The 71191-nt window shown below is 44.8% G+C and overlaps 3 protein-coding genes across 3 annotated transcripts; all 3 read left to right on the forward strand.

The window, feature by feature from the left end:
* The first annotated feature begins 11773 nt into the window (after positions 1–11773).
* On the forward strand, positions 11774–16473 carry LOC110305675 (C-C motif chemokine 6). The gene is made up of 4 exons (XM_021177740.3): positions 11774–11976; positions 15084–15131; positions 15456–15567; positions 15938–16473. Exons 1-4 carry the CDS (start codon positions 11901–11903, stop codon positions 16050–16052), a joined length of 351 nt encoding a protein of 116 aa, XP_021033399.1. The 5' UTR covers positions 11774–11900; the 3' UTR covers positions 16053–16473.
* A 9500-nt stretch (positions 16474–25973) lies between these two features.
* On the forward strand, positions 25974–31818 carry LOC110305735 (C-C motif chemokine 9). The gene is made up of 4 exons (XM_021177811.3): positions 25974–26212; positions 28328–28399; positions 28823–28931; positions 29274–31818. The coding sequence occupies exons 1-4, from the start codon at positions 26137–26139 to the stop codon at positions 29389–29391; spliced, it is 375 nt and encodes a 124-aa protein (XP_021033470.1). The 5' UTR covers positions 25974–26136; the 3' UTR covers positions 29392–31818.
* A 34700-nt stretch (positions 31819–66518) lies between these two features.
* Positions 66519–70860, forward strand: Ccl5 (C-C motif chemokine ligand 5). The gene is made up of 3 exons (XM_021177952.2): positions 66519–66639; positions 67619–67730; positions 70570–70860. The coding sequence occupies exons 1-3, from the start codon at positions 66564–66566 to the stop codon at positions 70655–70657; spliced, it is 276 nt and encodes a 91-aa protein (XP_021033611.1). The 5' UTR covers positions 66519–66563; the 3' UTR covers positions 70658–70860.
* Positions 70861–71191: the final 331 nt, after the last annotated feature.

Genomic DNA, 71191 nt, shown 5'->3' on the forward strand with positions numbered 1-71191 from the left:
TCTCATAGATAGGTCTCCCTTCCTCCGGTCTACAGAACTGCATACAGACGGCTAGAGAAGTAACCAGATACTCAGGCCCAGTGACCCTCCAGTCCACAGGCTCTTTCATGATAAAGTCTTGCAAGGAGGCACAGCTGATCTCACAAAGATGGCAGTAGTTAGGCTGGGAGGGTAATAGCTTGCCACAGAGTGTTGCTAACTTAGCTAATAATACAAATCTCAGAGTGGGAGCTTGAGATTTGTTCGGGACTCAGAACATGCTCTTTTAGGTTGGCATACTGTGTTATATCTCCAATCTCTAGCACACACAGGGAGCAGGAGTGATGTCGGATTAACCCTTCTCCTCCCAGTGGTCTATTTGCAGTTTTCAGGCATTAGATTATACTGGATTAGAGTTCTTGATTACTGACCTGGGGAGGAGGCAGTGGACAGACATGCACACAATATGGGTTCCCCTGAACCTGGCAGAACTAATGCATCCAACCTGATGGAGGTTTTGGAAAGGGTTGGATGTAATACAGATGATAACATCCCAAAGGGAAGCAGGATGGGTTGCAATCATGACTCACCTCCCATTGAGATCACAGCCAGAGCCTAGGTCATCAGTCTTAGACTCAGATGACCCTCCTAGAAATGTCTTGCCTAAGTCTGTACTTCCTAACTCTTCCTTCCTGTCCCAGGGCTTCTCTGATACTGAGATACAGAACCTCCAGAAACATACCCAACAGCCGAGTGTGAATAAACCAGAAGTACAGAGAAATTAAGGTGAGAGATCTATTATCCTTCTCCACATAACCCAAAGCACAGTGGTGTTGAACAATGGCTTCATTGTGCTCATCCCTTTAATGGGAAAGAAGTTCCCACAAGGCACAGCAGGACGGACCTTGTGCCTGCTTCATGGTTATCGGGTCTCTATTTAAGAAGTAAATAGTAAGAAATGACACAAATGACTGGCAGCTGGAGTCATCTAGACCAGTGCTGCCCAGTAAAAAATTAAGGCAAATTACACATGGAATTTTTAAATTTTATAGTAGTCTTATTGTTGCTGGTTTGGTTTGGTTTGGTTTGGTTTGGTTTGGTTTGGTTTGGTTTGGTTTGGTTTGGTTAAGACAAGGCCTCATGAATCCTAGGCTGTCCTGGAACTTGCTGTAGAGCAGAGGCTAGCCTTGAACGTTTGATCCTAACTCTACCTCCTGAGTGCTGGCATCATAGCATGGACCACCATGTCAGTTTGATGTGGTGCTGAATATCAAACCCAGAGCTTCCTATATAATAGGCAAGCATCCTACCAATTGAGCTACATCAGCCCTCTCATAGCTATAGAGTTTTAAGAGTAAAAAGAAACAGATGAAATTTATTTTAATAATATTGTACTTAATATAATATATCCAAAATATTACCACTTCAGTATATGATCAAAGTAAAAAATTATTGAGTCTTTTTTTTTCATTTTATGTGAGGCACTAAATCTTTGTTGTGAATGTAGTTGATACTTTCAGTAAAATTTGATCTGGTCCACACCAAGTGTTCAGTAGCCATGTTAAGCTTATCATCAGAATGTTGGACTCGCAGACCTGGAGTCTTCCTCACTCTTAATTTTAGAACATAGGTTGAGATGACTTGAAGGCCACGTTCACTTAGAACTACCATCTACCAATCATGTGACTTATTCAAGCTAGGCAGCTTCCTTGCCTAGTAAGAATGCATCAAGATTGAGTGACAGTGACAGAAGCCGATGTTCCAGGGCTTTCTATGAATGAGCCTCAGAGGTCATGTGACATACTCTGACACTTTAACAGGTCATAAGTCTTCTTAATTTCAAGGGGAAAGATGCAAACTCTATTGCCCAATAAGAGGCATGTCAAAGAATCTGTAGCCATGTGTAAACCTTAAAAAATATTTTTTATTTATTTTTAACTCTCTCTCTTCTCTCTCTCTCTCTCTCTCTCTCTCTCTCTCTGTCTCTCTCTCTGTCTCTCTCTCTGTCTGTCTCTGTGTGTGTGTGTGTGTGTCTGTCTGTGTGTGTGTCTGTGTGTGTGTGTGTGTGTGTGTGTGTGTGTGTGTGTGTGTGTGTAGGTGCCCATGGAGACCAGAGGCATCAGATTCCCTGGACCTGGAGTCACAGGCAGTTAGGAACCACCCAACACAGATGCTGGGAATCTAAGGAGACTTCCCACAAGGCAGTATGCCTCTCCTACCCATCAGCAATTTCTCCCGTCTCTGGAGCTATTCTTTTAAAGTACCACATGAATAAAACCCAGATGATAAATGCTTTCCCTTCACTCTCCTACATGAAACTTCACAATCTTCTTTTTAAAAACCCAGCTAGGCATGGTGGTCCATGAGTATAATCCCAACACTTGGGTGGCTAATATCTAGGGAGATAACAAGTTCAAGGCCAGTCTGACACAAATCCCCCTAACTGGTCCAGTCCTCCATCCCTGCTCTCTGAAATACTTCCCACAGAAATTAAGTGTACCTAATAGTTACTGTGTTCTGCTTTCAATGAAACCTTGAGAGTTAAGGTAACCACAGTGAGCCATGTGGAAGAAGCAGGGATTAAAAGCTTCAGAAGTAAAATATGTAGAATTTTAGGTAATATTGAATATACAGGGAAAATACGCAGGTGGGTAGGGGAGCTGATATTTAGATGGCTTGGCTAAGTAATGACTTACTAAAACAATGTTGAGACAAACAGGTAAGCAAGCAATGCCTAAGGATATATGAGAGAAAACCAAGCAGGATATCCAGGGAAAAGAGACCAGAGCCAGCCCACATGACCAGAAGGCTGGAGAGAGTAACAGACTGTGAAAACAGACAAAACAGGGACCGCTAGGGACATTAGCTTATCATAAGGACTGTGCTTTACAGTGATAGGGCTTTTAATTAATTTTTTATTTTTATTTTTATGTACATTGGTGTTTTGACTGCATGTATGTCTGTATGAGGTGTCAGATCCCCTGGAACAGGAGTTACATAGACAGTTGTGAGCTGCCGTGTGGGTGCTGGGAATTCGACCTCTGAAAGAGCAGCCAGTGCCCTTCACTGCTGAGCACTTTCTCCAGCCCTCCACAATGATGGGGGTTTCATTTTGTTCTGTGTTTTAAATCCATTGCAGAATTTTGAATAGAATTCATTTGACCTATGACTTTAACAGGATCATGATGACTATAATGCCAATAATAAAGGAAAGCAAAAAGCTGGAGACAAGCTGGGGGACTTTTGCAATAATCCTGGTGACAGACAAGGGTGGCTTATGACAGGGAGAGGAAAAGGTAGTGCTGAGGAGTGTGACATTGTGATGTAACAAGAAATATATATCTCAGGGTTTTTTTAGGGTGTTAATCCACTATCTTCTCAGATTGTCAGCTCTCTGAATAATTAGCACAGTTTTAAAGCATTTTTAAAAAAATTTATGTGTATGTATATGTGGGGAGGGGGTGGAGGGTTCTGTGCCCACATATGCAATATCCATTGGGACCAGAAGAAGGAGTCAGAGACCCTGGAACCATAGTTATAGGTAGTTGTGAGCCACCCAATGTGGGTGCTGAGAACTAATTCCAGTCCTCAGCAAACCCAGAAGGTGCTCTTAGCAGCTGAGTCTCCTCTTGAACCCCATAAAACACAATTTTAAAGATTAAATTCCCGTCTCGTTGGAATCTGTAAGTGACAGGAAGCAAACCACTCTGGCATTCCAATTATAGGAGAAACGGGTTTTTCTTTCAAGAAGAAATATGTTTTAGATATGTTTTTCAAGGTTGAGTCAAAATTTGTTTGTGAATCAGATATGGAATATAGACAAATGAAGAAGCCAATATAATTGCTACAGACAGCATGAGAAAAATCACACAGGCAGGTCAACAAATTATCGAGTTTCCCCGTGATGGGCTTCTATGCATACTGGCTACTGGGAACCTGGAGTGGTCCAGTCATAAAGAAGTGAAAAGAATCACTGTTTAGAGGCCAAGAGAATGTCTGGAAAGGAGTTCTTCCTTAAAATATTTACTCTGCCCCTACCTGGTCGGATAGCAGAGGAACTCCAAACAGGCTATCAAGCCATCTTCTCAGAAGCTCTGGGAGTGGGAGCCAGAGTCACAGCCTGAGTTCTCAGTCAGGAGGGGCTGCCCTTCTCAGCTCTCATAAGGAAGAATTCTGGGAAGAGGAAAAACAAAGCAGAGGTGGAGTTTATAAAGAAGAGGTTTTTACAAAGTTAATGGTATTTTATGAACTTTTTGCTTCATTTTGCTTTGTTTTGCCAATTTGTCTTATTGATATTTTGCTTGTTTTGATTTTTGTTTCTATGTTTCTTTCTTTCTCAATTTTCTTTTTCTGTTTTTTTTTTGTTTGTTTGTTTTGAAAGAGAGAAAAAGAACATAAAGTTGGGTAGGTAGGGATGTGGAGAGAAAATGGGAGAAATTGGAGGAGGGGAAAACATGTCAAAAATATATTGTATGAATAAAAAGTATGGACAAAAATAAAGAAGGTTAATATTGATTTAGGCCTGGTTGTTAAAGGGAAGATGGACATGTAGGGAAATGATAGTACGATGACCAAGTGTGGGCGTGCACTTCTCCAATGGGTCAGGCTTAAGTGGCTACAGTAGTGAGGCCTGGCTGTGGTGGCTTCTGAGGTTACATATCAAAGCATCGCTAAGGAACTCCTTTTCCAGTAAATGAGATCATGGCTCAGTTCCTGAGGCACATGGGGTAGGATTATAGTTGATAAGGTAAAGCTGTGGGTCACAGGGGACTAAGACACATTTTTATTTGAAATATTTCTGTACACGAGGAGTATTGCTTCTGTGTAAGCAATCTTCTCAACAAAGGTTAATGGTCTTGAAATTCTTGCCTCTCTGTTGGCAAAAGTCTCAACTAGTCTCCATGGTGAGGTGCTCTTTTTCTTTTCCACATCTCCTTAATTTTCCTTGTCTCAGTTTCCCCTTGAGAGAATTTGAGCTTTTAAACTTAAGGATTGATGACAAAGATCATTAAATTTCTCCACTCTTAATTTTTTTCACTGCTAAACATCGACGTGAACCCTGCTTATCAAGGGTTCAAAAGTCTCAGCCAGGGCCCTAGAGAGATAGGTTAGCAGTTAAAAGGTCTCTTCCCAAGGATGGAGCTATGTTCTCATCACTCACATGAGATGGCTCATAACAACCTATATCTCCAGATCCAGGGGCACAATGCTCTCTCTTCTGACCTCTGTAGGCTCTCACATGTTCACACACACACACACACACACACACACAAACACACTCACTCACAATTTTTTTAAAGTCTTAGCCATTGTGGTCTAAAGTAGAAGGGAATACAAGAAAGTCCTGGGCTTGTAGATCTAGATTGTTTTTCTGAGGGAATCTGGAGAGAAGGTGTTATATCAGGCCACATAAACAGTATGTATTGTTATACTTGATCATAAAATTAGCACTGAGAATCGCAGGGCCTTTCTATTATGAAGTCTGTAAACCATTTAAAACTTGAGGCAGAATATGACAGAAACTTAATTTGGGCATATAAATCTTGGAAGACTGAGGACACATTGCCCCAGTTACCTGGTGCATATGCACAGCACTCTAATCACGGTACACACTCTGCTTGGCTGCTGTTAGAACAGCAAGGCCATCAGGTCTTGTAGCACAGCTGTCTTCATCATCTGAACTTCTAAATTTAGGAATGAGGTTTCTGGGCTGCAAAAACAATCATACCTGTGTCTATATACTAAGCGTGTAGCAAAAAACAAAAGATATAAGAAGTAATCTGCTGCAGGATATTTGATTACACTGTGAACCCTGAGACTGTGCTATTTATTGAAAATAATATATTTGTATTTGTGGTGTGGTTCAGCCCTTAGTACATACCTTTAATTCTGAACAATGAAAGCAAAGTTAGTTTGTAGAAGGAAGTGCCCGTGTTTGAAACTGATATCTAATTGAGTGGCAGACAAAGTGATGAATCAGAGAAATATTTGACAGAATAGGATATGCCCAACTCTCTTAAGAAGGGAGAGGGAACGGAAGCTATTTAAGAGACAGTGAAGTGAGAAAGGGAGGAGGCAGTTTTACTGGGATTATTATACAGAGACAGGATACAAAGAGAGAATGAGCCAAAGAATGAGAAGGAGTTAAAAGAGTAAGACATATTGCCCAAGCTAGTATTAGGCCAAGCAGAGCAGAGAGGCCCAGAGAGAGAAGCCAGATTGAATCAGTCACCTTGGAGAGAAGTTTGAGCCAAAACAACAGAGTTGAATCAGCCAGCCAGAGTTCAGAAAGAACTAGAAAAGGGTGAGCTTATTCAGCAGTAAGTCTCAGAGGCTGAAAACACTCTAGGCCTAGATTAGATTGTATGGAGGCTAGAACCTTCCAGGGCTAGGCCAAGGTAAACAGACTGAGGCAGTAAACCTCTGAGATGACAATTATTTTTATAGGAGAATAAAAGATATGTTACAGGAATCCCACAATGGGATTAATTTAAAAGGGAAATCATGTAAGGCTGATATATACCAAGAGTGCCTAAAACAGTTTTCAACCTGTGGGTCACCACCCTTTGGGGGTTAAATGATCCTTTCACAGGGGTTACCTGAGACCACCAGAAAACATAGATATTTACATTATGATTCATAAGAGTAGCAAAATTACAGTAATGGAGTAGTGTTGTGCCCATATTGCAAAAACCCCAAAGAGACCACCAGGAACCACAACTCTAGTACAAGTACATGAGAGTCTTTATTCAAGCTTGAGCTCGAGCCACAAACCTTCCTGTTGCAACAGGATAGAAGAGCAGCCCCAAGGTCTACGGGGAAGGAGGTTTTTAAAGGAATAAACCACAAGTGGGGGTTTCCAAGCCTTGACATTACATGATTGGATAAGAGGCTTATGGAGAACATCTAGTCATTAATTAACTGCTGCTATGGAAGAGGAGCGATTAGCACCCTTTGAAATGGTATCTCCAAGTGAGAAAAGAATGCAGTAGGATTGGTGACTCCCAGCATAGCTAGGAAAGACCAGTGACTCCCAGGGTAACTAGGAAATATTATTTCTTGAGTGCAGAAAGGAATGCAGTAGGACTAGTGATTCCCAGCAGCTGCAACTGGCTGGATGTGTTTCGCCCTGGGTCCTGGTCCTCTGCTTAAGCTTATGTTTCTTGCTTAGGTCTCTCAGTAGTAACAAAAAAATAATTTTTTGACACATATGTGGAGATCAGAAAACTCTGTAGAGTCGGTTTTCTTCTTCTACACATGATCTTCAAGTTACACCTGGGTGGCTACTTGGGCTTCCACCTTGCTGGCCCTGTGTGGTTCTCTTAGGAGTCATGTTTGAGGGGAAATCCCAAGGTTGGAGCTGACGATGATAACACCTCAGCTCTGATGCATCTCTACTAGCTTTGGTTACTGTACAACGTCTCAATTTGCCCGGGGCGCCTGACTCATCAGTGGAGGAATACAGCAAAGGCCCAGCATTGACAAGAAAATTCACATTTTAAAAAAAATTTAAAAAGTATAAGTGGGAGGAGAGGCAAGGGTAAATGCCCCAGACTCCTGAAGAGGGCGCCCAGCTTTCGAAACCAGAGTTCCAGGAGGTTCCAGGGAAACAAACTGAGGCCCACTACTGAGCCGCCTCTCCAAATCCAGAAAATTATTATTTTTATCAGCCATATCAAGAGTCACCTGAGGCCCTTCAATGGTTGTCTGCAGTGACTTAAAGGGGAATTCACTTCGGGCATTTTCAGAAGGTTCACCCTCTCTCTGGGAGTAGGTCATCCTTACCACAGTTGCCTGATTAGTAGAGAAGGCAAAACCCTGGTGGTTTCTTAGACCCTTGCCGAGAGCAGATTTCTTCCAGTGCCCAGGCTAACAGCTGTGGCAAGCATGAGCCCACTGGAATCCCCTTGTCTTGGTGTTTCTCTGAGGACAGGTCCTTATCAGCCTGGGAAAATGTGTTATTCCCCAGCGCTATAGACATCGACTGAGAAGGTCCCCATGATTATAATTGCTTCCCTTGGGCATTCTAAGCTGCAAATAAATTTTTTTTCACAGTTGAAAACTTCAAACAACAATTTAAAAGATAATTTGGGGTCCCATTGTCTGACTGTAGAACAACTGACAAAATATGACCCCGAATGTGACTTTTGAAGATTTTTTTTTTATTAAACATTCTTCTATTACAACTTACTTAAACTTACTTCAGCATGTGAGTCCATTTTCTTTCTGGTTTGTGCACACTTCTTCTTGCCATTTAATTTTGGAACAATCCTTTTATTTTAAGTCAAAGTTACCACCTAAACTCCTTTTCTTGTCTAAAGCATTTCCTTTTTCTAAGTTTCTTTACCAAACACAAATTTCTAAGCTATAACCTTCCATTTAAAGACACTTGATTTTTTTTTCCTTCTATCAGATTTAAGTTAATGAGGGCGTTAGGAACTTCAGTGTTGTTGCCAGAGGTCCTTAGGAACTTCTTGTGTCAAAAGGTGCCAGCTTTTCATCTGGGCTCAGAGTGCAGCCCAAGGCAGGACAACACCTTCCTTTTCTTGCCAGTATCTCACAGGTAAGCGTATAACCAGGCGAGGAAAACTGAAAGCACACAGGGAAGCTATTGTCCAAAGCCTTGGACTCCAGGAAGCATAGCACCTAACAGACCTGACTCCAGATGAGAGCCACCATCCATGAAGCCACACCCTGGAACAGGAGCAATCATCCACTGCAAGCCAGCTGTCCCTCCAAGCAATGAGTTATCTTAACCACACTTGTAGGACCCAAACAGAGGAAAATCAACAAGACCACACCTTGACCGAGACTGTCCAGTTTCAAAGAACTTTTTGTCTATTGTTTTAAGCCCTTTCTACTTAAACCTAAAGTTCATGTTGGTCCCCAGATGAGCCCGGGGACATTAGACCTCTCTGTTAGTTCCCTCTTTCTGGCTTTCGTCATTACTCACCTCTTTAACTGGTGAATGGAGAACAGTAGGCAAGCTTAAGCCGCTGAGACTGCTAAGGGCAGGACTCTTGTTCTCTAACTCTGGTCATACTATGTGCTAAAAAGGATTTGGGCTAATTAAATATTTTAGATTACATGAACAATCATTTTATCTTCTAAGACAATCTGGTGCCGTGTAAGCAATCTATAAACACAAGTAGACAGTACACAGGATAGCTATTCATAAAAAAAAATAGAGCAAAGATTCTGTAGCTTTTATTTATGCATGCATATTTATTTATTTATGCATCTGTTAGGCTGTAGTTATGTTAGGATGTTGGTTTGACTATTTCCTCCACGGCACTAAACAATCCCTAGTCTAACATTTGTACCTCCAAAGCAGCAACCCTTAATAACAAAGCGTACAGAGTGCATCCAGCAGGGCTCGTGTAGACAGTGGTGAGGGCTAAAATACGAAATTTGTGCAGAATCTACATAATTTTTTATTCCTATTATGAATGCTGAGCCAGAGGGAGAGAGAATGCCTTTAAAGGTAAAATTTCCTAAAATGATATTTTGAGCCATATTCCTCCACTTTTTAACTTATCCTGAGACTGAGCTATCCCTTCTGCGTGCCCGCACGAGTAAAAGGAAATGTCCTGGGATATCACACTGAGTTTCCAACCTGGACCAGACCCTAGTGTCCTGTCTCGTTTCTTCCCAGGCTTCCCTGGAGATCTCCTCTGAATACATAATTGTGTCTCGTCGAAAGTTTAGAGAGACAGCTACACCCAAGGTGTGGGGTTTTAACCTCCTCTTGCGATGAGAAACATGGAGTCTAAATTTGCTTATTGACACACTGGCAAGCTCTAGATGCCTGGAACATCCTCTGGTGAGACTCTGGAATTAAAATGGAATCTGCATCTCCAGCAGAAGAAAGCTTTGGCTGTGAACACAAGCCAGAAATGCAGGACTGGTAGAGAGAGCACAGAGTTCCCTGTACCTGAGGGGACAAGTCTCAAAGCAAGCAGACAAAAAAAGCAAGAGTTGGGAGGAGCAATAGGAAGATTTTAGACTCAAGAGAGGGGCTGGAGCCTGCCACACACAGAAACAGCCTTCCCTAGTGCATTTCAAATCCAGAACACACTGGATTCAAAATGGGTTAGAGACTCTGGGAGTCATACCAGAGTCGGTTCACACCAACAGAGTCTCAGACAGCCCTCTCACAGGCAAAGACATTGTAAGACCACGGTGGAACACCTTTTGGTGACAACCTTTTGGACTACCATGTTTGTTCCATCTGACCCAGGAGAGGGGTATAAACAGCTCTAAGGAGACTCCTCTATTCAAAGCCAGTGTCACTCTTCAAACACTGTGTGAGTCTCTGCTTAGAAACAGAGAGAAATGAGAGCAATCTGTAAGCCAAAGGGTAGAGGAGAGCAGCTAAGTGGCCGTCAAGAAAATTCACCAACACTGCTTCGGAGCTGGACCATTTGCGGTCGGTCACCAGAAAAGACATCAATAGCAGTAGTAAGTTGGGCATGAACTGGGCATAGCTCCATGCTGCTACATGTACCAGTCTGGGAAGTTCTTTCCAGAGCCCTAAGCACAGATGAAGCAGGGTGCTTGACTGAATAAAAAAATTTCAGGACAGACAATATGAAGCAGCATGGGAGGGTTTAAAAAATATTTATTTGCTATTATTAATAATGTATATGTGTGTGTGCATGTGTGTGTGTGTGTGTGTGTGTGTGTGGTGGTTGTGCACCAGCACACATGTGCTTGTGCAAGTGCCCACAGGGGCCAGAAACATCAGTCAGATCCTTCTGCAGCTGGAGTTACTGGCAGTTGCAAGCTGCCCACTGTGGTTGCTGAGAATCAAACTGGGGTCCTCTGTAGCAGCAGATTGTGCTCTGAACAATTAAGCTGCCTCTCCAACCCTAGCGATGGAGTTTACTAGAAAGAGATTTTTAAAAAACAAAACAAAACATAAACTTAAATATATGAGTGTGAATAGAGACACTTGGGAAACAGACATTACACACTCAGGTGTGGGCATGGACTTCCCAAGAGAGTCACAGCTAAGTTACAATTGAGGTACAACAGCCAACAGGTATAACTTTGGTAGTCTCTGAAGTTATAGCCCAAAGGGCTGCTAAGAACTTTCTCTTTTTTTAGTAGATGAGATCAGAGAGTGGTTCTTGAGGTTCGTTAAGGAGGATTGTAGCTCATATGATATCGCCCTTAGTCATGAGGATCCCACAAGGAAGTTGAGGTAGCTTTCACTATAACGAAATGTTTAGTCTTATTTGTAAGATTCTCAGAAAATTGCATGTTCACATCTGTGAAAGGAATTAGGCCATACCTAAATATCAAATATTATTGAACATAGTTCATTGCAATTTAATAAGTATATAAGCAGCATAATCCATTGCTATATTAACATTCTTTTTAAGATATTTCTATATATAAGGAATGTTTTCTTTATAGGCAGCTTTTCTTTGTTAATTATGCTGAAATTCTTGACTCTCAGCTTATAACAGACTTCACATGTTCTGGATGGAGTTTGCAAAAACCAGAAAATATTGCAAATGACCATGTCTTTTCATACCCTCTTTCAGGATAGCTCCTATCCTAATTCCACCACTTACTAGCTATGTAGTCCAACACAGGCCTTAATCACCAAGAAGACTTCTGAGTGGAGGGCTCCTTTCTCTCTAACACCCCCTCATTGCCCCTGTTTTTCTAGCCCACCATGACCTTTGCCCTCACTTCCTGTTGCATTCTTGGCCCTCCACTTCCTATTGCATTTTCAATCTTGTTCCCTCTTTTAGAACTAGCCTGTTGTGTATTATGTAGTCAGGGACAGCATTCTGAACTCTACTCTGGCACTTCCTGAACCACCTAGCTTATAAATACCAGGGCAGGCCAGAGAATCAGGGAGGAGTGAGCAGAAATCCTCAGACCAGCTGGGCCTGTCCTCCAGGAGGATGAGAAACTCCAAGACTGCCATTTCATTCTTTATCCTTCTGGTTGTCCTTGGGTCCCAGGCTGGCCTCATACAAGGTGAGTTCACTTGAGCCCTCTCAACCCAGGGGGCAAGTCTGTGAGAACAGCAGAACTGGAGGGGAGCTAGGGAAGGAGACCACTGCCCTCCTGGAAATACTCCATCCTTGACATGGTGATGGAATTCCCTTAGAAGCAGCATCAAGTTATAGATCTGCCTGTCTGTAGCCTTTAGGCTCTGGAGGAAACACAACACAGAGGCTGTCTCCCACTTGGGGAAATAATTATGCTTGACAAGTTTATTTAGCTGACACAGGACAAAGCATTAACTCGTAAGAATAGGAGTAAAATTTAAGTGGGAGGATAGCAGTCTTACAGGAGGCATGATGGTTGAAGTGTCTGACACCACCTCTACAAAGCCATCATTTTGAAGAAGTGGGACAGGCAGGTAATCAATTCAACCCAAGACCATTTAATCACGCTATTCTTTTATTTGACAAATGCATTAGCTAGTGCTTCTTATGTGCTGGACAGCTACTGTGGGGCAGATGTCATACCAAACAATGGGACGTTGCATTTTTTTTGTACTGGAAAACAGTAAGCCATCAATGATTTTTGTATATTTTCCTTCACTATCATGGTTGCTGTCATTTTATAAATAAGAAAACTGAATCAAAAGTTTAAGATTAAGGCTAGTGAGTGGTAGAATTAGGGTGGGGGCCAGCCTGGGATGGAGTATAGAAAGATATGGTCATTTGGGATCTTTTCTGGATTTTGCAAGGTCTACGTAGGCCCATGAAGTATGGTACAATGTATCTACATGCCTCCTCAGTGTAAGCCATACCATTTCTGAGTGTCCTGGGACCCTAGACCAATGTGGATATCAAAATCCACAGATTTCATGTCTATAACCCACATCTGTGTGAAAAAAAAAAAACTCTAGATATTTGTAAGACTTAAAACAACTTAAATGTCAGTGAACAGTCACTATATTGTTGTCCAGGGAATCATGGCAAAAAGTCTCTAGTGTTCCAGTTATATTTCAGGAAATGTTTCCTTGGTTGGCTCTGTGGATGTGAAAGCTCCCAAGACAGTAGACCAACTCTATAAAAGAAATCAGCAAAGAACAATGGAAGATGATTGCTGGATAAGTTGATAGCTTAATCCTTACTGCCAAAATCATTAATTTTTGCTTTGGTATAAGAAGTGAATGCCAATATTTTAGTTAGACTTATTTTGTTTTTATGCATGCACATGTCTGAGTATGTGCATGTACACCTGTGTGCAAATAGATGCCTTTGGGGGACAGAAGAAGGTGGTGGACCCCCTGGAGCTGGAGTTACAGGCAGTATAAGCCACCTGACATGGATGCTGAGAAATGAACTCTGGTCCTCTGTAAAAGCAAAGGTGCTTTAATTATTGAGCCATCTCTCCAGCCACTAAGAATCAACTTTTAAAGCTATCTGTTTATCTGTGATAACATAACTACAAGTTAGAAGAAAAGGGAAATGGGGGAGGGAGAAAGGAAAGGAGAAAGAAGGAGGGACGAGGAGAAAGTAAAGGGGAGGGAGGGAGAAATAAGGAGGGAAGGTTGTTTGAGTGGCATTTGTCTAATTATCACAAGGCAGGTTCACAATACTTTATCCAGAATCTTTGGCGCTATGTGAATTTTGCAGTGCATAAGCAGAGTTTTGATAAGTTAACATGACACACAGCAATATCACTTCTGAGTGTTAGCCCCGAAAATTCAAAATAGATACATAGAAAGATTCTCATGCAATTATTTTCATTCACACCACACAAAAGGAGAAGACACTACATACCCATCAGTAGGTGAGTGTGTAAGTAAAATGTGACAGGCACACATCTCTAGTAGAATATTACTCACCGTTGAAAGGGAAGGCATTCTGGTGTGTACAACCAAAAGGAAGAACACTGAGGAGCTGGTATCACCAGGGGAATGTGCCAGTCAAGAAGGGCAGGTACTGGCTGGCTCCATTCACATGTGCCTCTTAAAGGAGTCAATTTGTAAAGACAAAAGAGACACAGAGGTGCGTGCCTGTAACTCCAGCTACTGGGAAGCTAAAGTCAGGATCACGAGTTAGAGGTCAGTTTGAGCAACACAGTAATGCCTTGTCTAAAAAAAACCATCAAACCAGGGAGTACAATGGTGCTCACTAAGCTGACAGGGGAAGAAGCAGAAAGGTAACATTGAATAGGTTCTAGGTTTCCGTTTTGCAGGCTAGAGAGGTTATGACTGGATGAGGTAGTAGTTGCACAGCAGTTTGAATGTACTTGATACTATTAAACTGGAAACTTAAAAAATTACTTAAAGGAGACTGGCAAGATGGTTCAGAGGTAAAAATTTCTACTTTGCAAGCTTAGCCATCCCATCTGAGTTAGATCCCCAGAACCTATGTAAAGGTAGAAGGAATGAAGCTGTCTTCTGATTTCCTTTTGCACACGTGCACACACAGAGAGAGAGAGAGAGAGAGAGAGAGAGAGAGAGAGAGAGAGAGAGAGAGAGAGAGAGAGAGGAGGCTTGAGCCTGTCTCTTATGCCAGATACAATCTAAGAAACGTAGTAACAAAATAACGTTCCTACATTATCTTTATACTAATGGGACAAATATAGTTTAAAAAACAAAACTTCACCACACTATGAAGGACATCATACCACCAAATGGGTTGCTAAGAAATTTGTTTCTAGAGTCCCATAGATGGCAGATGTGTAGACACAACTGGCCTATGACAAACTGCACTTTCAGTTAACTTACCTGTGTTAGGTTTGCAGCTCATCTTTAGTACTTTAGAGTCAACAGAATGTTTTTATTTCTGAAATATTTTCAAAGGGTCACAGGGTGGAGAAAATGTCATAGTAACAAGACACACTATCCTGGAGCAGGCCTTTGACCCAGACGGGTTAACAGAGATCCAACAACAGAACCTGCTACCTTCAGATGGGAGAAGGGGAGTCGGGCATGGAGGTGCACACAGTGTTCTTAGCACTCCAAGTTTGGTGCTGTAGAATTGATATTTCAGGCCACCCTGGGCTGCAAGATCTTGCTTTGTTCACCAAAACCTAAGGGTGGAATATGTGGTGAGTGGTGGGGCGATTATAATACAGCAACCATGAATTTATTTCCCCACCTTTTCTGCTTCTTCCAGAAATGGAAAAAGAAGATCGTCGCTATAACCCTCCAATAATCCATCAAGGTAAATGACCAGATATGACATGTTTAAAGGGGCTGGGTGGATATGCCATTATAGCTTCACCTCCCCCCATGGCAGAACAGGATGGAAGGGTCCTGAAGGTGCTGAGCATCTCTGGAAAGAGTGAGACGTGGTATGGAGACTCACCCCAGTGATGCCTTCTCTGCATATACCTGGGTGCCCTGAGTCCACCTGCTAAGAACAGAAGCATCCCTTGAGTTCTAACCCTTCTCAATTTCCATGATACGCTTCTCCCCACGCCCCACCCCCCCACACACACACACTGCACTCTTGAGAGCAATGGCCTGGCCATTTGTCTTCCTACAGGCTTTCAAGACTCTTCTTCAGACTGCTGCTTCTCCTATGCCACACAGATCCCGTGTAGAAGATTTATAGGTTATTTCCCCACCAGTGGTGGGTGCATCAAGCCGGGCATCATGTAAGTGTCAAACTCACTCAGTGTGTGTTATGGGGAGAGGGAGCCTCCAGGATCTTAGGTGACCTGGTGGATAGACTTCCAGAAAAGGCCAATCCTTGGATCTCACCAGGTGGCGGGGGGGGGGGGGGTGAGGAGGTTTGGGGGGATACTTCAGGGTGTAGAGAAGGAGATAGCTGACAGAGTCATTCCATGAGTCCTTAGAGAACCTCACAGGTCTAGAGGGGACCCCAGAGAGGGGATGATGGTGCTGAGCTACCTCCTGGAAAGAACAGACTGTTGAGTGGACAATCAGAGGGTCCAGAGAACAGGGATCCCCTTCTCTCTTTACTACAGAGCTCTGTTTGTAATCTTTCTTCTCCTTTTTCTTCAGCTTTATCAGCAGGAGGGGAATCCAGGTCTGTGCCGACCCCAGCGATCGGAGAGTTCAGAGGTGCCTAAGCACTCTGAAGCAAAGCCCAAGACCTGGGAACAAGGTCATTGCTTGAGCAGGCATTGTCACCACTTTCTTCTGTCTTCCCCAGTGACTGCCTGCCTAGGAGACCTTGTTTTTATAGATATTTAAAGCATTTATCCTTCTGTTCAGGATTAGAGCAGTCAACAGTATTCATGTGGACTCCGCCTGACACAGTTAGAGCCATCTGGAGTTGTAAACATCAAGATTGTCTTTGAGTAATTGTTGGGTTTTCTTGCGGTTTCTCAGCAGATTATAAATGGATAAATTATTAGGGTAGTCTTTGGGGCTTTGGAATGTGTCTGGTTCTGATACAAGCTTAAGCTGGGTAATATCCAGCTGAGATGAAATCAGTTTTGCCCTAGGCCATACATATGTCCAGCTTTGTCCGTTCCCAGTTGTTCGCCTTGCCACAATAGAGCAATGAGCGCCCCCAATAAAGTCCACTCCATGTAGCCACAGGTCTGACTGTCTCTTTCTTCAGATTCATAGAACTATGGGGCCAGTCTGAAACTGGTCTCTTGGGGTGAAATTATCTCACTCACTCACCTTGAGTACAGGAGGGAGATGGAATCATATAACTTTGAATATTCTAAACAAAAAGACGTCATGGTATAATTTTTAAAAAATTAAGAACACGGTTTAGCTGGGCGTGGTGGCGCACACCTTTAATCTCAGCACTTGGGAGGCAGAGGCAGGCGGATTTCTGAGTTCGAGGCCAGCCTGGTCTACAGAGTGAGTTCCAGGACAGCCAGGACTATACAGAGAAACCCTGTCTCGAAAAACCAAAAAAAAAAAAAAAAAAAGAACACGGTTTATTCCTCTGAGCTTGGTGCAAAACAGAGGAATAGCTTTTCCAGCAGGGCGTCTTCTTCTCCGCCTGACTTTTATCTGCGGAACCTGACCTTCACACCCTCTACCTGAGGAAGTTCAGGTAGTTGTTGGCAAATCTACAAGTTCAACTTCCTCTTTCCCATAAGAACCTGCACAGCAAGTGTCTGGGATTCCTGGAATGCCTCTCCATGCAGATGAGGCATTCCCAGTACTTTAAACTTCATCCAGTAATTTACATTTACCCTGAAAACTCCTTCCTATACTCCAAGGTTCATGTATAGCCCTGGTTTACCCCAAATAGAGTGTATGCACATAAGCTGTTTCACTGAAAATCCTCTAAGAGAGCTGTTTTATTGAGTATCATCTAAACGAGCTGTAACACTAAAATCCTCAGAGAAGACCTTCTCCCCCATCCACCTCCTTCACACACACACACAAACCCACCCCCATACTCCCTTCCGGACCAGGATCCTGCAAACCCCACCCCTTTTGGATTCTTCTTCATCCTTCTAGCCTGCTATACAGCCAGTGCCTGGACACCGTGAGGGAAGAAGCAGGATGCAGAACCACTGCTGGCACTCAACCATAGCTGATGCCCACGTGGATTCAACAGGAGCTCTGGTTTGAGCAAGCATTAGTGCCTGCCAGGCTCTGAGCACCATCCGCCTGTCCTTTGCCATCAGCCCAAAGGCTTAAGCCTCCATATTCTGAGGGCAGGCAACTTATCTCTTTTCCACTTTGTTCTTGGTCAGAACCATTATGTAGATTCAGATATATTAAAAGGACATTTGACACTGTCTGGCTAGAGCATTCTCAGTTGCTGACATAAGGTCCCTAAACCTCTCTGTGAAACCCAACAGCCCATACAAGAGTTGGCAAAGACCCTCTATCTAACTTCTTCTTGAAACAAAAAATTTTAAAAAGTAACAGCAGCCTGTAAGTACTGAAAGATCCTGACAGAATGTAAAAGGTCACAGAAGCCCTGAACTTGGCAAAATAGATTTCATTGTTAGTAGAACTAGCTTCACTGATTTAGAAAAATAGAGGTGCACAATGCTCTGGCCGCTCCTCGAACCTGTGTGTCTGCCAGTGTTCTGACCAGGTGTGTGCCCATTGCTGCACCTCACTGCCAGGTATTTGTGATATTGGTTGCTATATTGGTTGTTGGAAAAGAGTCAGAAAATCTGCCCAGCAACCGGAGTTGGGGACAATCCGGAGTTTCTGCAGGTGCATGAGACTCCTTCCTTGTTTCCCTCCCATACCCATTTCTTGAGGATCAATCATTTTAGAATAGACACTGTTTAGATCTGAAAATCCCCTACTCCCTTCTTCTCCTTTCCCCCCTAAGGGCCTATAAAAACTGGGACCTCTTTCCCCTCGAGGCCGACTCCTCTACCCCTGCTTGGGATATGAGTCATCCCCAGAGCTCTGGCTTTCCCCGAATAAAGCCTCATGTGGTTTGCATCAAGCTTGGTCTCTCGTGAGTTCTTGGGTGTCCGCTATTGTCCCAGGGCCTGAGCAAGGGGCTCCTCTCGGAGTCTTTCAGTACCATTTAGGGTGGCCAGTAGAACTCTTAAAATCTTTGGGAAAAGCTGGGCGTGGGGTCGCACGCCTTTAATCCCAGCACTCGGGAGGCAGAGGCAGGTGGATTTCTGAGTTTGAGGCCAGCCTGGTCTACAAAGTGAGTTCCAGGACAGCCAGGGCTATACAGAGAAACCCTGTCTTGAAAAACCAAAAAAAAAAATCTTTGGGAAAGCTTAATGGGTTTTTTTTTTTTTTTTTTTTGGACCTCTGTGGAATCCCTTGGAGTCCAAATGCTGCACGAGCATTCCTATTGCAAAAGGTATTTCTTTTCTTTTCTATCATGGAATACACTTTATAGCATAAAAATCACCCCCTGAGATTGGAAAGAATATAAACCTTATTAAGGTTCCCTATTAAAAAAAAAAAAAAAACTCACCAAAAAGTCATGTGGGCTCTCAACTCTATCTACATCACCTCCTTCTGCTCAGCAGCCCTGAACTCTGAAGAAGTGGTGGATGAACAGCCATGCCAGGTGGTGGCCTCCCCCACCCCTTCTCCCCTGGCCCATCAAGGCAGCATCCTACATGATGCCTTTGTAACCATAGGCCAGTCACCTCACCAACTCATGGCTTTCCCACTCCCCGCCCCTCTGCCAAACTGGAGATAGAACCCCCTGCTTCTCTTTCCTTTGACCCACATAACTACACTCTCCAAGAACCTGCCAAGGAAATGGAGGAAGAGCCTCATAACCCCCTGGCCTCCTCTCTCCAGGCAAGAGAGGAGAGTGTGTGTGCTGATCCCTCAGCTGGCTCCTCCTTCTCCTCGGCTTGTGACCTCACCAGGAGTTTGGAGCCCTGGACATACTCAGTTGATGACCACCTCACCTGGGCTAGATCCTCACAAAGTCAAATCACCTTTTTGAACAGTTTTTTTTTTTCCATAGCCCAGCCTGCAAGATGTTACTGCCAAACTCTCCACTTGCTTTGGACTTAAGACAGAGTCACCCGTCTCTCTCGTTCACAGGTCCTGACTCTCAGTACCCCCAAGCAGGGTGTCACCAGGCACCTATGCCTACCCTTCTCCCTTTCTACTTTCTAGAGTTGCAAAAGTCCTGATGCCACCTGCTAGGCTATGGTGGTTCACAGTCAGGGGACAATGTACAACCAGGGAGACCACAACCAGAACAGGCAGCTAGGGGCTGTGAAGGAGGCGCCTCCCTCAGGTCAGGCATCTAAGCATCTAAGCAGAAAGGACCCACTAGATCTGCCTGTTGCTAAGTTGAAACCTCTGGGAGAACTGCTTATGAAAGCCAATGCAGACCGGGGAGACCTAAATTGCAGAAATGATGGGCAGAGTTTTGCTGCTACAGTTTGAAAAGGCATAGCTTGGGACAATGCAGCCTGCCCAAAACTTAGGATTCTTCTGCTTCTTAATCTGAATTTTGTTTAAATGTTTGTTTTTCTCTAATAACAGAAATATCTAGAAGACTGTTTATGCTTTTTTTGTTTGTTTGTTTGGTTGGTTGGTTTTTTGAGACAGGGTTTCTCTGTGTAGCCCTGGCTGTCCTGGAACTCACTTTGTAGACCAGGCTGGCCTCGAACTCAGAAATCCGCCTGCCTCTGCCTCCCAAGTGCTGGGATTAAAGGCGTGTGCCACCACGCCCGGCTCTGTTTATGCTTTTAACTCAGAATTATTCTCCAGGCCTCTACTATGACACACAGACACATGTCTATTTCCTTATAAAAACTTTTAAACTTCAGAGAATCATCTAAGATCCACCTCTCACAGGTCAAACAGACTACATCAACAACTATTATTTACTCTTTAATTAATAAAAATAAGACCATCTACTTAAGCCAGTTTATTTTTCCCCAGAAAAGCTATTACTACCTATTCCAGAAACATGATTAATATGTTATTCCCTTCTCAGCTACCTTAAGCAGGTGACATAAATGATCCCCAGTCCTTCCCTCCGCTTTCCTTACTGCAACCCAGGTGACTGCCTCTAGGAGTCCTCCAGATACAGAAGTTTCAGACATTGGGAACGCCAAATTGAATCCTCCAATTGTGATGGCACCATGCTCACCAACTTTAAAACTGATTTTCAGCTTCCCCATCGACAATCCCTGGAATGAACAATAGTGAATGAGAAATGTGGGTAAGCTCTATCCTAGTGGATTTCCTAAGAGCTGATCTACACATCTCCTGCCAGCTTATCCCTGCCTCCAAATCAATATTTACCCATGTTGGCATTCTTCAATGGGAAAATCAAACTGGGAAGGAGGTTCAAACTACTCTTTTCTGGCTATGGTACATCAAATATACAGGCAATATCCTTCCCCTAACCACCCAACCCAACTCCCCTGTGCTTCCCTCTCCTGGCCCCTATTGGAGACTGTTCCCATTAACATCTAGTTTTGTGAACCTCCATGGGTACTTACCCACACAGAAGTTACAAAACATTCCTCTCTTTGACCTCTGCCTCCCCCTTTGCTTCTAAGGTTCTACATCACCATCACCAAGTCAATAGGTGCTACTGATTCCTGCATTAAATCCTTTTCAAGCCTTTTCAAGGCCTGTAAGGATTGTTCCCCAAGTTTATCTCTAATAAGCCTGAAGAGCTCACCTTACAGCCAGGAGGAGACTGAAAGAAAAGAGAGCTCTTCATCCCCCTGCTCATCAGACTGAGTTTCACAGTCTTGCTAGGTTCCACAGAAGCAACGGGAGCAGCCCTCGTCCAAACACCATCTGGCCAGTGACTTTTCTACCATGGACAGCCCCTCCAATCATAGATAAACTCCCTAGAACAGGTCGCTCTCCAAAACTAGAGAGCTCTGGATGTGATGACTGTTAAACAGGAAGGGAATTGCATTAGGTTGGGGGAGGAATGCTGTTTCTATGTTAACAAATCTGGGCTTGTTGATCAAAACATACAAACCCTCAAAGATCTCCGTTGGGATTTCCTAGCATGCTTTGCACCAGACACCCCAACCCATGGTACTCAAACCCTCTGTAAGGGTCAATGATTCGCCAAAGAATGATACCCCAGACTCAAACAGTACATAAGAGCAAAGAGTATTTTATTCTGCAAAAGTCCAGCTGTTGTGACCAGATTGCAAAAACCCCAGAGAAACCAACTCCAATGCAAACACATGAGAGTCTTTATTCAAGCTTGAGCTTGAGCCACAAACCTTCCTGATGCAACAGGAGAGCACACTTAGGTCTAGAGGGCCAAAGTTTTAAAGGAAAAAAACACAAGTGGGAGTTGTTCAGCCTTGGCATTACATGATTGGGTAAGAGGTTAATGGGAAAGTTGACTTTTAAAATGATTGGTTTGTTTTAGGTGCCAAAGGCCACAAATGGCTCTGGCCTGGTCATCTGGAGAATTGGTCATGAGCAATTTGTGGTATTTCCAGGAACATGACTCCCAAGGGTCATTTGGGTGGGAAGGTTGCTAGGAAACGGTATCTCCTGATTGCAGAAAAGAATATAGCAGGAGCGGCGACTCCCAGCAGCTGCAGTTGGTCAGATATGTTTCACCCTGGGACCTGGTGCTTTGCTTAAGCTTATGTTTCTGGGAATCTGTGGAGGCATTTAGGTCTCTCACAGCTTTCTGGGGTCTCCCATTCCAAGATGGAGATGCCCAAGTGAGCTTGCAGGCCCAATTTAAAGCATATAAGGCGAATTCCAGGAAGGGGTAGGTGACCTCTATTGTTGGTTCTATCTCTAGGGACATTCCAGAACCATTTTGGGGGAAGTCTGGAAACTGCTGCTGACCCATTGTCCTTGCCTCAGGCCAGGTGGCAGGGCAGCTTCTGAAGACTGGACTTGTCTAGACTTGCCCAGTTCTTGGAAACAGAAATTTTGGCCTAGTCTCCTGAACTGCCAATTTGAAGCCTGTCATGGAGTCAGTCTGTCTCACACCTTGTGACTTGGCTTCTTCCCCTCCTTGGGCATGTACTGGTCATGGGACCCCTGTTCCTCCTGGCACCCTACCTCACCCAATTTTTAAAATCCTGGGTAAGTAGCATTGCAAAAATCACTGCCAGTAGGGTTCTGGTTCAGTACCAAACTGTTCCCAACATAGAGGCTGAGGACTACTGTAACACCTCTCCATTATAAATAAAACAGAGGAGGATATTGAGAAACCCTGCTATTTAAGGTTGCAGTCTACCATGTCCAGATAGTTCCTATGAGCTTGGTGCAAAATGGAGAATTCCCTTTTCCATCAGGGCTTCCTCTTCTCTGCCTGACCTTATTTGGGGAGCCTGAACCCCAGACCCTTTACCTAAGGAAGAGCACATAGTTCTAGTCAAACCAACAAGTTCAATTTCCTCCTCCAAGTCATCCCCTTAAGAACCTGCCCAGCAAGTATAGGATTCCTGGAATACCTCTCCATTCAAATGAAGCATTCCCAATTCTTTAAGTTCCAGCCAATGATTTGCATTCACCCTGAAATCTCCTTCCCTCTCTCCAAGATTCATAAATAGCCCTCGTCCACCCTGAATCATGGGTATGTGCACAAGCTGTTTCACTGAAGATCATCTATGAGAGCTGTTTCATTGAGTACCGTCTAAAGAGAGATAACACTAAAATCCTTGGAGACCGTCCCCCCAAGCCCCCTCCCAGCACTCCCACTTGGGCTGGCATCCTGCAGACCTCACCTGTTCCAGGTTCCACTTCTTCCTTCCAGCTTGGTGAGCAGCAGAGTTCTGGACTCCCTGAGAGAGAATGCAGGACTTGGAACCAAACCTGGTGAGGGAAGGGCAGGAAAAAAAAAAAAACACCCCATGCTGAGAAGTAACTGGTGAATGCAGCCTAAGACTGTTAACAGCTTCCAGCCACTGCTCAAGCCTGCTCCTCTCAGAATCTAGGTGTAGGTTTGCAGAGACAGTAATTCCTCATTTGCATGGGTCAGTGGTGGAAAGAAATATCATTTGTTGACATAGTTGATCGGGAAGGCAGCAGCCAACTGTCATCTTGAGATAAAGTCTATTATTCAAAACTGAGATATGCTGGGGGCCTGAGATGGGAGAACTTCTATCAGTTGGGGAGCCATAATTTGGCTTGCCACAACCTCTAGATGAGGGAAATTGAGTTGTGGAGAGCTGGAGGGGTGACTATGGACAAGTTAAAGGATCAAGTTCCAGGAGGTCAGCTCAGGCTGAGAGCCCTGCCCTCAGTGATCAGGAACAGGTTCCTCAAATGAAAATATTTCTGGATTTGATGGTTTTTGAGCTTAAAGCAGGCAGATGGATCAAATCCCAGAGCCAGCTATTGTTCACTGCCACGGACCCAAGAATTCCGAAGTTCCAAGTGTGTGCACGATACCTATATACTGACAAAAAGCAGCATAAGGGAAGAACTGGTCTATTTTAGCTTACAACCCAAGTTACAGTCCATCATAGGAGGGAAGTCACTGGCAGGAGTTTGCACATCCGCAATCAAGAACAGAGAAATAATCACTCCTCGATTGCGTAGGACTTTCTTACACATTCCAGGGTCCAGCACCTGAAATGGTGCCATCACTTTCCAGACGGGTCTTCCCACTTTAATTAACAATCTCCCATACGCATGTCCAACCTGATCTAGATAATCTTTCATTAAGACTCTCTTCCCCAGTGATTCTAGGTTATATCAAGTTGCCCATTAAACTAACCAACACAATACTCACAGTGGCATTCCCCCAGCAGGGTGATTCATATTCAAGAGGTCTTGAAAGTATGGAAATAGGTCCTCTGCTTAAACCAACTCAGTGCTGTGGTTTCCTCCCACATTCCCAGCACACTTGGGGAATCACCCTCCAGACAAAGCATACAGCACCCCAGCGTTACAATCTGTCTCAGGAGGATTCGAGAATCTGTCCAGACCATAGAAGGAAACCCAGGAGGCCTGCAGAACCTGTCATGTGAAGAATGGGAAATACCAAAGAGAAGACCTTGCACATGGATATCACACTCCTGTCCAATACAGACTCAACATCAGCATAAATCACAGGAAATACAAAAGTTTAGAGCTTTTTGTTTGTTTTGTTTTTTGTTTGTCTGTCTGTTTTTGAGACAGGGTTTCTCTGTGTAGCCCTGGCTGTCCTGGAACTCACTCTGTAGACCAGGCTCGCCTCAAACTCAGAAATCTGACTGCCTCTGCCTCCCGAGTACTGGGATCAAAGGTGTGTGCCACCACTGTCTGGCAAGAGTTTATAGCTTGACTGGTCCTCCTCTCCCATCTCCATGCATGAAAGGAGCATCCCAAGAGAACATAAACACCTGGATTAAATAAGGAGCTTGATACATGATATGAAAGAGGAAGTCGGATTGGAGAGATGGTTCAGTGGTTAAGAGCACTGACTGCCCTTTCAAAGGTCCTGAGTTCAAATCCCAGCAACCACATGGTGGCTCACAACCATCTGTAATGAGATCTGATGCCCTCTTCTGGAGTGTTTAAAGACAGCTACAGTGTACTTGCATATAATAAATAAATACAAATTTAAAAAGAGAAAGAGAGAGAGAGAGAAAGAAAGAAAGAAAGAAAGAAAGAAAGAAAGAAAGAAAGAAAGAAAGAAAGAAAGAAAGAAAGAAAGAAAGAAAGAGGAAGTAGGAGGAAGTAAATAGGGTATAGAACCATTGGGGGAGGGGACCATAGCAAACTACTGGAGATCCAAAATATAATTAAGTCAAATTAAAAATTCTGCAGAAAGCCTTGCCAGTAGAATCAGTCAAGAGAAGGACAGCATATCTGAGCTTGAAGATAAGGCACTGGGAACAGAAAGTGTCAAGGAAAAAGATGAATTAATGAAAAAGCATGAGTTGGACTTTGGGCTATTCAGGACATGGGAAGAAGATAAAGTCTAAGAATCACAGATGTAAAAGAGTGAAGAATTTCTTTCCAAATGCACAGAAAACATTTCCAGTGAAATCATAGCAAAAAAAAATTTTCCTAAATTAGGCAAAGAAACATCTAATCAAATAGAGAAGTCATTTAGAACACCAAAGAGACAAGACCCAAAAATAACTTCCTCTTGTCATATTATAATTAAAGTTATACTACTAAATATTCAAAACAAAGAAAATGTGTAAAAAGCATCAAGAGAGAACCACTAAGTCATATTGTTGGCTCAATGGTTAAGGACACTTGCTGGCTTCAGTTCTCAGCACCCACATGATGGCTCACAACCATCTGTAACTCTAGTACCAGGGAATTTAACACCTTCTTCTGACCTTCACAGCACTGCATGTATGTGGTAGACATACACACATGCAGGCAAAACATAAATATAAAATAAATCTTTAAAAATTAAAGAAAAATAATTAAAGAAGGAGTTGACAACAATTTTATATATCTCTGGAAAGACATATAAGTTTACTTTTATAATCTATATCTGTCGGTCAGCTGTCAATGAGCATAAGCCAGTGTCCTCCAAGTTAACCTCTCATCAGGGATCTAGAAGGATCCCTCACTCCCACCCTGTGGTCAGAGCTAAAGGAGTGAATGAATTTTATAAAAGGAGAAATCCTTCTGGAAATATTTACTCTCTCTGAATCAATTTGAACTTTGGAAAGCCCCAAGTCACCTTTGCCCTCCACTTCCCACTGTACACTGTTCCCTCTCTTAGAACTAGCATGTTGGGTGTTATGTAGTCAAAGGAGGGCATTATGAGCTGTACCCCGGGGACTTCCTGATCCTCTTACATGTATAAATAGCAAGACCAGGCCAGGAACAGCAAGCAGTCTGAAGGCCAGCTGGGTCTGCCCACTAGGAAGATGAAGCCTTTTCATACTGTCCTCTCCTTCCTCGTTCTTACAACTGCTCTTGGAATCTGGGCCCAGATCACACATGGTGAGTCCCGAGGTGGTAACTGAAAGTTTGGGGGGAGTTCCAGAAGGGGCAGCATTTAATAATTTCCATCCCATACAGAGCAATGGGATTTACTTAGTACAGACCTGCCTCTGGCTATCGCCCCTGGATCAGTGGTTCTCAACTACCGGTTGCCACCCTTTGGGAGTCAAACAACTCCTTCACAGGGTTTGCCTGCCTAAGACCGTCAGAAAACACAGATATTTACATTATGATTCATGGCAGTAACAAAATTACAGTTATAAAGTAGTAATGAAATAACTTTATGGTTGGGGATCACCACGACATGAGGAACTGTATTAAAAGGTCGCAGCATTAGGAAGGGTCTGGTCTAGAAGCTGGTACACAAATGGCTTGCATCCAGTTGGAGAAGCAAATGTTTTCCTTTTTCATAGCTAGAATTATTTGATAACATTTCCTAGCCAATCCTAGCTGACATTGTAGTTAAATCGAAATAACTAATTAAAGCATACATTTGTAGAAATGAATATAAAACTCTGTGATGCTAGAGTTATTAGATGTCAGCTAGTATAGAACCATCATCATTTTTTGTTTGTTTGTTTTTTTGGGTTTTTTGGGTTTTTTTTTTTTTTTTTTTGAGACAGGGTTTCTCTGTGTAGCCCTGGCTGTCCTGGAACTCATTTTGTAGACCAGGCTGGCCTCGAACTCAGAAATCCGCCTGCCTCTGCCTCCCGAGTGCTGGGATTAAAGGCATGCGCCACCACGCCTGGCTAGAACCATCATTTTTAAGGCATTGGGACCAGTCAGGCCAATGGCTCATCCAAGGTCACCATTTCATCTGAAGCTATGATATTTTAGTTTATGGAGGTGACCAGGGCTCAACACAGAGAGGTCCTGTGAAATAAAAGAATGTATTCCTCAACTTTTCTACGCAGGAGAGATACATCATGTCTCACAGAGCCAAGGAGAATATTGGGGCATAAGTAATGAAATAGAGAAACTTGTGTCAGATTCTTTATTGGAGATACTGGAAAAGAGGCAGGGCACAATCAGGGTTCAGTTAAGAGTTCCTAGACTGAAGAAGTCTAGCAGACTTTGTATATATGGATGGTCTTTAAGGATCTAGCTTTAGGAAGAGTTAGGGCAAGGGAAATACCAACATGGTGTTTGAGAATGATAAAGGTTGGGTGCTGGGCTCAGTGAGAGTTGGTTAAGAAGCAGTTAGCCCCTCCCTGTGGTCAGTATTTTAAATATGTCAGAATACCATAATCTGCAGAAAACAAAATACAGTTAGTAGAGTTAGCTATTGCTCAACTGTACAGATGTTGATTCATTCTTCCTCTGGCATCCCTGAGGGGTCGGACAAATGGAAAGGCATCATTCTTATAGAAAAAGAAGAAGTTAGAAGACAAGCAAGCCTTGTATATATTATTGTCATGCTCACTTTTCAAACCAGAGAATTGAAACAGCCTTCAATAATTTAAGACCGCATGCGTAGTGATGGGTAAAACTAAGAGGCAGATTAGTAATCATGTGTTCAAGAACAGGCACTGCTTCTTAAGATTTACTTTGGAAGCCACCCACATCACATCAAACTTGTTAAATAATAACCATGCACCCTGCTACAGATAATTCATATGCAACTATTGAAGACATGATATAAGGGATTAGTAGTCTTGTCTTAGCACAATGCAAATTCCCAATCCTTTAGCAACAATCTTTGGGCTTCAATATATTTGGGATAAAGGATTATTATGGATTTTAAAAAGTGATACATTGCTGGATGTCACTCAGCATCCCTGATGGTTTTTTCTTCAGTGTGTCCTTTCATCAGGCATTTATATAAATTTGGACTATTAGGAGCCTCATTTCACTTCAAGGGACTTTGTGTCACCAAAGGGGTTTGTATTTCAAGTCAATAGAGTTTTTGGTTTTTGTTTTGTTTTGTTTTTTAAGATCCCAGAAAAATCTCATGTCACCAAAGGGGAGAAATGAGTCTAGAGCAGATCCTAGACTCCAAGTGTGTGATGGTGGTCCTCAGCAGAGCCTGTCTCAGCCTTGGCAAGAATAGGGGTGGGGATGGTGAGTAGAGATGCTGAGACAATGATGCTAACCTCTGCCCTCTGTTTCTTCCAGCAACGGAGATAAAAGAAGTCCAGAGAAGTCTGAAGGCACAGCAAGGGCTTGAAATTCGAAGTTTTCACATGGGTAAATATTCCATTACAGCTTAAACTGAGAAGCACCAGATGGTTTCAGATCAACACCAGAGCATCACCCTACCTGATGACAGAACAGAACAAGGTCGTGGGGGTGGTTGAGGATGCTGTCCAGAAATCTTCAAGAAGATCAGGATGGGCCATTAGTATTCCCTACAGATGTGCCTTCACTATGCACCGAGTCTGCCTTGGGGCAGAAGTCACCTATAGGTGACTAAGCATGGCTTCCCTTCTATGGACATGTTCCCAGCCCAATTGTGGTCCACCTTAGGCCCACTCAAGGGTGCAGAAAGAGAGGACAATGAGTGCAGGGTGAGGGGAAGCCTCCCCTGAGTCCCGGGGCCTCCCCATGCCCTCATGGGACCATCACCCCAGCAACGACCTGGCCTTTGCGTGGCCCCTTGTTCTCTTGCAGGCTTTCAAGACGCTTCAGACTGCTGCCTGTCCTATAACTCACGGATCCAGTGTTCAAGATTTATAGGTTATTTTCCCACCAGTGGTGGGTGCACCAGGCCGGGCATCATGTAAGTGTCAAATTCACTCATTGTGTGTTATGGGGAGGGGGAGCCTCCAGGATCTTAGATGGCCTGGTGGATAGACTTCCAGAGAAGACCCATTCTTGGGTCTCACCAGGTGGGAGGGGGGATACTTCAGGGTGGAGAGAAGGAAACAGCTAGCAGAGTCACTCCATGAGTCCTTAGAGACCTTCACAGGTCTAGAGGGGACCCCAGAGAGGGGATGACAGTGCTGATCTACCTCCTGGAAAGAACAGACTGTTGAGTGGACAATCAGAGGGTTCAGAGGATGGGGCTCCCACGACCCCTTTACTAGAGAACTCTGATTATAATCTTCTCCTTTTCCTTCAGCTTTATCAGCAGGAGGGGGTTCCGGGTCTGTGCCAACCCCAGTGATCGGAGAGTTCAGAGATGCATTGAAAGATTGGAGCAAAACTCACAACCACGGACCTACAAACAAAGGGTGTGAACTGCCAGCTACTTTCTTTGGTCTTCCCCAGTGACCACCTAAGTGACTCTAAGTGTTTATTTTTATAGGTATATAAACATTTATTTTTCTGTTCCACTTTAAAGTGGCATATCTGGCTTTGTCACAGAGGGGAAACTTGTCTGTGCCAACCCCAGTCATCTGAAAACTCAGAGGTGCCTGGAAGGTCTGAAGCTGACCTCAATGACTACACAAAATATTTGATTGAGATAAATGGGCAAGGTCTGGTGAGATGGCTTGGTGGTTAAGAGCACCTGCTGTTCTTCCAGAGGACCTGGGTTCAATTCCCACTTAGATGGCAGCTCAAACTATCTATAATTCCAGTTCCAAAGAAAACTGATGCCCTATTTTGCCCTTTAGTTAGCATTTACAGTATTCTTTATAAATTCACCTTGACATGACCATCTTGAGCTGTAGCCATCCTAACTGCCTCAGAATCACTCAAGTTCTTCCACTCGGTTTCCCAGCGGATTATAAGTGGATAAACTGTGAGAGTGGTCTGTGGGACTTTGGAATGTGTCTGGTTCTGATAGTCACTTATGGCAACCCGGGTACATTCAACTAGGATGAAATCAATTCTGCCTTAGCCCAGTAATATGTCTGTGTTTGTAAGGACCCAGCTGATTTTCCCACCACCCCTCCATCAGTAAGCCACTAATAAAGTGCATCTATGCAGCCACAGGTCTGTCTGCCTCTTTTGCTTCAGTTTCCTAGGACTATGGGCTGAAATTGGGCTGCTAGGGAGAAAGCATCTCACTCGCTTTTATTGAATCTGCAGTGGGAAAGAAACAGAGGGAGTCAGGTAACTTTGAATATTTTCTTCAAAACAAAAGACATCATGGTACAATTTTTTTTAATTTTTTGTTTGTTTTTGTTTTTCGAGACAGGGTTTCTCTGCCTGTCCTGGAACTCACTCTGTAGACCAGGCTGGCCTCGAACTCAGAAATCCGCCTGCCTCTGCCTCCCGAGTGCTAGGATTAAAGGCATGCGTTACCACCGCCCGGCCCATGGTACAATTTTTAAATTTCCAAAAATATAGTTTATTCCAATGTAGACTTCATATCAAGGATGTATTTTACCCACTATAGAGAGAATCATTAAAGTGATCTACAAATCTTTGGAGGTTCTCCCTGTTCGATGAGATCCTCAATTCTATTCGAGGATCTCAGCTTGGTCAGCTTATTTTTATACCAGTCTCATGTTATTTTTTTACTGTGACTCTGTATGATAATCCCTTCAGCAGTGTCTCTATTGTTCAGGGATGTTTGGGTTACCTAAGATCTTTTGTGTTTCCATATGAATTTTAAGATTGTTATTTTCAAAATCTGTGAAGAATTGCATTGGAATTTTGATGGGATTGCAATGAATCTATAAATTTTTTTGATAAGCTGACCATTGTCAAAATATTAAACTAGACCATGAGCATAGGTGGTCTTTCCATCTTCTGGGTCTTCTTTGATTGTTTTAAAGTTTTCATTGTATAGGCCTTTTGCTTTATTCATTAGGTTTATTCCAAGATATTATTTTGTGGGTATTGAGAGTGGGATTTTCCTCCCAATTTCTTCCTCAGTGTGTTTGTCATTTGCTTATAGGAAGACTATTGGTTTTTTGTATGTGCAGATCGTGTCCTGACACTTGGCTGAAAGTGTTTATCAGCTCTACGAGTTTTCTAATGTAGCATTTAGGGTCTTTTATAGAGAGAGAAAGAATGATATCATCTGCCAATGAATATAGCTTGACTTCTTCCTTTCCTGTTTGAATCCATCTTGTCTCCTTCTCTTGCCTTACTGCTGTAGCAAAAACTTCAAGTACTTTACTGAAAAGGAGTATCGAGAGAAAGTATCCATGTCCCTTTCCTGATTTTTAGCAGAAATGCTTCCAGTTTTTCTCCAGGTAGCGTTCATTGACTACAGGCTTGTTGCATATTTTCTTTATTGTATTGAAATACGTTCCTTGTATTTCTGTTGTCTTCAGGGCTTTAATAATGAAGAGCTGTTGAATTTCGCCACAGGCATTTTCTGAATCTACTTTCTGCTTTCTTGAATTGAGTCCATTTATACAGTGGATCTCATTTACTGATTTGTGTATGTTGAACATCCCTGCAATTCTGGAATGAAGCTCTTTATGATTTCAGAAAACAGATTTTTCTTAGTCCTCATTTGTAACCTCTCCCCCTCAGCCTGAAACCTGGCTGCCCAGGTTTCACTGTTAGCAGGAAGAGAGCATGGGGTGGAGCCTGCCACCCTATCGTTCTGTCACTCTCACTGCTGCTGCCTGCCGCCTAGCTGTTCCGGGAGCCAAACACGTGGTCACTTGCAACTGGACTCCTAGGATGATTTGGCAGGAATGGGTCCCTTCCCCTTCTTTATAACCCAGTGTCTGGAATAGTAAAATTGAACCTTGATCAGACGGTTGTCTTGGTTCCATCTTTCTCGCGCCGCCTAGCTCCCTCTTCTCTTCCAGATTCCAAGATGCCTTCCAGACTAGAACCCAGACATGTGGGCCACTGGCCGGCCGCAACAGATTTGGGGAACCAACGCGGGACTTTTGCTTAAATCACACTGTGGTAGTTTGATGCCTACTTGATCCCTCAAAAAAATGTCATATAGATGTTGGTTTCCCCACAATTTTTTCTACTAGCCAACAGAGAATCCTGGGGTTTGTTTTAGTATTATTCCATGTTTCCAGTCATACCACTGGCTTCACGGTAACTACCTCATTCAGGGAAAGTTCTTCCAAGACCTCCTAACTTTCTATTCAAGTCAGAGGAATTATGCTGGACCTGCTAAACCCAAACCCGTCGTACTGGAATGCCTCCGCATTACATGCCAGCGTTCATTCCCCCACGATAGGCAGCCCACAGCTTCCCTCTTTCTTCAGCTCGTATTTTGTTTGGCTAGAGTATACTCTTGAACTTCCTCTTTCTGCACAAGATGACAAAGGCAAACTCTCTCCCTCACCCCTGTGGGATGCAGGCCAGGGACATTCAACTCCCTGTCTGACCATGTTCCTACTCCCTTCTGGGGCTTCAAACCCAGTACCAGGGTTACAGGCAAGTAAAGAAAGAAAGGGTTTACTCTGTGACACTGATGGTGACACTAGCTTCCAGACCAGGCAGCTCATAACCCTGGGACCAGCACCACCAATTCCACGGCTCAGTTGCAGGATTATAAGAGGCATGAGCACTTCTGTTTTATTTTGCTAAAAACACATTTGTGCTTTCTTCCAATTTCTTTAACATCAACTAAGAGACTATCAATCGGTATTTAAGGTAAGATACTAAAAGGATGTTTCCCAAGGGACATGACCTATTCTAAACTCACAATGTGTTCGTGATTGTACAAGGGATAGTTATATCTTGTTAGGCATATTTATGACCTGGCTATTGTTTCATCTGGATATGAGACATGATTTGTGTCAAGTTGACAAGGGGGTGGATCATGATGGCTAGTCCCGGTTGTCAACTTGACTACATCTGGAATGAATTACAATCCAGAAACGGAGGTCACACCTGTGATCCATATCTTGAGGATGGAAGACTCAGGCTTCTGACCCAGATATTGACATGGGATGATACACACATTTGATCCAGATCTTGAGGCATAGTGGCCATAAAAAGTTTAGGCCCAGGCAAGGAAGTATACACTTTTAATCCCAGGAGACTAAGGCAAGCAGATCTCCAAGTTCAATGCCAGCCTCAGACATAGTAAGTTTCAAATCCAGGCATGGTATAAACACCTTTAATCTGGGCCATACCTTTTGCTGGAGGCCTACAGATGGACAATGGGAGAAGGAGGCCTCCCTCTTCCTTGCCTGCTTGTACTTACTTGCCAGCACATCTGTTGGAACCGGCTTCTCCTTTTTTTTAATTATTTATTTATTTTATGTATATGAGTACACTGTAAGTGTCTTCAGACACACCAGAAGAGGGCACCAGATCCTATTACAGATGGTTGTGAGCCACCATGCTGTTGCTGAGAATTGAATTCAGGATCTCTGGAAGAGCAGTCAGTGCCCTTAACTGCTGAGCCATCTCTCCAGCCCTGGAACCTACTTCTTTAGGATTCCAATTTATATGGAAGACCAGCTAAAACTACTAGCCTCGTGGGACTGAGCAACTAGATTCTTGGACTTCCCATTCATAGCTACCCGATGTTGGGTTAGTTGGCCTGCAGACTGTATAAATTCCCATAGTATATAGAGACATTCCCTAAGTTCTATGACTCCAGAGAACCCTGACTATACAGCTGGTGGTGCAGCAGTCATGGTCTGTGTCTCACTCACTACAATTCTGCTTACAGAAGACTTCTACTCTGCTGTCTGAAGTGTTTTCAACTCTATTCCTTCTTCTTTTAAAAATATATATTTAGGGCAGGAGTTCAGTGCCAGTAATGCATGAAGCCCTTGGTTTGATCCACAGCATTGATTCGTTGATTGATACACACACACACACACACACACACACACACACTGCCACATACACCACACCACCACACATACACACACACACTGCCACATACACCACACACACACACACTGCCACATACACCACACCACCACACATACACACACACACTGCCACATACACCACACGCACACACACTGCCACATACACCACACCACCACACATACACACACTGCCACATACACACATCTATAGCCTCCACCACTAACTGCCCTGAGCCTACTGGGGCCAAGTGTCTCTTGAGGCAGCGAATGTTAAACCTGAAAATCTGTAATTGTCCAATTTAATCAAGCTGTGTTTTGGGGTGCACTGGAACTGGCCAACTGGCTGTCTCACCCTAGGTTGGAATTTGAGAGAGCAGCCTCTGTCAGCCTCTTGAGGTCCTTTTTAATGGGAGAGACAATAGTGTTCTCAGGGGTGAGAGAGTCAGCTGTTATATTGTTAAAGAATGCAATGAGGGATGGTAAGAATGCTCACCAAGTGTATGGGGTCTCAAGTTTAGTATAGGCTGAAAACATGCTTTGCAGTTTACATTGGATCCTAGAAACAGGAACTTGTTCTTAATTACAAACAGAAACCTTAACTTGCAAGAACTTAACACAGGACAAACAGGGGCACTTGTTCTTTAACTACAAACAGAAACCTTAACCCACACAGGACAAACAGGAACTTATTCTTAACTGTCTTAACTGCAAACAAAACCCTTAACCTGCAAGGAATTTGGTCTTGTTTTGGTCTCCCATTAACCTGCACTGTGTATTGGTCCTGTTAGGCTCCCACACAAGCCCTCTAAGGGTCTACACATTCAGGACTCCACCCCTGCTTCCCACTGTTCACCTCCTGAAACACCTCCCTCTGCCTCTAAACCTCACAGTCCAATTGCAGCAAAATTGCCTGCATCTTCAACATGGTTGCTGCCTTTGACTTAGAACTGGACCCTGGAACAGTCAAAAGAACAAAGTTGCTGTGTCGATCATCAGCAGGGCATAGAAGCAAAAGGCAAACTCTGGGCCTCATAAGCTGGTTGCCAGATGCGTGGTGTTAGACGGTGTCCTCTGTGGGCACAATTGACTCTCCAGTCCTCCATCCACCAAAATACAGGCAGAGGGAGCAAACAGTGCAAAATAGCCATGCACCTTCAGCCCCCAGGAGACATTAGCTAGTTGCAGCTAAAATTGTTCGAGTTTGGGGTGGCAGCACACATGCTGGGAGGATCCCAAAGCCCTGAATGCCCTTGTCTGGCCTCTGTAGGCACCTGCACACACATGTGCACTTACACACACACACACACACATACACACACACACACCTGGCCACTAGACCCTACCCTTGTCTCAGTCTTCCCTCTCTCTGACCCTGCTTTATATCCTCCCCCAAAGGCTAATCACTGAGGGGAAACTGAGGCCTTCCAGTCCTCCATCCACCTCAACAGGGTGGTAACAAACCACAAAAGCCAATGGCTTTGTTTTCTTCACAGCCTATCTACTTCCTCCTCCTGGGGCCCTTGGCAACTTGCTTGCCCCCTCTAAGTGTCTGTGGTCTCTGTGCATGGTCATGCTACCACACCAAGCATGCAAGGAAGCTGACAGAACATCAGAACATCCTTGTCGCAGAGACCTCCATTCAACGTCTGACACGATTTCAGTCCTACGGCCCTCAACTGTGCACCAGCCTTGAACAATGGTCTCTTTCAGCCATCACAGTGGCCTGTTCTTTCTTCTCCTCCACCACTAGTTCTGAAGCTGTCCAAGTCCAGAGATCTGAGCAATCAGAATGAAGGTGGTCTCTCTCAGAGTGACCACCCACGGAGGCCACAGACACTTAGAGGGGACACCCAACTATTGGTTACCATTGTCTGTGTTGAGGTGGATCAGGGACTGACTGGAGGGCCTCAGCTGCCCCTCAGCTCTGCCCGGGTGCTGCACTACCCCATTGAGAAGATGAAGGTCTCCTTGGCCTCCCTCCTCTTCCTCCCTCTCCTCTCCATCCTCAGCACAGCATTAGCTTTCTACAACTGGCAAAGTGAGTCACGCGTCCCCGGAAGCCACAGATGAGCAGGGAGACTGAGTAGCTGGCAGAGGTGATGCCCCAGGTACTCAGGTCACATTATCCCTGGAGCCCCTTCATGCCCAGGTGCTGCCCTCAGGTTCTCCATGTAAGTACATCTGGATTTGGTCTAAACTTGAAATTCCAAAGGTGTGTGCTTCAAGTCACATCTCTTTAGAGCAGTGGTTCTCAACCTTTCTAATGCTGTGACCCTTTAATACAGTTCCTCAGCCGGGCGTTGGTGGCACATGCCTTTAATCCCAGCACTCGGGAGGCAGAGGCAGGCGGATTTCTGAGTTCGAGGCTAGCCTGGTCTACAGAGTGAGTTCCAGGACAGCCAGGGCTATACAGAGAAATCCTGTCTCGATAAACACAAAAAAAAAAAAAAAAAAAAAAAGAACTGGCTGGTGAAAGTAGCTGGGTGAAGCGAGGGAACTTGTCCTATCTTTTTAGTGTACCTGCAACAGTCCAGAGTAAGTGGGTGAGGGCCTGTGAGAAGGAATGGTCACGTCTAGAGGCCACAGAGGGCTTCAGGACTCAGACAGGGAAGCCAAAGGAAAGTTCTAGAAAGCATGAGCTATTGAGTTGCAGGAGGTTGCTGACTGTAGACCCCATCCGGTTCCAAGGCTATGACAGTCTAACTGCCTCCACAGCTTTGTCATCAAGAACAGAGAAGTCTGCCACCAACCCAGGTGAGGGATGGGTCCAAGAGTACATCAAGAATCCCAACATACCTGGGATGCCTCCCAAGAATTTATCCCAGTCTACAGTTAGCAGAGTGACTAGACCCAGTGCCTCAGTTCTTGATCAGGCTCCTGTAGAAGCCCAAGTTTGGGGGAGGAAGGAGGAAGCCTATGAGAATGTGACCATGCAGTGTCACAGTCAGGGGCAGGTGGGCAGGCTGCTGGCCAGTGTAAAGAGCAGTACTTTGAATTGTCTCAGACAGTCCTGAAAGGAAATGTCAGAGTTAGGGGAAATAGACAGATTCTCCCCGTTTCTGTCTTTGTCTCTGTCTCTCTCTGTCTCTGTCTCTCTCTCTGTCTCTCTCTGTCTCTCTCTGTCTCTCTGTCTCTCTCTCTCTCTGTCTCTCTCTCTCTCTCTCTCTCTCTCTCTCTCTCTCTCTCTCTCTCTGTGTGTGTGTGTGTGTGTGTATGTGTGTGTGTGTGTGTGTGTAACAGAATTTTGCTGTGTATATCCTAGGCTGGCCTCGAAGTCCCTATGTAGCACATACTGGCCCCAGACAATCCTTTTACCTTGGCCTCCCAAAGGCTGGGATCACAGCTGTGTGTCCCCTATACCTAGCTAAGACATACTCTTTTTATCCCTTTTATCCAGTGTGTGGGGGAGAGCAAAGATGGGGACTCACCCTTATCACTCTCCTACCTTATTCACTGAGGCAAGGTCTCTCAATCAAACCCAGCCAGGTTGCTCTTGGAACCCCCTGACTCCACCTACCGAGGCAGGAATTATAGGTGAGCCACTACACACACTGGGCATTAATGTGAATCCTGGGCATCCAAACACCTGCACACATGCCTGAGTGGTGGGCACTTTAACCACTGGGCCATCCATTGTCACCCCTCCTAAGATGTATTCTTGTTGCAGAGACAGGCACCTTTCTCAGCCCTCACCTGCTGCTGGGAGCTCAGTTCCTCGCCTCACATGGACCCACCAGCTTTTCACATGTTCCGGTTCCCAGACAGCCAGCTCTAACCTCTGAGTCTTGATCCATCAAAAGCTTCACAGAATTTTGAATTTTCTATCCAAATTAGGATTTTCCCAAACCTGTCTCCTCCCAATATTATGTGTTGCTTCTTTGATCTTAGATTTATTAATTTAATGGGTATGAGAGTTTTGCTTGCATTTCCTTTCAGAGGAAAGCCTTGAATCTCCTGAATATGGAATTGTGGATGGTTGTGAGCCATCACATAGGTGCCGGGAACTGAACCTGAGTCCTTGGAAAGAGCAGCAAATGTTCTTTTTTTTTTTTTTGAGATAGGGTTTCTCTGTATAGCCCTGGCTGTCCTGGTACTCACTCTGTAGACCAGGCTGGCCTCGAAGTCAAAAATTTGCCTGCCTCTGCCTCCCAAGTGCTGGGATTAAAGGTGTGCACCACCACGCCCGGCGCAGCAAGTATTCTTAACCTCTGAGCCATATCTCCAGCCTCTGCTATTCTCATCTTTAAAAATATATAACTTCTATTTGAGCAGGCTAAGGTGAGAATTGCTCACATTAGCCGTTTTTACCATTGTGTAGTCTTGCTGCACCCTCCTTAATTTCCCTAGAGGTGGAATGCACACAAAGACTGCCAGACAAGGCATAGATCCACCTTCCACCCAAGGCAGGGCAGGAAAGAACATTAGGTAGGGTCATGGATAAACGCTACCAGCTTGCCGTGAATGTCCTTAGATGATGATTTGATGCTTAACATTTTTATGACAGAAGAGAAACGTATGCGCTTTTTTTTCTAGGGGTTTTTACAATGCCTTAATTCCTTTGTCAATGTCAAGGGCTAGAAAGTTACAGATCACAAGGACACACACAAGCACTTGCATCTCCCCTTTCTCTACCCTTCTGCCTTCAGCTCAACGGCAGGGAAATAGCTCCGACGGAATTCAACTTTCTCCCCAAAAATGTTGTTGTGAAGGCAAACAAGACAAATCAGCTAAAGTCTGATGATTAAAAAACAAATAAATGTGACAAGATGATCATTCCGAAGAACTCATCAGGAAACTGAATAACTGAATTCTGTTAAGCTGACTCATAACAGCCAGTCATGGGCCGATGCTGGAATACTTGGCTGCCTCCCAGGCTAACTCAAGCTCGTCCACCTGACCCAGCTAGCCAATGAGACTCCCTCAGAGAGGATGGAAATTCAGACTAGAAACACTGAGTGGCTGCTGAAGACCTCCCAGAGGAAGAGCTAGCCCATGAGTTCCAGGTACTGAGCTATCCTGCCTCTGGACCTTATTCCAGGTTGGGGACTCAGCTCCTCTAAGTAATTCCATGAGATCTCCCAGCATCTTAACAACTTTTCTCTCCATAAAAAAAAAAACAATAAAATAAAAATAAAACCTTCCTGAGGCCATGGTGGCATTTTGTATCTCTGAAATAATTCATTCATTGGTTTAGGTTGATTATGCATGTGTATCTACATACATGTAAGATTATCTATCTTGATAATTTTTTAAAGATCTATTTTTTTTATATAAGTGAGTACACTGTAGCTATCTTCAGGCACATAAGAAGAGGACATCAGATTCCATTACAGATGGTTGAGAAAAAATCATGTGGTTGCTGGGAATTGGACTCAGGACCTCTGGAAGAGCAGCCAGTGCTCTTAACTGCTGAGTCATCTCTCCAACCCATATTGTAATCCCTTTTGCCTGTGTAGTTCAGTATATTCACATGTTTGTGCAGCAATCACTTCTACTCCTCCTAGAATTTCTTACTTGGAGACTCTGTACCTGATTCCCCATTCTTGCCTCCGAAGCCCTGGTAACTATCTGTATCACCATGAACTTCACTGTTCCAGGTTCATCACACAAGTGGACTCACGTAGCATTTTTTTCCCTTTTGTGACTGCCTTATTTCATACAGTATCCCAGCTTCAAGTCTCATCCATGTTGTAGCATTCATCAGAACACCCCTCTCTCCTAAAGTTGAAAATACTCTATGGTGTGTATCTTCTACAGTCTGTTCGTCACTAGGACTGCAGAAACCCCTTTTTCTTACACTACTCATAGTCAGTGTATCTTAGCTTCCATTATTTGTACCAAAAGCATCTTAATGTACATGATGGCACATCGGTGTCTACCACACCCAGGTGGAGATGTAAACGCAGGTAAAGTGGATGACTCTATCCTCAGCCCTCTACTGGGGACCAGCACCAACTGCTTTTGTCCCTCACTGAGATGTGAACTCCGATATCTTGACCTAGAAATGTGTCTATCTTCCCGATACTCTCTCAAACCTCAAGGGTCATAGCTAGATATCATCCCAGCACCTGCCTCCAGCTCAAAACCTGACAGTTACAGAGTTACCAGCAAAATCAATATAGTCAGGCTTGGCTGTTTATTTGTGGAGTTGGGATGAGGGGTCAGTGGCAGAAGCCAAATAGACACAGGAGCCAAGGGAATATGAAAGAATACAGCCAAAGCAACCAAAAGTGCCAGGGCCCTCAGCCAGCACTGGGGCCAGACTTGGGGAAGTAAGGTTCAAAGCCCTGTCGACCATGAAGAAACTGAAGCAGGAAGCACAGGACCATGATTGGCAGATTGGAACTGAAATGGTATTGTCTTCCCTCCCTCCCCCCACTCATTGAAGGAACTCAAAGTTAGCTATCAACCTGAAGACCTAATAGAGTCTGTACACACAAAGGAAAATCCCCACCCAGCACAGGATATAAAACTTGCCAGAAACTCCCAGCCAGAAGGACTTTGGCTGGTTACATTTGTTTTGAACAGAATTATTCCTAGTCTTTTTAACACACACTTCTTCATTCCTAAACAGAAGGCTACTTAAGCCCTGACCAACCTAAAGACCTCACATAAACCCATTGCAAGCATCGTACACAACTCCCAGCCTTGTGAAGCATGGGTGGCCAGTGGGTAGGGAGTAGAATATAAAAACTATATTCCTTGGGGTTTTTTTTTCTACTCTTGTGTGACACAAAGGATTGACCCCAAGTGAGTGAAGGCAATGCACAGACACAAAGGACATAAGTTGGGACAGAAAGGAAGTAAGAAAGTCACTCTGGAAAACATAAAGAGCACTTTCTGGTCCCATGCCCCCTCTCTGGCACCATGAAAATTTTGGTTGGACAGCCTGGTTTCCCAAGGGATACCTTTACAAATGTTAGTGGCCCTCAGAGAGTCCAACTGAGCACACATTTCCTTCTGAGGAGAGTCTGTGTGCGTACACACGTGACCAACTACTGACTGCCAGAGTTGGACTTAAGGCACATGGTTTACAAATCCCTGCCTTTAGGGACTGGAGAAGCAGCTCAGGGGTTAAGAGCACTGGTTGCTCTTCCAGAGGTTGTGGGTTCAACTCCCAACATCCAGAAGATGGCTTCAGTCCCAGAGGAGTCAAACAACCCCTCTGGTCTCTGTGAACTTTAGGCATGCATATAGGACCCAGACATAGATGAAGGCAAAACATCCATACACATAAAATAGCAAATTAATATAAATCAGTTAAAATCACTGGCTCCAAACTCACATAGCCAAATCCAGGTTCAAATCCCAGCTCTGCAACTTTCTATGAGGCTTTGGATAAATACTAAGTCCTTTTAAGGCCGGTTTCCTCATGTATAAAATAGACCTACCTCTCAATGTTGAAAGGAATAAGAAGCCATGTAAACAGATAGAGCAGATAGTAAGTGCTCGCCAAACTGGCCTCATTATTTCAGTGTGATTTTCTTGTAGGACACAGACCCTAGGTCAGTGGACAGATCCTGTTCATTGTCAACTTGACAAAATCTAGAATCATCTGGGAGATTTTTTTTAATTGCTTTAATTGATGTGGGGTTTACCATCATCATCAATCTTCAGTTTAATTGATGTGGGAAGACTTGATTGTAGGTGTGTACCATTCCCTAGGCAGGAGCTCCTGTCCTGTATGGATGAAGAAGGAAGCTGGGCAGCAGCTTGCATTCCTCCCTCTCTGTTTCCTGGTGGTGTGACCAGCTGCTTCAGGCTCCTGCCATCTTGAATTCCCTGCTGTGATTGACTGAACCTTTGTAAATTCTTTTGTCTGAGTATTTTATCCCACAACAAGAAAAGAAATTAAGGCAGTCAGGAGGGAGTTTTCTCTCACTGTGAAAGGAACTGGCCCAGAGAAGGCAGAAACCTGAGCAAGGACATACGATAAGTCATTGGCACATTGGTTCATTGGTTACTTTCCTATTGCTGTGATATAACGTGGAGACTGCTGTGATTGCAGAAGAAAGAGTTTAGTTTGGGGGCTTTTGGTTCCAGAATGTCTGTAACTGTCTAATGGAAGCAGCAGGGCAGCAGCCAAGAGAGAGAGATCACATCTAGAGCCACAAGCAAGAAGGGGAGAAAATGGGGAATGGTATGTGACTTGTGTGACAAACTTCCTCTAGTAAGGCCACACCTCCTTGACTTCCCCAAATAGCACCAAGAACTGGGGACCAAGTATCCAAATGCCTGAGACTCATGGGGGACATCTCACTGAAACCACCACAGTACAGCTCACCCTAGAACTGTGGACGTTATTTTTTAATTAATTCTTTAAGAATTTCGAATATATATTGCTTGATATCCACCCCCATCCTCCTCCAACTCTGAGAGCATATTTTCTTTAAGATTTATTTATGTGATTTATGTATATGGGTGTTTTGTCTGTATGCACACCTACATACCAAAAGAGAATATGAGATCCCATTACTGGCAGTTGTGAGCCACATGAGGAGGCTGGGAATTGAACTAAGATTCTCTGGAGGAGCAGTCAGTGCTCTTAACCACTGAACCATCTCTCCAGCCCTCTGAGCATATTTTAAACAAAAGGAATCTCGAATCTATGTAAACTCGCACCTCTCCTGAGTATGAAAGAGACAGGTTCATCTGACTAAGGGAAGAGATATGTGAGCTTGAGCCCAAGGCCTCCTGTCCCATGGTGTGTCCTGCCTGGGGCTTGGTCTCCACTCTGCTATTTCTTCTTATTCTTCTTTTAAAATTTAACTAATTTTTATTTATATGAGTACACTGTAGCTGTCTTCACACAAACCAGAAGTGGGCATCAAATCCCATTACAGATGATTATAAACCACCATGTGGTTGCTGGGAATTGAACTCAGGACCTTCAGAAGAGCAGTCAGTGCTCTTAACCCCTAAGCCATCTCTGCAGCCTCCCCCCCAACCCCCTTTTTTTTCACTCAGCTATTTCTCAATTCCTGCTCAAAGGCTTTGAAGAAGCAATGGGTAAAAATGCAGGAGAACCAAAAAGAAAAAAAGAAGAAAGAAACTTTTAATTCTCTCCAGAGCATGCATTAATTAGAAATGGCCTTAAGCTCTCATCTGAAAAGTGGAGCTGAAGCATCACTGAGATGCTGTGACCCACCCAAGAGCATCACCGAGATGCTGTGACCCACACAAGTCTGCAGAGAGCATTACAAACAAATAGAAAACACTTCCTTCATCTTAAAAACTAAAACAAGATTCCCATGGGTGAAACAAACCCTGCCGAAAAAACACATTGTTGACCACACGTAAGACAAGAAGCTCCCCTCCCAGGATGTGGTATAGACTAGGGCAGGAACTTCAGAAGAAGGGTCCCTGATTAGAGCAAGAGAAGAAGCCATCAGCCCCTGGGACCTAAGGGGGAGTAAAAAGACCAAGGGAGAAACTGGAGGCTGTGGACTGACCAGCAAGGACACCCTGCTCCGTGGGACCCTCAGAGGTCCCCGGGGGAAGGAGACGGGAGATAACTCACATCCAGCACCACATGGTCTGAGACACAGCCAGCACCCAGAGTCAGGAGTAAGAAACTGAGAGCTGTGGTGCCAGTCCTTGAAGACTGACAGACATTGTGTGGAAGCTCTGGGTTCTAGAACTGGGGAACTGAACCTTGCAAACAGGTCCCAAAAGCCAGGGATGTGATTGGGTAACTTCATAACAAAGGCCTTCCTGGGTAGATGACCTTAACCTAAGGGCTAAATGAGTTGAGGGTAATAGCTGGAGACAGTGCAAAGGCCCTGGGGCAGGAATATTAACTTGGTGAGGTGAGTAGGGCATGGTGGGAAGCAGCAGCCTGGGCACTGAGGCAAACAAAGGCAGGCATGGTGGAGCTTGGGAGTGAGAGTAAAGAGTAACTCATCTCTGGCATGATGGAAAGCCATCATCAAAGCCATACCAAAGGTATATCACCTGATATACATCCCTAAAGCAGCACTGACCATCATGGAGAGATGGATTGATGAGGACCCTGGAGATCAGTTAGGATCCCTGCAGCAATCCAGGCTACAGATGCTGGTGGCTTGAACCAGAGGGGCACAGATGGCATAGAAGAGTGTGAGCAAAGTAGGGAAATGGCTGAAGGGCACAACTAGAAACATGCACTGAGAAAGACTCAGGCTTATGCAACTAGGTGGGTGTTGGTGTAATTTACAGAAATGAGGGGAAAGCCATCTAGACAGTGTTAATTTCAAAATGGCTTTCTGATGACGTCAGTGTGTTGAGTAGAGAGCGAGCTACATGGTTCTGCGGAGCTAGGAAAGAATCAAGCTGGAGTAAGAGAGTTTGGAGCCCTGGGGTCAGTGAAGAAGGGGGATGTATCGTGAGTACAAGACCCAGGAGCGTCTGAACGTGCTGTAGTGGAGAGTGGGAACAGCACAAGGACAGAGTGGCCAGGGAGACAAGCATATCAGGAGAGTATGGTGATCTGGAAGCCAAAGGAGGGGTGGTGGGAGGCACAGAAGCTTGGACTCTCATGGGTGTTGCCATGACATATGGAAGAAGAGAGAGATGGTCATTGAAAGTGACTGGAAGCTCAGAGGTAACCTTGATTAGTGAAGACTCAGTGGCAGTGCTGACAGAAGCCCAGCCAAAGGGGCAGGAAAGAGAATGGGACCATGGAAGCTGGGCCAGCATTAGAACCAACACTACGATGGTTTTATGAAATGAAGCAGAGCTTCAGGCAGGAGCAAGAGCCCATGTGGGTCCCAGGGAGGATGTTGGTTTGGGTTTGAGTTTTTGAGATAGACAAATGCTACACAGCCCAGTGGTCCTCCTGCCTCACTCAGCCTTTAGAGTGTTAGCATTGCAGGCTCGAGGAAGACTTTTAACGATGTGAGGATGTAGAGCATGCATGTGTATTGATGCGTGAAGTACTCGACCTCTCTCAGTTTCAGGGGGCAGGGCTGTAAAACGGAGCAGCAGGTTTATGAAGAATAGAACTGGTTCACATGCGCGAAGGCAGCCTAGACAGCAGTACTCCCTGGTAAGGGAAGGCAGAGGCAAGATGCTTTGCGGTTCACACACTGGCTATGACAGTTATTGAGAAAGAATTAATGCCATGAACAGCACACATCCTGTGCTCTGAACGCACACTCAGAACTTGACCCTCCCTGACTACCACAGGAGTTTTTACCTCTGTACCCCAAACATGGGGTTTCTCTTGTGCACCACAGAGCACAGGATCTTTGAGTGGCAATTTTCCCAGTTCTTCTAAGCACCTGTCCCCATTCTTAGATGCATGAGGGAAGTGAATCCATTGCATTTGATGCACGATTCAAGGCAACGGAACCAGCTGCCCGGCTTCCTTAGCTGGGACAAGTCGTTTCTTTTCATTCTGACGGCTTTCTAGTCAAGGCCCTGGGTATCTGGCAGGCCTCACAAAACATCTGTCGTGAAATTTACACAAAGCTTGGGGGTGGAACATGGCAGTCATTGTCATAGAGGCATTTGGGCTGCAAGCCAGGGGTCAGGGTCTAGATGTATTACTACAAGTATTTTAAGTTGTGTCCTGGAGGATGGGAAAGATTTGTAGCTAATTTAGGACTAACAATCCTGGGTGAGATTGGACTGACTTAATCCTGGAAATATAGGTGGGTAGTGCCATCTAGTGGTGAAAAGCTGCAATGATTAGTTTCTTTCTTGAAAACGCGTGTTAAATGTCCAGTTACTAAGGAACCTACATCTTCTCTCCTCTCCCTGACTTCTCTCCTCTTTGGGGAACTGAGGGGTTTGGTCTAGACTGAGGACACACGCGGAGACCAGACCTTGCTCTGATAGATCTTACCCTTGCATGCATAGAGAGACGATAGGCATCAGCGTCCATGAAACAGTGATGCATAGAGAGACCATACACACCAGCTTCCATGAAACAGTGAGACTGACTGAGGGTGCAAGAGGACAGCTTTGTACCATCAGATAGGACAGACCCTTCAAGAAGTGTGATGTTAGTAGGACCCAATTAAGGGTTGGATTCACCAGTCTTCCTGGATTAGATTTCTGGCCCAGAGGTTTACAACGAAGTGAGCAGGTATGCAGTAATGCCTCTGTGTGTGTGTGTGTGTGTGTGTGTGTGTGTGTGTGTGTGTGTTTCGCTGACCTACTTTTATAAAATTTTGCATAAAATTTTAATGACAGATTTGCAAATTCATCTGGAATAACAAAAAACCTAGGATAGCAAAAACTCTTCTCAATGATAAAAGAATCTCTGGTGGAATCACCATGCCTGACCTAAAGCTATACTACAGAGCAATTGTGATTAAAAAAAAAAAAAGAAAGAAAGAAAACTGCATGGTATTGGTATAGCAACAGACAGGTAGTAGACCAATGGAATAGAATTGAAGGCCCAGAAATGAAACCACACACCTATGGTCACTTGATCTTTGACAAGGGAGCTAAAACCATCCAGTGGAAAAAAGAAGGCATTTTCAACAAATGGTGCTGGCACAACTGGCGGTTATCCTGTAGAAGAATGCGAATTGATCCATTCTTATCTCCTTGTATTAAGGACAAGTCTAAGTGGATCAAGGAACTCCACATAAAACCAGAGACACTGAAACTTATAGAGGAGAAAGTGGGGAAAAGCCTCGAAGATATGGGTACAGGGGGAAAATTCCTGAATAGAACAACAATGGCTTGTGCTGTAAGATCAAGAATTGACAAATGGGACCTCATAAAATTGTAAAGCTTCTGTAAGGCAAAAGACACCGTCAATAAGACAAAAAGGCCACCAACAGATTGGGAAAGGATCTTTACCAATCCTAAATCAGATAGGGGACTAATATCCAATATATATAATGAACTCAAGAAGATGGACTCCAGAAAACCAAATAACCCCATTAAAAATGGGGCACAGAGCTAAACAAAGAATTCTCAACTGAGGAATATTGAATGGCTGAGAAGCACCTGAAAAAAATGTTCAACATCCTTAATCATCAGGGAAATGCAAATCAAAACAACCCTGAGATTCCACTTCATACCAGTCAGAATGGCTAAGATCAAAAATTCAGGTGACAGCAGATGCTGGCGATGATGTGGAGAAAGAGGAACACTCCTCCATTGTTGGTGGGATTGCAAGCTTGTACAACCTCTCTGGAAGTCAGTCTGGCGGTTTCTCAGAAAATTGGACATAGTACTACCGGAGGATCCAGCAATACCTCTCCTGGGCATATATCCAGAAGATATTCCAACTGGTAATAAGAACACATGCTCCACTATGTTCATAGCAGCCTTATTTATAATAGCCAGAAGCTGGAAAGAACCCAGATGTCCCTCAACAGAGGAATGGATACAGAAAATGTGGCACATTTACACAATGGAGTACTACTCAGCTATTAAAAAGAATGAATTTATGAAATTCCTAGGCAAATGGATGGATCTGGAGGGTATCATTCTGAGTGAGGTAACCCAACCACAAAAAGAACTCACATGATATGCACTCACTTATATGTGGATATTAGACCAGAAACTTAGAATCCCCAAGATGCAATTTGTAAAATACATGAAACTCAAGAAGAATAAAGACCAAAGTGTGGACACTTCACCCCTTCTTAGAATTGGGAACAAAACACCCATGGAAGGAAATACAGAGACAAAGTTTGGAGCTGAGACGAAAGGATGGACCATCCAGAGACTGCCCCAACCGGAGGTCCATCCCATAGTCAGCCACCAAATGCGGACATTATTGCATATGCCAGCAAGATTTTGCTGAAAGGACCCTGATATAGCTGTCTCTTGTGAGGTATGCCAGTGCCTGGCAAACACAGAAGTGGATGCTCACAGTCATCTATTGGATGGAACACAGGGCCCCCAATAGAGGAGCTAGAGAAATTCCCCAAGGAGTTGAAGGGGTCTGCAACCTTATAGGTGGAACAACAATATGAACTAACCAGTACCCCCAGAGCTCGTGGCTCTAGCTGCATATGTAGCAGAAGATGGCCTAGTCGGCCATCATTGGGAAGAGAGGCCCTTTGGTCTTGCACACTTTATATGCCTCAGTACAGGGGAACGCCAGGGCCAAGAAGTGACCATATAATAGGAGAGATAATACCCCAACTAGGCATCACATGCTACCAAACTAAAAACTCCAGTGGCAGGAATGGGTTACATCTTTTTGAGTAGTTTGCCCTAGGAGTCCCATAGACTCCCCCAACATTACAAGCTTGGTTATTCTTTACAACACTAAGGCACCATGGCTGCGGATAGCACATCCTTACGTCACAGAACGTGGAGAAATCGAACTGATACTCACCTGGAAGCTCCCCTCTTCAGGCTATGAGGCTAAGGCCCTGAGACAAGATAGGCCATGGATAAACACCTACTACGACTATTCTGTTAAATAAACATAGTCATAAAATGAGCCCTAGTGACATTGCTATAGCCATAGATTAGCGCGCCACTCAACTCCTCAGAGAGGCTTCCTGAAGTAGATGGTAATTAAAACAGAGGCCCACAGCTGGACAACATGCAAACAGTGAAAGGATCGGAGTCAGCACAGGAACACCAAGACCAAGTCCTCAGCACAAAGGAGATTTATTTACCCCAGAGGGACAGGGGGCAATGAATAAGAGACAAGGACATGAGATAGAGAATAAGGGAGAAGGGGAAAAGAACAAGGGAGAGGAGGAAAGGGATATTTGCCCCAGAGGGCCAAATGACTGCCTCTGGATAAAGAGGAGACAGAAGTAGTCCATAGGTAAATGACAGTTCATAAAGGGAAAGGGGGAAACCCTGAGTGAGGACGACTTGGCAGGTGTGGTGGCTTGAATGTTTGGCCTAGGGAGTGGCAGTATTAGGTGGTGTGGCCTTGTTAGAGTGGGTGTGGTATTGTTGGAGAAAGTGTGTCACGGTGCGGGTAGGCTTGGAGACCGTCTTCCTAGCCACGTGGGAGCCAGTCTTCTATTTGCCTTCTGAACAAGATATAGAACTCTCAGCTCCTCCAGCACCATGCCTGCCTGGATGCTGCCATGCTTCATGTCATGATGATAATGGAACCTTAGAACCAGTAAGCCAGCCCTAATTCAATTAAACCCTAATTAAATGTTCTTTATAAGAGTTGCCTTGTCATGATGTCTCTTTACAGCAGTTAAAAACCTAACTAAGAGAGTAGGTTGGTTTTTTTGGGGGGCAGGGGCGGGGGTTGGTTTTTCGAGACAGGGTTTCTCTGTATAGCCCTGGCTGCCCTGGAACTCACTTTGTAGACCAGGCTGGCCTCGAACTCAGAAATCCGCCTGCCTCTGCCTCCCAAGTGCTGGGATTAAAGGCGTGTGTCACCATGCCCAGCTTTTCTCTGCTTTTCTCTCTCTCTCTCTCTCTCTCTCTCTCTCTCTCTCTCTCTCTCTCTCTCTCTCTCTCTCTCTCTCTCTTGTTTTCAATACATCCGGACCACAGTTTCCCTTCTCTCCACCCCTCCCTCTCTCCCTAACTCCACCTCCCCTCTCCCCTAAATCCATTCCTCTTCTAGTTCTCTTTAGGAAAGAGCAGGCCTCCCAGAATATCCTCTGAACATGGCATAAAAGACACAGTAAGACCAGGCATGACCCTTCATGTAAGGGCTGGGTGAGACAGCCCAATAGGAGGAAAGGGTCCCAAGAGTGAGAGATGAGAGTGTCAGAGACACCCCACTCCCATTGCTAGGGGTCCCACAACAACACCGAGCAAACAGCCACGTATCATATATGTAGAGGACCTAGTACAGAAGAGCCATGCAGGCTCCACGATCGCTGCTTCAGTCTCTGTGAGCCTCCATGAGCTCTGCTTTGTTGAATGGCTTGTCTCTTTAGCCGGGTGTCTTGAGAGCTTGTCGGGGTAACTGGGACCCAGGCTTTGACCTTAAAAATCTCTAGTAATGTGACATCAATTAAAGCTGCCATTGAGGGTAGATATAGTTCGTTAAAACCTTAGTAGAAACTATGTGGTATTTCTGGACAGTGGCCCAAAGGAAGGAACCTGGAGCAACAGTCACCACTGGAGAATAGAGGGGAACCACAGAAAAGAGAAGCCAACAGAGGGGAAATCCCAAATTCTTTGTACACATTTAGTCTAAGCTTCTGGCTTGAACCAAACAAATTTCAGTTAGACTGAAAGCATTTGGCAGCGAAAGAAATAGACCAAGATCTGAGCGGCGATCCACGACAGTGTGCAGTTTGAACCTGAGCTTGTGGTCTGGTGAGACAAAGACAGAAACTCATCAGAGCAGTGCGGTAGAATCTCCAGAGTCACCACCATACTCAGTGTCCAAGATAAGATCGGAAATGACTCGACAGGAAGTGAGACCCAACCTCAAGCAACAGAGATAAGGGCATCACCAGGGAGGAACTATATATAAAACGGCTACTGTAAGAAACAAAAGCCCAGCCAGTGAGATGGCCCAGGGGGTTGAGACGCTTGCCCCCAGGCCTAACTCTTCCATTCCTAGAGCTCTCATGATGGAAGGAGAGAAATCAACTTCTGAAAAGTATCCTCTGACTTCCACATGCTGTGCTATACAAATAAATAACTGTGAAAAACCACCCTTACTTCTGAAGCCTATCACAGACCTGCTTGAGTGATTTAAAAATATAGACTGGGCTTTAATGCATTACTCATCCGGGAAAACAAATGCCGAGCAGCCTGCCCGCCCCCAATCAGGCTCCGCCCTCGGCCCCCAGGTCAGACTCCAGTAGTTCTTCAGGTGGGTTACACACAGAAGTCACGAAACACAGCACAGGCAAGGGTGGAAGCCGGAGAGCGATGTGTATGTGCTGCCTTTGCACACATCTCCCACAAGGCACTGGTGTACAGCCCAAGAGCGCGTATCACACAAACCTCAGTTCAAATCCCAGCCCCATCACTCAGGACATAAAGGCCAGCAACTGCAAACCCCCAGTGTACAAGAGGATTCATCTCACTGACCTCAGGTCGCACCCTCTAAACCTGACCCAACGGCTGAGCTCTACTAATCGTGGCCAAAATAGTTTGTATGCTGAAGACCAGAGGGCCAGCCATGGCCTATCCTTTCTGTGGTGCTAACAGAGACGCTGAGAGATGCAGTTTCGCCTGTGCATGTACTTAACTAGCCGACTGACCAAGCCAAGAGTCGTGGTTGAGTCTTGAGTCACAAATGAAAAGAGTGGATGGATTAGCCAGTTGCTGAGAGGCATGATAAATTGGAACCCTGATCTATGTACCACAGGGAAATCTGTTACGTTCTGGGAAAATCTGTTATGTTCTCAGTTTCACTGTCCCCAATCTTGAAAATAGCCCCTAGATGACAAGCTTGTGGAGTGAAGTTTGAATACAGATAAACAGGTTGCAGGACATACCACCCCAGGGGATGCTATCCCAAACAGGCCTCTTTGGCACAAGGATTACCTTGTTGTTATTATTTTGGGGGACAGCAGGCACAGGTGGACGAGAAAAGGACCCTTTTGTACGAGAAATTCACATCTAGATAAGAGAAACTCTACACAGAGGGGGGCATAACTCTGTATCAGAAAACCTAATCAACAGAAAAACACCAGCGTAAAGCTGCATTTCAACTTACAATTCCCAGGTCACACTCCATCACTGGGGGACGTCAGGGCAGGACCTGGGGGCCTCTGAGGGGTGCTGGTACCAACTAGCTCTTCGTGGCTTGCTCAGCCTGATTTCTTTCTTTTTAAAAAATATTTTATTTATTTATTTGTTATTCATTTTCTGTGTATGGGTGTTTTGTCTGTGTGCATGTATGTCTGTGCACTGTGTGCTTGCCTGGTGCCTGGCAACTGGAGTTTCAGGTTGTGAGATGGGCCCTGGGACTTAAGCCTGGATTCTCTGGAAGCCCAGCCAGGGCTCTTACCACTGACCTATCTCTCTAGCCCTTCAGCTGTTTTCTTAGAACAGGTCATGACCACCTGCCCAGTGGTGGCGTGCCTGGGATGTCCTCTCTCACATCAATTATTAATCAAGACAATATACTCCGACAGACTTGCCTACAGGCCAATCTATGGAGGTATTTTCTCGACTGAGAATCTTTCTTCTCAGATAACTCTAACTTGTGTCAAGTTGGCATCAAACTAACTAGCACACTCGTGTACTGCAAAGCTTGCAGCCCAGAGTCTACTGCAAAAAGATAAATTAACATAACAAAAGCAGAGGCTGGAGAGATGGCTCCGCAGTTAAGAACACTGGCAATTCTTCTAGAGGATCATGGTTCAATTCCCAGCACTTACATGATCCAGAGACATACACGGAGGCAAGATACCTACACATAAAATAGTAATAAGATATTACAGAGATGGTATGGTTTAAAAAAAAAAACAAGAGAATGTAAATATATTTAATCTAACTGTTATATGACCTAGAGCCTTCAGAATAAAAAACTAGGGAAATTTGTGTTTTCGTGGACAGCATGCAGAAGTCCCACTGAGGGACAAAAGCCCATGCTGTAGGAAGTCACAAACGAGGCAAGCACAGACTTAAGGCTGTGTGTGCTGGTTCTTCTTGGCCTCTGGGTCTGCGAGAAGCTCCTCCGGAATGAGGGTCTGCCTTTTTGCATCAAAGGAGAAGGCAGGGGAAAGGGCAGAGACTCACCTCTGACTACTGTGGTTTCCTCCGTTTCCTGAGACCGAAATTCTACAGAGTGTGTGTGTGTGTGTGTGTGTGTGTGTGTGTGTGTGTGTGTGTGTGTGTGCAGTGCCACATTTTGGGATAGTGTATTCCATACACAATCAAAATCATGTTCTCAAGTGCAACCAGCCTGGGATACATTCAACCCTGTTTCAAAATAAAAAGAATTCAGAGTAGGCTTCCTTGGAAGGTCGTGGTTTGGAATCCCATGTAGTTACAGTCAAATTCATACTCTCTCTCTCTCTCTCTCTCTCTCTCTCTCTCTCTCTCTCTCTCTCACTCTCTCTTTCTTCTTCCCCCCTTCCCCTCTACCCCTAAAAAGTTTCTCCAGTATGGTAGCCTTAAGGCAGCCAGACTTCAACATCTGGGAAAACCGGAATGCCAGTGCCACCTCAAATGGAAGACACATCAGCACACTGTGGGTGTGCAAACATCAGCACACTGTGGGTGTGCAAACATCAGCACACTGTGGGTCATCAGCACACTGTGGGTGTGCAAACATCAGCACACTGTGGGTGTGCAAACATCAGCACACTGTGGGTGTGCAAACATCAGCACACTGTGGGTGCTTTAGAAGCGTTGCATCTCAGTTCGTGTGTGAATAGGAACATAATACAGTATCTCACATGAGTTGCTTAATTTTAAATAAGACAAAGTATGTGAGGCACAGAACATATTGCCATAGTTCTAGCTCTGTATGACTTTAATTAACTTCAGTGTGCACTGACGACATAGTCTATAACATAGATACAGCCATTGGACCCCTGCCATGGGGCTATTGCAGGAGCTAAATGGGATGATCGATATAAAACCCTACGTAGTGTCTTTGGAGTACTAAATCAATGCTCAGCCAATTCCAACCATGGCTTTTTACCAACAGCACTTATTATTAGAGTTATTGTCACTATCATCATCAAGACACCCTGCCCTGACTTTACCCAAAAGGAGAAGAAACAGGAAGAAAAACAGTAGGAATGACAGAGCTGCCATGGGTTGATGAGTCTCAGCTAATTACGCTGGTAGATATGAGGTAGGTAATAAAACGAGTCCCCTCTGTCACACCTTACCTGTCTACTGTCCCCAGACTTAGACTGACACTAGAATAGCCCAGCTTCAATAACCAAAGGTAAACTGATCTGGGTGGCCAGACAATGATGTCCAGGGATTGACAAGGCCAAGCCCTCCTCCTCCGTCTTTGTCTCTCTCTGTCTCTCTGTGTCTGTGTGTGTGTGTGTGTATGTGTGTGTGTGTGTCTCTCTCTCTCTCTCTCTCTCTCTCTCTCTCTCTCTCTCTCTCTCTCGTGTGTGTGTGTGTGTGTGTGTGTGTATTTCTGGAGAGTCAACTGAGGGAGGAAGACATATTCTAAATGCAGCAGCACTGTCCCATGGGATGACCGCTGGTTGAGGGAAGAAAGTGTCCCTAGGGCATGGGCAATCCCTTTTTCTATTCTCTGGTTGGCCATGAAGTGAACCGTTCTCCTTTGTCACATGTCCCTGTTGCCCCGCTCTACCCAGGTATATGGGGCCATAGGTCAATGAATTGAAGCCTCTCAAAGCATGAGACAGAAATAAGTTTCCTGCCTTGATTCGTTTCTGTCACAAGAAATACAAATGGTTCCCCCAAGAATTTCAGGACAGAAGATAGCTGACACCAGGCAGACCATGAAGTCAATGCCTGGTGCTGAAGATCCCAGAGCTCAGGGTCAGGAATTTCTTTGGGATGTAGAGATGGGTCAGTAGCTAAAGTCACTTCCCATCATCAAGAGGACCAGAGTTTGAATCCCAACACCCGTGTAACAAGCTGAATGTCCCACAAACACCTATAACCCACCTCCAAGAGAGGCAGAGACTGCGGGGGTGGGGCTTCCAGCCCAGCTGAAACACAAATCCTAGATTCAGAACTACTCTAGGGACTTTCTTCTCCCCTCTTTCATCCCATGATGGTTCTGCTGCATTCAGAACGGGTCTTCCTCAGACAACCCTGGAAATGCACACACATAGGAGGAGTATGACTCCTCCATCTCCGAGTATTCCAAATTCAGTCTCATTAACAATTAGATTAGTTATCTGACTGTTATCAAATTACCAGTTGTTTGCCATGGCTTGGCCTTGTCAATCAATCCCTAGATGTCACCTACCTCAAACCTACTTCAAAAGTACAGGTGAAGCTGGGTGTGGTGCTGCACTCCTTTAACCTTGGCTCCTGGGAGGCAGAGGCAGGAATATTTCTGAGTTCAGGGCTAACCTGGTCTCCATAGCAAGCTCCAGTCAGGACATCGAGTGATGAATAAAGAAACCCTATCTCAAACAAAACAAAACAAAACAAGCAAACAGAAAGTAGGAGGAATAGAAGGAGAATGTCACCAAAAGACATTTAACACTTTTTTTCTGGCCTCTGCATATACATGTGTGTGTGTGTGTGTGTGTGTGTGTGTGTGTGTGTGTGTGTGTACGTACACATGCATGTAAGTAAATAAACAATTAAATAAATCTCTAAAATGTTTCTTGTAAGAGGGAGAAGACCAGAATCTCTGCCTGGAACGATGGTATTCTCACTTGATAAGCAGAGTACAGATATCAAAGGAGAGAGTCAGACTTAGAACTCGGGGCAAGGGGGAATGAAGAGATGGCACAGTGTTGAAGAGAAAAATCTGCTTTTCCAGAGGATCCAAGTTCTGCTTCTAGCAGCCACCTTGATAGTTCTCAACCGCCTGTAACCTCCTGGATATATGTCTGTGCAGCACGCCCATGCCAGGTGCCTGTGGAGGAGTCAGAAGACAGTGTCAGACCTCCTAGGACTGGAGTGTGGCACTAGATCATGGCACACTTCTGTGGTTTTCATGAAACTCCCTGGGAAGAAGAGCTGGCTGCATTTTAACTTATGATGAAAAGTCACTTGTTACGGACCCTGGTTCTGGCCTGGTACTGACCTACCTCATCTGAAGGCTATGGGTAAGATGAACAAGAACCTTAGTGGTCCCAACAGCTTTTAAAAAGAGGACCCTGTTTGTGTTAAATAAACCGTAAATGGGAGAAAAGGAATCCTGAGCGTGTGTTGGGTGTGGGGAAGAAATGAAACTCTCGTGTGTGCCATGTGGGCAAGAAGTTACGAGCAAGGAAGACAGAAAGGGTGAAAGTCCAGACAGCAATACAGGAGACTGATCATCAGAAAGAAATCCCAAGTGACAGCCACACCAGAAGACACCAAAGACGGGGGATATCCATCTGCTGTTTGATTCTGGTTAGTAATGCCCCTTCCAAACATTCAGGGAAGTGAGAACTGTGTCCGTACATTGGCTGGTAGTGTTCTGAGAAAAGGGGGGTAGGGTTGTGGAAGGAAGTGTGTCTTGCCCCATGTTTACCCTGTACAGTAAAAAACAGGCTGCTCTTGCCCGAGTAACACATGGTCTTAGTAGAAGTGTCTGTCTCCTGGATTCTTGCCAAACCTGACTGACCAGAAAGATTAGTCCCAGATATGGCCTCCAGACCCACACAGTAAGAGTCCTGAGGGACATAGAAAGAAACTCAATCTTCCTGGAGTAGGCTGAGTTAGAAAGAAAAACTTAGCCTGAGTTTTTGTCCCTTTCACCAATGTTTGCATGAAGTAAGTCCATCTTTAGGGGCTTTTTCAAATTAGACAACATACAGAAAAAAAAAAAAAAACCACTGATGAATGGTAGATTGTAAGAGAGGTTCAGAGGGTGAAAAACCAGTACTAATGCTTTCTCCAGGAGACAAAAGTTATTAAATAAAAATCTCAGTGTCGAGAATGGGATCAGGGAGGTCCTACAGACATTAAGACAATCCTGGATATGCTCTTGGCTGTCCACTCTAACTATATGGCAAGACCCTATTGCCAAAAAAAAAAAACCAAACACTATAAAGTTTGGTTGTAACACATAGAGAAATGAATAAACTTTCCCCCTGCTGGCTGGCATTCACAGTGCTAGGGTGCAATGCATCTCTATCCACTGCAGAAGAAAAGACCTCAACAGTCTTACCCAGCACTGAACACTGAATGCTACAACACTGACCATGCCAGGCAAGATGTGCCCACTGGTGCAATGGTGCCACGGTATTATAGGTGTAACCTCAGCTTTCTGGTTGGATCTGAGGCTTGCTCCATGGAAAGGAATCCATGCCTAATACTGCAAACCCAGTCAAACCCCTTTGGCAGGACCGGAGAGAGGGCCAGTGGTTAAGATCACTTGTTTCTGAAGAGGGCCTAGGTTTGATTCCTAGCACCCACATGACAACACACAACCATCCAATTCTGGGGGCTTTTATGACCTTTCAAACCTGCTTGGGTATCAATCATCCATGCTTGTGGTACACAGACACATGCAAACAAAACACTGACATACATAAAATAAAAAATAAATCTAAAACTTTTTTTTCTAAAGCCTAAGGCTAGGGAGATCACGACTGTAGTAGGAAATCAAGCACGGTTGTTTTGGTGAACGCTCATGTTGTCAAACTGTCTTCTACATGTTTATGTTTATAGAATAGTATAACTATCTTAGGGTTTTGTTGCTGTGAAGAGACACCATGACCACAGCAGCTCTTATTAAGGAAAATATTTAACTGGGGGGTGGTGTACAGTTTCAGAGATTTCGTCCATTATCATCATGATGGAAAGCATGGCAGTCTACGGGCAGACATGGTGGTGGAGAGGTAGCTGAGAGTTCTATATCTGGATTGCCAGGCAGCAGGAAGAGAGAGTGACACTGGGCCTGTATTGAGCATCTGAAACCTCAAAGCCCATCCCCAGTGACATACTCCTCCTACTACCACTATGAACCTATGCAGACCGTTTTCATTCAAACCACCACAACTGCTCTCAACCTTGGTCATAGAAGCTTTTTTTTGCAGTGGATGAGAGTTAATGCAGAGACTCATCATTGGTCAAACAGCTGAGAATACACCCTCCACTCTTCACTAACACAAACCATGTTACCTTATGAAGAGTAAGCTTTAGACATGTGAATACAACTATGAGATAAATCCCCGCAAGTAAGATTCTAATACAACACTTACTAATACAACATGCCCTTTCCAAAATTTTAACAGATTGTGCCAAATTCCACAGATATTGTAGCAATGTATAGCTCACCACCAATGAATACAGACAAGAAAATGCTTTTCCTGTGGGGGGAATAAAGATGGTTAGTTGGATGAGATTAGCTTTGTAGGGCCAGGCAGGCTTGCACCTAGCCCAGAAATCCTTGAGGTCCTGGTCTGGAATCCTTCTAGTTCAAGGTTAATCTATGCTTCCCCTCCTGACCTCAAACAGTGCGGCCCATGCTGCCCTGAGACAGACTGCTGTGGAGAGCGGCTCTGGCCTCAGAACAAGACTGCCTTTGCTGCAGAAGCAGTCTGTGTCAGAGCAAGACCACTGATGTGTGAGCAGGTGTTATCTTGTCAGAAAGTTAACCAGAACAAGCCCTAGCTGCAAAACATGAGTGTCGTTTTGTGGTACTGAACCATTTCAGACACAGGACAAGGCTGTGGTTAACCATTAATTGTGATAGGCTCCAGCCACAATTATTCCTGGACACTGTAACACTGCATAACTGCTCTTGTAGAACCACCCCTAACCCCCAAACCCCAGCCCCCACCCCCATCCCACCATCATAAAAGCAGCCAGGCATAGAGGTGACCCAACACTCAGGAGACAGAGGCAGATGGATCTCTGTGAATTTGAGACTAGCCTGGCCTACAGAGCAAGTTCGAGGGCAGCAGGACTACACTGTGAGACTGAATTTTTTCTTTTTTAAGATTTTTTTTAAAGATTTTATTTATTATATGTAAGTACACTGTAGCTGTCTTCAGACACTCCAGAAGAGGGCGCCAGATCTCGTTGCGGATGGTTGTGAGCCACCATGTGGTTGCTGGGATTTGAACTCTGGACCTTCGGAAGAGCAGTCGGGTGCTCTTACCCACTGAGCCATCTCACCAGCCCCCGAGACTGAAATTTTTATTTAAAATAAAATAGTCCCTTGGAGTTCCTCTGTGCCAGTAGCTCCCCTCTATTGCCTTGCCTGGTGTATTTCACTGTGTCTAACAAACTCCACTTTTGCTTCCTCCTGTTTTGGTGAATTCATTCACAGCTACTTCATCATAGGCCTGTCTGTCAATGTCAGCCCCTGTGTTGACTTGGCTATAGATTGAAGAGCCCAGCTCCTTCCTAATATGAGCTGAAATAGTTGGAGACTCCCAGAAGGTTCAGAATTCAAACCACTGAGGCCATTCTAAGTCACAAGAAATCAAACCCAGTCGCACACCTACATCCTCACTCAACTACCATTCCCAGCCCATCTGAGGCCCCTAGAGCCTCGCTCATCCACTTTTCTGAGGTGAGTAGTACTGCTCTGTGCCACCTACCAAAGGATCAGAAATGCTTTACAAATCCTCTTCAGTGTCACTGGTGGGTGTTGGGCAGTGATTGTGTGGGAAAAATCAGCAACACAGGCTGCTCCAGGGATGCAGGTAACTATGGTGACTCAAGTTCTCCTTTTGGCATTTGGAAAGTGACTCCACATTAACTCATTTCACCTCCACAGCACTGCGCTAAGGCAGACAAGGAAGAGATTCTAAGGGTTTTTCTTCCCATTTTCTGGATGAGGAAAGTAAGGAGCCCTCTGTCCACTGTGTGCCAAATCTTAGCTTCATTCTTTGCTTCCCTATGATAAGCAACCTTCTGGTGGTACAAAATGTTCATTCATCTCTTACTGTCCCACACCTAGAATGAGGTGGCTTTGTCTCTAGCAGCATGGTTTTAGACAGTCCCCCAAGTGCACAGATATCTGTATATTCCTTCCCTGTATGCTCATGTCTTAGCTCTGTTGATGAATCCCTTATGAGGAGATCCTTAGAACTTCCTCACTGGAGGCCTAGGGGTAGTGTTAACCCTAGGCAAGTTGTCCTGAGTTGTCTAAGAAAATCAAATCAAATGAAACCAGAAGAAGCCATTCAGAGAGCAGGCCGGTAAGTGGCATTCCTCCATGGTCTTGGTCCTAAATTCCCTTCATGATGGATGTAAGATGTAATAAACTATCTCCTCCCCAACTCACTTCAGTTGTGGTGTCTATCACAGCAACAGAAAGCACACTTACTGTATCCCAGTGCTTAGCTTGTTTTCTAGAACATGATGGATATTCAATGAAGACATAGTGTTTGCCAGAGGAAACAGATGAAGAGACGGATGTGAGTGAATGGCTACAAGGTGGTGAGTGGGTGTGGCATTGGTTAGTTTATCTGTTTTAGTTTTCTGCACCAGCACCCATGCTGTGGTCTTAGTGTCACCTTGTCACCCTGACACCCTTTCCTAGAATCATCCCAGGACATTTGTTCTCAGTGGTCTTACATATCAGATACCTTCTTATAGCAAGCAAATGGCCAAACTGGTAGATCATACCCTAAGCTTGGGAATCCTTAGTGTTACAACAACAGAGTGTATCCAGTTAAACAGTGGCACTCTGACACCTGCCCTGTGCTAAGCCAGCTTCTCCTGTGTTCTGACCTTTCTGTGAGCCACGGCACACCACCCCCAACACATCATATACTGAGTCAACAAATGTGCTTTACCCATTTATGAACAACACATGTTAACAGCAGGAGATGTAGAGATGGGTAGCTGAAGGATGGATAGGCGGAGGCTGGGAAGAGCTGAGTGACTTCGTGGAACAGTGGGTAAGTGAAGAAACACAGAATTGCCTAAGGAAGTGGTAGAGTGAGTTCTGGGTCCCTGAAAGATGAAAGGGAAAAAAGACCCTGCGGGCTGAGTTTAGGGGAAGTGAGCTTCCCGTTCCAAATCCCTTCAATGGACTAAAAATCACCTACTAGTTTATCTTTGAAATGAGAAGGACGGGGCTTCAAGGGAGTACTGTTATACCCCTACTTCCTTATTGAAGAAACTGAGACTCACAAGAGGTTTGCCAGAACCTCACAGCTTCTCACAGCTAGGTTTAGCAGCCTACTGGACTAGAATCTATGCCCACTACATCGGGGTCCCTTGCTCTCTTCACATCCAAAAGCTGGCTTTAAGAGGAATGATTAAAGTACAGAATTTCCAAATGCCAACCTAACAAAATTCCCCAGGGGGACTCCCTACCCACTCTGGCATTCCTAACACTACGGACCTAGGGAGGTTCTCAGGGTAGAAGGCTCTGTGGGCTTCAGGGCTGAGGGGTGGGCAGTGGAGGAAGGGGAGGCAGCATAGAAAACGGGTTCGAAGAACCTCCATCTCTGGAAGGAAGTAGTAAGGAGCCAAGGGACTTTGGGGCCAGATCAAAAGAGGGACAGAATGCAGAGACTTTTATCACTTCCTTTATATACCTGTCTGTCAAAATCGTCTAAAAGGGATATGCCAGGAAGGAAGAAGAGCAGTGGTTGGCAGAGAATTCAGGGCTAGTTTGACTCAAAACTGTTTTTCCCCCCTAGGTAGAATGATTTCTCAAGGGTCTAGGCTGACACTGAGGGCTGATTGGGATATCACTGTCCGAGTTGTCACTTCTCACTCTATGCCTTCAAAAGTGAATTCTTTATTGGGAAAGAGAGAACAGTAAGGAAATAAACGCTGGAGCCTGGACATTTTGGGGGGTAGGTTTCTAAGTTTCTACATAGAGCCAGAAATAGGCCATTTTCTGATTGCCTCCACTTGGTCATCCTGGGTGTCCTAGAATTGGGTGTTCTCAGCCCAATTTCCATGAGAGAAACCGAGGAGTCGATTTAACCATCTGTCCAAAGGCACAGAGACCGCAAGTGCTGACTGATTTCAAATGCAAGTCTTCCTTGCCCCATCAGACTTCCTTCTGGGGGGGGAGGGGGGGAAGGACTGCAGAACTGAGGGGCCATGCTCTGGCAATAAGCTTTCCTAGAGAATAAAGGATAAGGAATTTCATGAGGGATATGAAACAAAAAAACAAACAAGCAAACAAAAAACAAAAACAAAAAAATATAAAGACAAAAAGGAATCCTCAAACCAATATGAAGAAGAAAATAAAAATGCATTCCTCTCATAGAAGAGGGGGCCTAAAATTATCTGTCAACAAACACTTACTGATCACGTGCTTCCCCCAGGCCTCACACTTGCACCACCTTGTGAGGGCTCCCCTGTGACCCAAGCACAGTTCCCATCGCAAACACACCGCATGCGCATGCGGTCTCCAGCTTCAGAGAGCAAATGGGTGTGCTGAGCTGTCCTGTGTGGTGAAGGTGAGAAGAGCTAGTGGAGGCACGGGTGCAAGCCTCTGGTCTGAATGTGGTTGGAGCTATTATGAGGGTAGGCAACTAGAGACATGGGTGATGGCTGTGATGCTGTCGCCACTGGAACACCTTGCCAACAGGGCCAACTACTTGCTGTCCCACATGTAAGGAAGGGGAAGGAGATCCAATCAAGAAGCAGATTCCAATTTGCATATGGAGAAAGTTAAAGCCGTGTAGGAAATGGCTTTACTTTTGGCTTCTCCTGGGAGCCCAGATGCCTAGAGACTATGGATTTTCCCTACTTCAGACACTATGATAGGAGTGGCCAGGAGAGAAACCTGACCCACACAGTCACGGGGAAACCCCACGTCTGACTAAAGCACTGGAATCCATGTGAAATGGGGTTTCGGTTTCTTTGGCTGCAACCGGCTTCATAACGTCAGATTGACTGGGCTGAGAGCCAGCTCAGCTTGGGAAAAGAGTCAAAAAGAGAAGGAAAAGAAAACAAAGCCTAAGCCAGGACAAGACAGGGTAGCATGTGGCTGGAAGGATGTGAGCCTATCCGAGAGGCTTAGGTGAGCACGCAGCACAGGTGTTGGGATTAATGAGAGCTGGCGAGGACTCAGAAGCGCACCAAAGCTGCCAGGTTTGTGAACTCCCTGTACAACAACGACAAGTGTACTTTCCAGCTCTCTGAAAACTAGTCAGAAGATTTCACAGCTTCATCATCTCTTCAATGGCTAGATTAACTCACTCAGAGTCTGTGCAGCTTCTCAATCTACAGAGGAAGTGACTTAGGACCAAAGGAAATCAGCCAGTTGCCTGAAGTCGCTAATCAGCAATAGAGAGCAGACTGGGGGAAAGGATGCTTCATGACTTCACGGATGCACTCGGTCTTAAGAAGCAAGGGGTAATCTGCCATTGTGAGCGGCAGAGAGGTGGGGGCATGGAGAGATGGTGGTCAGAGGGTACACAAGGCTGCAATCAGGATGAACAAACAAGTCTGCAGATCTAAAACATAGCATGGGGACTGCGATTAGTCACACCGTGTGGGCACTGGAAATTTGCTGAGAGATTTCAGATGCTCATACCACATAAATATAAAGTGGAGGCTATGTGTAGAGAAGCATGTGTTCATCTGTCTGTTGTAAATATGTCAGAGTTTTGCCATGCACCATAAATACACACTGTTTTGTTTTAAAAAAATAAATAGAAAATAAATAATAGATCCAGCTTTTCAACTCCAGGGAGCCCAGGTACCTAGTCAATATGTCCTAGGAAATGCTTAACACTAACTCACTGTTGATTTTGTATCTGTCTTATCCAAAACATAGGCTGAAAAGCAGGGAAGAACCAAAAAGACAAACAGGATAAGCTACTGAGAAACTGCACAGACTCTGAGTTGGTTCATCGGGCCACTGAGGATACGATGAAAACGGTGACATTTTTTGGACTCGTTTTTAGAGAACTGAGCAGACATGCTTGTCATCTGTGCTCAGGGCTGGAGAGATGGCTCAGTGGTTAGGAGCACTGGCTGCTCTTCCAGGGGACCCAGGTTTGATTCTCACCCACCTACACTGGGCAGCTTATACCTGACTGTAACTCCATTTCCAGGAGATCCAACACCCTCTTCCAGCCTCCAAGGGCACTGAACACACATGGGACACTTACTGACAAGCAGGAACACACACACACACACACACACAAATGAAAATAAATAAATAAAATTGTGAAAGATACTATGCTCACAGAGTAAAGAGACAATGCTGTAATGTCAACACCACAGAGAATGAGGAAGTAAGTTTAAGGTCAACCTGGGTTTCAGTGTGAGCTGAACACTCACAAACAAAAGACAAGGCCAGTAAAAGGTTCACAATTAAGGAGTATATATTTACTTGTGTGTAGTCTGTCTGCCTTCTCCTACTTCACCTCAGAGCCTTCACAAGAGTTGCTAGATTTCTGTAGAAACAATGAAGGGTGGTAGAAAGTGGTCACTCATTCAGTGAGGTCTACCACTGCAAGTTACAGCCATAAGCTATGTACTTCACCTCTCTAAGCTTGAACCAACCTCCTCAAAGGCTCAGACTCAGAATCCTCCTGCCTTAGCCTCCCAAGTGGGTGTGCTAGTATACATTTGTAAACGGACAAGGTGGATGTGGTAGTACACAATTGTAAATCCCAGTATTCAGGAGCACCGGCAAGAGGATTGCTGTGAGTATCAAGTCCAGCCTGGTCCATATAACAAAGAATAAGGTGGAGACTGATAGAATGCTAGGCATCCTCCTGTGCCCTCCATTCACACACATGCTCACATACACACACACATGCACACACACATGTACACATGCATGCACACACATGCACACACACACATGTACACACACATGCACACACAGTCTAGCCAAGGCTACATAGAAAGAACCTGTCTGTCTCAAAAAGAAATCTGGAAAACAAAACAAAACATTGCTCTTTCCAATGTTTAGTTTTCTCTAGATTCTTATCTCTTACTCACAAACTAATTTCAGTCCCTATCCCCTGACTAAATTGTCACTAATTCTCAATTGAAGACGCATCCAATCCTTTGGCATGAGTGAGCCCCCACCCCCACCCCGTCTCTAAGGAGTCCCTATCCTTTACTATCCAGTTATACTAAATACACAGTGAACCAAAATGAGACACACTACAGTTGGCTTCCGGTCCCAATGTTTTCATTCATCTGCAATGTGCTCTTAGCCAGTTACTCCTCTCTGAGCCTCACTTTCTCCCTCTGCAGCAGAGGAAGAGCATTCCACTGTTGTGCCTGGGTAGAGAAAAAATTAGTGAAAAAAATAGGAAAACTTCCCTAATGCCCCCTACGCTTTCTGTCTTCCATAGCCTTTGTGCACAAGACTGTAGAGATGAGTTAGTGGATACATTTATCCACTAACGTCATGGTGACATCATGGTCATGATGAAAACAAGAAGCATTCCTTAGAAGAATCATCCCAGCTCTTATTTTCTGAAGGAAAAACCTCCAGTGTCTAGCTGAAATGCACTGTCCTAGTCATGGGGGGCGGGGAGGTGAGGAGGGCCAGGACTCCCACCCCTTCAGAACCTATCCCACTTCAGGAAATCCTCTCATACATAATACTTGAGATCAGACTGTGCCCCATTCTAACTTGGTGTTGTGTAAAACAACAGTTTTACAATCTGTGCCTTTCCCTGAGAGACTCCATTGTACAAGTAGTTTTAACTACATTCTGAATGCAAACACAGAGATGGGATGACTCTGTACCTTGGTGGGCACTCTGTCTGGCACCAACCATAGGCACAGATGGTTAATAAATGTATATCTAAATGTATAAAAGGATGACATCCCAAAATTTTATTAAAAAAACAAACAGACTTAGGACCATATGAGCACATCAATATGTTTAAGTCATTTAAAAACAAACAGGTCCAAGAACTTACTGAACGCATCAGCCCTCTCACCTGGACCCCATAAAGAAAGAGAAGAGCTAACATCATGATGGTAACAGCCTCCACCAGCCTGTCATCTGGCCACATGGTGTATGTGGCACAGGACTGACAGGCAGAGAATTGCAGACTGTCCCAGGAGTTAGAGCTTATTCCCACTGTGGCATGCCTGCTGGAACTACCACCCTCTGGCCCATCCACCTGAACCTGCCATCCATTTGCTTTCCCACTGTCCATCTTGACCCAGCCTCCCATTCCCCTCCACAGCATCCATGTCCTTTACATTTTGCTCCTACTCTGGGACTAGACTGTGAGGTTCAGCTCTGACCTGTGGCCCTGAAGCTTGACTCTGCACTAGGCACCTCAACAAAGAATAAAGTGGAGACTGATAGAATGCTAGGCATCCTCCTGTGCCCTCCATTCACACACACGCTCACATACACACACACATGCACATACACACATGTACACACACATGTACACACACATGCACACACACACATGTACACACACATGCACACACACACACATGCACACGCACACGCACACACACACACACACACGTTTTTAAAATTCTTTATTTCCACAGAGACTCTTTGTAGCCCTATCAGCTCCCTCGACTCCTAGACAGACAGACAGACAGACAGGCAGGCAGGCAGGCAGGCAGACAGACAATAAATAGATATTACAGATAGATAATAGATGGACATACAGGACACAACTCTTTTGTTCCTATCTTAGTTACTAATGTTAACTCTCAGATCACATGTCACACACATGTGTAAGTATGCCTATATCTACCTAGTTATCTGGGAATCAGGATTACCTGGCAAATTGCTTACAACAAATCTCCTATACCTTGTTAACTTATTGTTATCAATGACACAAGTGTGTTCTGTTTCTGACATGGTATGCTCATGACAAATATTCTTCCATGGAGAAAACAGAAAGACCAAAATCAAGTCTGGGCTACAACTTGGGAATTTGCCAAGTGGAGACCAATGGCTTGACCTTAACTGACCCCTACTTGCCTTAAGACAACAGCTCCCTGCTACCTGGAGAGGCCCTGAGTGGGACGGCTGATCTGAGCGGGACGGGGAGGAAGAGATTTTCCCCTACTGTATTTGGCCAGAGAGGGAGCCAATAAGTCATCCTGGACTGGAGGGCAGTTAGAGGCAGAGTCATGCTTCCAAGGGTGATTTCAGTTTTCTTTTCCATTTTGTGTGTTTTCATTTTATGACAGCAGCAAGTGTTTGGTATCTTTTGTGGAAACTCCCCAAGTCCTGGGGTTGGGGGGGGGGGCACTTCCTCTGCTACCCTGGCTCCCTATAAAAGGTCTGCCTGAGCTGCAGAGCACCCCTTGCAGAGGACTCTGAGACAGCACATGCATCTCCCACAGCCTCTGCCTCGGATACCATGAAGATCTCTGCAGCTGCCCTCACCATCATCCTCACGGCAGCCGCCCTCTGCACCCCTGCACCTGCCTCACCATGTAAGTCGAGGGTTCTGACCATCACAGCCCCGCTCTCCCTCGATGCCAACCCATCTTGATACCCAGACCTCCCCTTCTTTCCAATCCTACTGTGTATGCTGCTGTGCATTCTTATGTATCCTTGACACGGCTACCCTGTCATCACTGTTAGATGTCTTGTATATTATGGCAGGACCCTTGGAGGAACTTTTCTGTGTCTTCAAAGATGATATTATGAACTCTGCAGGCACTCCTTACGTGTGAACTGGTGCCGGGCATATCAGAAGGCTGACCTTTGAAAAATGGCTTGCTCATATCTGTCACCAGCGTGGTTTCTAAGAAATGTGTAATACTGTTTTAGGTGGGATGGTCTTTCACTTCATAGTGAGAAAAGAAATGGGGCTTGCTCTTGTGTTGCACTGGGGAACAGAGGCCTAAGGACACTGAGATTCTTGTCTAAGGGTGCACACTGCTACAATTGAGGAAACTTGTATTCCAAAAGCCCTATCTGACTGGGAAGCTAAGCACCGCAGCTCTGCTGTGGGATGAATTAAGTGACCACCAAGAGCTTCTCTCGTCAGAGCCCCTCGATACAGGCCAGCCAGGTCCCAGGATGCTATGTGCACTTTCAGGCCCCGCTTAGGATCATCACTAAGATATGGAGCCTCAGCTTGGGTGCTCCCCCAGAACTCATCCTACACCTTGAAGACACCAAGCTTTGAATCCACCAGGGGAGCTCTGAAAGCTCTGCTAAGGGCAGAAGGCACAGAGTGAGGAGAGCGATCCCAGCAGGGGCTTACAGTACAGAGCACAAGGCACAGGCTTGGCTCACGGACCAGACAAAACAGGCTTCTGTTGAACTCTCCACCATGGCAAATGTGTCCTCTGAGCCATTCCTGCCAAGGTAGACAACGACAGTCACTGCTTTTAAGATAAATCGTGTAAAGAGCCCAGCATAGCTGGCAATGAATAAAAGGGTTTCCTTTCTTCCTTCTCCCAGATGGCTCAGATACCACTCCCTGCTGCTTTGCCTACCTCTCCCTCGCGCTGCCTCGTGCCCACGTCAAGGAGTATTTCTACACCAGCAGCAAGTGCTCCAACCTTGCAGTCGTGTGAGTCTCAGCCCCGTGGGTTCCTCTGTGGGTATAGAAGCCATCCCACAACCCCTCCATGATCCTTCTCAGGGGTGCCCCTCGCACTCCCACTCACTCTCCGGGCTCCTCTAATAGCTATGGCTCCATGTCTCCAGCTCAGAGTCTCCAACTGTAACATTAAAGGACTAGACACGGGAGCCCTAGAGCAGCAGTTCTCAATCTGTGGGTCGGGTCCCCTTTGGCAAATGTCTATCTCCAAAAATATTGACATTACAATTCATAACAGTAACAACATTACAATTATGAAATAGTAACAAAGACAATTTCATGGTTGGGGGTCACCACAACATGAGAAGGGCCGCAGCATTAGGAAGGTTGAGAACCATAGCCTATAGAGATAGACACAGTTCCTAGGACACCAACCTTTGCCTGATCCTCTGAGGAACTAGGGAGGATGGATCAAGGTCAGTTCCCTAATTTCAATCAAGTAAATAAAATCTAAAAATCTATCCATTTAAGAAGTTATAATGAGACTCAGCTTTAAATATGCATATTGATAGATTTGGGGAAATATAACAGTCCCTACGACACAGAGGGTGCTTGCTGGCATGTTGTGTCTATGTGTACTGTCTCTAAATTGTGCATATAGCCCTGGTGGGTATGCACAAGTCTCTCCATGTAATGAAACAGATACAGAGGCATTTGCGGGCCTACTCAAAGCTGCACAGTAGGAGAGGGATGCAGTCTGTCTCTGGACCTACTTCCTGTTATAAAATAAAGGTATTAGTGACAGGAAGCTTAAGAAGCTTAAGATAATGATTTACAGAGTGAAAATGGAGAGCTGGAGAGATGGTTCAGTGGTTAAGAGCACTGCTTGCTCTTGCAGAGGATCAACCTCCATCCCAACATCCACACGTTGGCTCATTCGTTACAAGGTGGCTCACTTGTTACATGGTGGCTCACTCATTACATGGTGGCTCACTCTGTAACTCCAGTTCCAGGGGATCCAATACCCTCTTCCGACCTCCTCAGGCACACATGTGGTACACAAATACATGCAGATGAATACTCATCTACATAAATGTAAAAAAGAAAAAGAAGAAATCATAAAGTTTCCAGTAAAAGGGTGAAGAGTTTTAATCCAAAGACTTTTTGTAGCCCTGGCAAAGATGAACGTCAGTGTAATATTACTATCTAATATTACCAAATTTAGCTCTAAAATAAGACTTTTTAAACACAATCCTTCCTTGAGCACCTATTATGAGCCGGCAGAAATGAATAAAATTGTCATCCTTGGCTATGGAAATTTCATCTAGTAAGACTGATAAGTTGGACACAGAATGATCTATGGCACCCTATAAAACCTTACTAGAGGAGAGGAGGGGGTGTGTCTAGCTTCAAGGGTGAGGCAGGTGATTACCATAAAAAGATGCTGTTTGTGTCAAGGTTAGGAGTAGAGAAGTGTGTGTGACACGGGTGTTTCTGATGTGTGTGACACGGGTGTATCTGAGAACACATGGACACCTACTTTGGTTTGTAGGGACATATGCAGGAAAGCAAAGGGCACCTCGAGTGTCAGGAAACTGAAGCAAAACCTAGAGCTGGCAAGAGTAAAATGACCAGGTCCAGACAAAGCCTAGGAGGAGGTCTGGAGAAGAGGCGGTTGAAGTCACCCACACGTGTACTATTGTCAGCAGAGTGGTGGTACCTGGAGGCCAGAAGAAGCAAGAGTCAGGAGTGTGGGAGGATGAGTCAGCCAGAGTGAGGGACTTGTGGTCAGGAGCAAGGACAGAAGAGACGCAGATGCTGAGGTTTCCAGTCAGAGACGGAGAGGTGTGCAGGTGTGCAGGTGTGCAGGTGTGCAGGGCCAACTGTGTAAAGAGGAAGGAACCAAGCAAAGTCCCAGCAAGACAATCCATGGAGATGCCAGATGGAGTGCAAGCCAAGGGCTGAAGACAGAGTCCAGGAACTGCCAATAAAAGAGGCTGGGCAACATTGTCTTAGTCATCCTTGGCCACCCAGCTGGTCTGCATGTTAGAACCCTAATTATATTGTTTGATAAACTGGGGCCCCTCAACCTCTCCGAGGTAGTTCCAAAAGAGGATAATTAAGGCATTTCTTTCACTAGGCCACAGAAAAAAATAATAATCACTTAGATCATCCCCTGGCACATAATGGGTATAAAGAAGTATCAACTTACTATTGCACAGGTGTGTGTGTGTGCGCGTGCTCGCGCGCATGAATGCATACATGTGGTAAGAATGAATGAATGTGATTCTTTCATCCAGTCATTCATCCAATATTCACCAAGCATCAACTATATGCAGGCCTGGGGCCAGAGATTGGAAAAGGGAGAAGGTAAGGGGGACAATTTCTTTGAGGACACCTGCTCTTCAGAGACAGGTGGAAGGGGAAGTCAGATGAACAGAGAGGGCTCCAAAAACAGAGGAGAGAAGGAAAGACTTAGCAAAGGAGATTTGTTCTTTGGTATCACATACTGTATAAAGGATGGGGAAATGGGGACCTGAGCAATCTTTTTTTTTTTTTTTTTTTTTTTTTTTTTTTTTCCGAGACAGGGTTTCTCTGTATAGTCCTGGCTGTCCTGGAACTCACTCTGTAGACCAGGCTGGCCTCCAACTCAGAAATCCACCTGCCTCTGCCTCCCAAGTGCTGGGATTAAAGGCGTGCGCCACCACGCCCGGCCCTGAGCAATCTTGATAGGAAAGAAAAGGAAGAAAGAAAGGAAGAAAACAGTATGGAGCTACAAAAACGCACTCCCCAGCTCTTATCACCTTTATGCTTTTCTGTGCCCGTACACCAAACGCTGCCCCAGTGTTGACCTTTCTCTCTCCTGCAGGTTTGTCACTCGAAGGAACCGTCAAGTATGTGCCAACCCAGAGAAGAAGTGGGTTCAAGAATACATCAACTATTTGGAGATGAGCTAGGATAGAGGGTTTCTTGATTCTGACCCTGGATAGCTTGCTTCCCTGTCATTGCTTGCTCTAGTCCTAACCAGCTTGGGGATTGCACTCAGGAACCCCCTATTCCTACTCCTTCCTGGGAAAATGGGCATCTCAGCTGCTCCGAGGCTCTGCACAGCAAACCCAAGAAATCAGCATCTCATTAAAATTTCAGCTGCAAGGACAAAGCTGGCTCCTAGTGTGACTTCTTCCTAAGAAACCCTCTTGCCCACAAGTATTAAGCATGCAGATATCTCGGCACATACCTGGTATCGACACCAGGTTTAGGAGGTGTGGCCTGTGTAGTTAGCATAGACAGGCAAAGCAGGTAAAATAACCAGTGGTTTACCCACTAGGGTTGAAGTCTAAGCACCGTGATGTAAGTCTACCTGTAAGTCTCCAAGGATTTATCTGGACCTCCTTTCTTCCCCAGGCTTTAACTGACCCTTCTAGCTTAGCCTGTCCTATACCTTACCTCCAGTGGGTTCCTTTAACACTATCATTACCCATAGTGGCTTC

Source organism: Mus caroli, unplaced genomic scaffold, assembly GCF_978045245.1.
Source record: "Mus caroli unplaced genomic scaffold, Mus_caroli_1 scaffold_13, whole genome shotgun sequence".
Lineage (NCBI taxonomy): Eukaryota > Metazoa > Chordata > Mammalia > Rodentia > Muridae > Mus > Mus caroli.

What these genes read in the sequence shown, in the direction of transcription:
- LOC110305675 (XM_021177740.3), top strand. Translation starts at nt 11,901, where the DNA reads ATGAGAAACTCCAAGACTGCCATTTCATTCTTTATCCTTCTGGTTGTC. An exon ending in CCAGGCTGGCCTCATACAAG is followed by an intron (nt 11,977 to 15,083) that starts GTGAGTTCACTT and finishes TGCTTCTTCCAG; the next exon opens with AAATGGAAAAAGAAGATCGT. An exon ending in CCCTCCAATAATCCATCAAG is followed by an intron (nt 15,132 to 15,455) that starts GTAAATGACCAG and finishes GTCTTCCTACAG; the next exon opens with GCTTTCAAGACTCTTCTTCA.
- LOC110305735 (XM_021177811.3), top strand. Translation starts at nt 26,137, where the DNA reads ATGAAGCCTTTTCATACTGTCCTCTCCTTCCTCGTTCTTACAACTGCT. An exon ending in CTGGGCCCAGATCACACATG is followed by an intron (nt 26,213 to 28,327) that starts GTGAGTCCCGAG and finishes TGTTTCTTCCAG; the next exon opens with CAACGGAGATAAAAGAAGTC. An exon ending in TGCACCAGGCCGGGCATCAT is followed by an intron (nt 28,932 to 29,273) that starts GTAAGTGTCAAA and finishes CTTTTCCTTCAG; the next exon opens with CTTTATCAGCAGGAGGGGGT.
- Ccl5 (XM_021177952.2), top strand. Translation starts at nt 66,564, where the DNA reads ATGAAGATCTCTGCAGCTGCCCTCACCATCATCCTCACGGCAGCCGCC. An exon ending in CCCTGCACCTGCCTCACCAT is followed by an intron (nt 66,640 to 67,618) that starts GTAAGTCGAGGG and finishes TCCTTCTCCCAG; the next exon opens with ATGGCTCAGATACCACTCCC. An exon ending in TGCTCCAACCTTGCAGTCGT is followed by an intron (nt 67,731 to 70,569) that starts GTGAGTCTCAGC and finishes TCTCTCCTGCAG; the next exon opens with GTTTGTCACTCGAAGGAACC.